General features: G+C 38.9%; 1 protein-coding gene and 1 long non-coding RNA gene across 3 annotated transcripts; both read left to right on the forward strand.

The window, feature by feature from the left end:
• Positions 1-20,019: 20,019 nt before the first annotated feature.
• Positions 20,020-20,885, forward strand: LOC108139305. 2 transcript variants are annotated; one of them, XR_001774168.2, is made up of 4 exons: positions 20,020-20,204; positions 20,269-20,480; positions 20,536-20,592; positions 20,663-20,885. It is a non-coding gene; the product is annotated as an uncharacterized LOC108139305 (long non-coding RNA). The 2 variants fall into 2 exon arrangements; XR_001774167.2 differs by having other exon boundaries at positions 20,269-20,592.
• Positions 20,886-24,860: 3,975 nt separating this feature from the next.
• LOC121467713 (probable basic-leucine zipper transcription factor G) lies at positions 24,861-60,169 on the forward strand. Its single transcript, XM_041709973.1, has 2 exons — positions 24,861-25,020; positions 58,989-60,169. The coding sequence occupies exons 1-2, from the start codon at positions 24,996-24,998 to the stop codon at positions 60,152-60,154; spliced, it is 1,191 nt and encodes a 396-aa protein (XP_041565907.1). The 5' UTR covers positions 24,861-24,995; the 3' UTR covers positions 60,155-60,169.
• Positions 60,170-67,272: the final 7,103 nt, after the last annotated feature.

Here is a 67,272-nt window from a genome sequence, read left to right on the forward strand (position 1 = left end):
CGACAGTTTTCAAACGTATTTCCTGCCAAGGGGTTTCTTCACAAAGCTCGCAGATCAGGTCAAACAAAGGAAACAGGGCTTTAGAGAGTCGTTCAAGGACTATATGGTTGACATGCAGACCATGATGAGACCACTTGGCTACTCCCCAAAGGAAACACTCGAGCAGATAAAGGAAAACTGCACGCCTGACCTGAGGATTTCCCTGAGGACGTATAAGATAGACGATCTAGAGTCTCTAATGGTGCTGGCTGACGAGTAAGAAGAACTCGAGAAAGAGCGAGAAGCATTTATTCAAGAAAACAAATTCTCGCGAAGCAAAACAACAGCACCACAAGTCACGTGTAGATGGTGCGAACAAGAAGGCGGACACCAAGCACCTATTGACGGTCCAAGACAATGGACTCCAAACACCTACAACCACCAGAGCACGTTATGGAGGCCACCCAATACCAATCAGAGACCACCCAGCGCAGCTCCAAGAGCCCACAGGTCACAGACACACATCGTGAACCCACACGAAGCTTGTTGACGGTGTGGCGGTCACGGACATTGGGCAAGAGGATGCCAAAACCAGCGGCTGCTTTTCTGCTGGACTTGCGGCAAGGTGGGGGTTAGGAGTGTAGAGTGCTGCCAGAGATCGGGAAATGGCCCGCGATCCCAGCCGCAGAGAGGCGAGCAGGGGTCGCAAGGTGTTGTCTCTTCAAACTAACTGGCGATTTAATCGACGAAGAGCAGCAGTTATCCGCTGCGGTACAGATTGGCAGAACCTCATACAAAGCCACAATCGACACCGGAGCAACAGCGAGCTTTATAAGCGAGGAGGATATACTGGCTGCTTATGGAAAGATTAAAAGGAGGGGAAGGCAAGTTAGGTTGGCAGATGGCAGGTGCAGCGGGATAAACACGCAGCTCGAGGTGGAAATCGAATTCGGCAATAAGCGATTGCCCATGAGCCTGTTGATCTTACCAGGAGTGGTAGACTCGCTGGTGCTAGGATGGAATTTCCTCACAGGAGTCGGCGCCGAAATAAGGTGTGCCGGACATACAGTGGTGATCCCATAAAGTAGAAGGCACAACGGGTGGTTTAAAGGAAAAATTGTCCGTGGCAGTGGTGCAAACCAACTCTGAGGAATGCGACGTCGAAAAATTCCTAGAGCAGGAGCTCGCGGAGTTTCGAACAATGAGTGGAACATCCAACATAGCCGAGCACCGAATCACCATGAAGGACGACAAACCAATCAAACAGAGATACTACCCGAAAAATCCAAAGGTTCAAGGGGAAATCAATGCGAAAGTCGACGAGTTGCTGGAGAAGGAGTGCATAGAACACTCGAGAAGCCCGTACAGCTCCCCGATAGTCATGGTGAAGAAAAAGACAGGTCAGTGGAGGCTTTGTGTCGACTTTAGACAGATCAATGCCAAATCCATCAAAGATGCTTATCCGATGCCAAGGATAAATTACATATTGGACCAGTTGAGGAAGGCGAGATACATAAGCAGCCTGGATTTGAAAGACGGATACTGGCAAATTCCTCTGGAAGAAAATAGCAGGCAATTCACGGCGTTCACAGTGCCAGGAAAGGGGCTTTTCCAGTGGAAAGTAATGCCATTTGGTTTACACTCCGCCTCGGCGACTTTCCAGAGAGCACTGGACCAGGTTATTGGACCGGAGATGTCACCACACGCGTTTGCATACCAAGACGACATCATCGTGATCGGACGGACACTGGAAGAACACAGTAGGAACCTGAGGGAAGTTTTCCGACGCCTTAAACAGGCTAACCTGAGGATAAATCCCGAAAAATGTAATTTCTTCAAAAGCGAACTGCTTTACCTGGGACACCGCGTTACGGACCAAGGAATCGGCACCGATCCCGAAAAAGTAGCAGCCATAGCCGAGCTGGAACCACCCACAACCATCCGGACGTTGCGCCAATACTTGGGCGTAGCATCGTGGTACAGGCGATTCTTGACCGACTTTGCGCGAATAGTAAAACCACTAAATGATCTATTGCGGAAAGGCACGAAATGGACATGGACTCCAGAGCACCAGCAGGCATTCGAGGAGGTGAAGGCAAGGCTAGTGGCCGACCCTGTGCTGGCATGCCCAGATTTCGATAAACCATTCGTACTGCAGACGGACGCAAGCGATCATGGTATAGGGGCAGTCCTGACGCAGGAAACTGAAAGCGGCGAAAAGGTCATTTCAAAGAACTATTCAACCAGCGAAAAGGAATGCCTGGCAATCGTGTGGGCAATCCGGAAGCTCAAACCATACTTGGAAGGATACCACTTCAAAGTGGTGACGGACCATATGGCGCTTAAATGGTTGAACAGCATCGAAAGTCCCTCAGGAAGAATAGCGAGGTGGGCCCTGGAGCTGCAGCAGTATGATTTTGAAATATCATACAGGAAGGGGCAGCTTAACGTGGTCGCTGATGCACTGTCAAGACAGCCTCTACCAGAAGGCTTTAGGCTAGCTAAAGAAACTCCGGAGGACACGCAGGGAACATGCAGCTGGATCAAGGATATGTATGAGAAGATTAACAAACAGCCACAGAAGTTTCCGGACTACATCATGGAGGGAGGCGCGTTGTACAGGCATATCCCGCACAGAGCAGGCAGCGAAGACGTGGCAGCATGGAAGCTCTGTGTCCCACGGGGGCTGAGGGAAACAGTCCTGAAGGAGAATCACGACTCACCAGCTGCTGGACACGTGGGAAGTCGGAAAACGATTGCAAGGCTGGCGGCTCGATATAACTGGCCAGGAATGCATAGGGACGCCCGAGCATACGTACGGAAATGCGAGACATGCCTCAAGTACAAGCCCAACCAGATGCAGGCAGCCGGGAAAATGCTGACGCAAATACCCGAAGAACCATGGGCAACGGTATGTGCAGACTTTGTCGGACCATTGCCCAGGTCGAAGCATGGCAATCAGATGCTGCTAGTGCTGATAGATAGGTTCTCAAAGTGGACAGAATTGGTGCCAATGCGAGCAGCAACGGCAGAAACACTTCAAAAGGCGTTCCGAGAAAGAGTCATCGCTAGGTTCGGAGTCCCGAAGGTTGTAATAACGGACAATGGAGTTCAGTTTGCCAGCCGCGCATTCAAAAAATTCCTCAGCGAAATGGGAATTAAGCAACAATCCGATTAAGCAGGCGAATCCGACGGAAAGAGCAAACCGGACAGTTAAAACCATGATAGCGCAGTTTGCGGGACAGAACCAGAGGAATTGGGACGAGAAGTGGCCGGAGATTATGCTAGCAGTAAATTCAAGTACGCCGGAGTCAACAGGGTACTCCCCGTGTTTCCTCACGCAGGCTCGAGAGCCTCGTCTGCCCAGCGCCCTGTACGACAGGGAAACCATCGGCACAGGAAAGCAGACGGAAACGCCTGAAGATAAGGCCAATAAGATGAAGGAGATCTTCGAAATTGTGCGCCGGAACATGGAGAAAGCTGCTCAGGACCAAGCCAGGCATTACAATCTACGAAGGAGGCAATGGAATCCAACGATAGGGGACACAGTCTGGGCGAAGGAGCACCATCTGTCAAAGGCAGCCGAGGGTTTCGCGGCAAAGCTAGCGCCGAAATATGACGGACCGTACACGGTAATAGACTTCGTCTCACCAGTCATTTGTAGAATCCGCCACAAGGATACACAAAAAGAACGAACAGTCCACGTCAGTGAGCTTAAACAACAAACAGAAGAACTCGGTACAGACAAGCAAGGACAACACAAGCAGGCAACAACATCAGGTAGTGCGGACTATAGCGTCGGGCATAAGCCAGAGTCTATATAGACCGCAGGATAACACTAGCATGCAACGACAAAAACTACAGACTATATCGTCGGGTATAAGCCAGAGTCTATATAGACCGCAGGATAACACGAGCATGCAACGACAAAACGTATGGACTATATCGTCGGGCATAAGCCAGAGTCTATATAGAACGCAGATAAAAAGGAGGCACAGTGACCCAGACAACGAGGAAAACAGATTCTGTGTCGGGCATGAAGCCAGAGTCATCCATTAATACGCCGCGAAGAATAAGGTGATGCACAGGACAGGAAACCGAAAAGACCGCAGGCCAACAACAATCCGTAGCGTCGGCAGACTCTGTACGAATCGAGGAAGACCACGACCAGATCTTTGTTTCCCGAAAGAGGGGAGACGGTACAGCTCGAGAGCTTTACCGTAGCATGCCAAGCCGGAAAAACACTCAAATAACGCGCACACACATAAACGGCCACAGTTAATTAGTTAGCATACCAAGCCGGAACAACACAAAAAAAAAAAAAAGGAAAATACACACACATGAAAGGCACTACGTACGATCCGGCAATCTGTAATGAGAAATATACTTGAAAACCGGGGTTGCAGGGAAACAAACCACTTGCCAACTAAATAAAGAACGACGCAAGAAAGCGATGAGCCGAGCAGGGTCATTGACACCGGCCCCAAGGGCAGGAAAGGTCAACTCTGCAATCCTGAGCCAAGCTTTGGGGAAAAGGAAAATAAGTAAACATACAATAGAAAGGAAATTGCGCTTACCATAGCATTGTGCGGAGTCACTATAAACAAGGGATGGGGGCGTTTCGATTCATGGTGGCCGATTGGCCCTACACGATAGTGTCGATCAGTGGGCACAAAATACTGGAAATATCGGCACAAGGAGTCATGCTGTGGAAAATCGATACATCGAGTGGCAATGCCACGTTGGGTCACGGAATCGATAACAATTGGAGACCGATCGGTTGGGCGGAGAGTGACCATACAGCGGAGAGTCACACGGGAGAATATCGATATTACCGATAACAACTGGAGACCGATCGGCACGACGTAGAGTGACCATCCGACGGAGAAGGAAAATCACGGAGATCGAGAAAATCATCGGGGGAAACGTCTGGGCGGGAATTCAAAAGTCTTCGGGGGAAACGTCTGGGCGGGAATTCAAAAGTCTACGGGGGAAACGTCTGGGCGGGAATTTAAAGTCTACGGGGGAAACGTCTGGGGCGGGAAATTCAAAATCTGCAAGGAGGATCGGCGCTGTGGAACTCAAGAAGGAGCTGTGAGCGTCGTGGGAACCGTCTGGAGGAGCAAGTCGACTAGAAGACTACAGGCGAACGAGGACAAGTACGAGAAGACACGTCGAGGGAAGGATGTCAGAATGTGGAGTATACCAAGGCAGAGAGAACAGCGAGTCTCTTTTTCATTCCCGAAGAAAGGGGAGAATGTGAGGAGTTGAATAACTCCCCACAAGTTAAGAAGCAAGCAGAGTAAGCGCATGCAAGCAGTGGGTTACCAGTTTACAGTTACGCGGCGAATTCGCCCGTAGTAACGGTAGTGCGGAGAGAGAGAGCACCAGACAAAACCAAGGAGAGTCCGAGAGGGACAGCAATACAAGAGAGCGGTGAAGGGCCGTGGGCAGAAGGAAGTAACGGCACGGCACCGGACTTTGGACTCTGATATTGGTGCCGTGCGCAGAAGGCGAAAGGTCGAACGGTAAAACCGTGGACTTTGGACCAGGAGGCAAGAAGACTCCGATAACTAGCGGTAAATGGAGGCCTATATAAACCGGCCGAGCGCAGGAAGCTGGATCAGTCGATTTCTATCAAGTCAACAAGTAACAGTCATCAAGTGAACAAGTAACCAGTGAAACATCGTGAAGGAGCAAGTAAAGCCGTGCGGAGTCATCAAGGAAACAAGATCGCTACGTCGAGACGTTCGGGACTTAAAGCTAAAGTCTCCGAATTGAGACACAGGTAGCTGAGGTCCTTACGGCATTACACGGCTAAGTCCAGCCGCTTTGTTACAACTTCTGTCGCGATTTGAGCTTGGCATCCCACCCGGCGTGTCCGACGAAGTGAACAAATAGAGTCCTTCGACGAAGAACCGTGGGCTCAGAAGCAAAGTGTCTAGAACTAGCTACCTGCCTACTAGGACTGCATTGGCGAACTCCGGCGTATGCCTGACCGTCCTGCAGGAACTGTACAAGGTCCTGCTGCGAATAGCCCGGAAGGACGCGCGTTTGTTCAGCTGGTGTCTCGAAAGGCGTATGCGTTGAGAGCACAGCGGTCTACCGCTAGAGTCCCAGAACGGCAGCTTACCGAGTCGCCAACAAGGAGCGGAGCTGGTCGAGATAGCTGGAGGCGGAACAAGGACAACGAGGACCCCAGGACGACGAAAACGAGCGCCGAGTGAGCAGCCTATACTTCCAATTCTTAAGCCTACGGCAGAGAGGGTAGGGTGGAAGCGTTCGTCTAGAACCTGGCGTTTGACCCAGGTACTGCGTTGGCGGCTTCCGGCGTACGCCTGAACCGTCAGGTAGAAACTGAGCCGACGTCCGGTGCGACCGGCCGGGACAGAGCAAGGGACAGGAGGCTGCGGCTGCGAAAGGCGTACGCCTTGAGAGCACAGTGCCTGTTCACCCTAGTCTGGCAACGGTGACGCATCCCTAGTCCCTGTAAACCCGCCGAGCCAAGGGTGGCAGAAGACATCGCAAGCGAAACCGGCGAGGAAGACACCACTTCGCAGCCGGCACGATCCAGCGAGGCGTTCAACGTGGGAAGGAGACGACGGCAGGACGTAATTCTACATGTTCATTACACCACCCCGGCCGAGGGTCAAGTCGGCGAATAAAAGATCACTGCATACTCCCAATCTTTCTGTGTGTTTTCACTGGTCAAAAGGGCGGTCACGTATATATAAATTTGGTGGGACGAACACTTATATCTTCTGAGCTAGCCGCACGACATTCGTAGCGAGCAGATAATAAAGAAAATCAGTTCGTTACAATATGGTCCCCGGCGGCTTCAATATTTAAAAAAAAAAACTGTAATTTTCAAGTTTAGGACTAATAAATAACTACTCACTTTGAGTTATCTAAACACTAATTACGAATTTTCGTCTCAATTTATTTCCCGACCGCCCTCCTACGACTTCTAGCAGCAACCAAAGCAAAACCCTGACCTACACCAAAGTCGCTCGCCATTTTCCTCCCGCTCTCCCAAAATGAGTCAGTGAACGTATCCAAGACTATTTAACCCAGTTAACGAGCGAACCGGGAATAATTTAAATAGCTAGATCCTCTGCCGCTATCAACAGTCGGTATCACCACCGAATCTTATCGATAGCGGGACCTGCTGACGTATCGGTTGTTTTGGTATTTTCCCGACGGCTTCAACTAAAAATGCAACACCACCCTTATTCCGAGAGACGCTAACACAGAGTTTTAGCCAAGCACAGGAATACTTGGGAGCATTTGGATTTGGACCAACCGGATTCAGCCGACCTCGATACCAAGATGCAGTTCCAACGGTGTCCAACGCGGGGCCCACGCTTTACGGGAAGTAGACTCATTCCGACTCTGAGCTCGTGTACTTTGTGGTTCCTCTTTCCAGATCACAAACTAATGTCCTTGGCATGGTACACTCCGATCAATCGTCTTTGAAGATCTTCGAGCTCGTACGCATTATTGCCGACTGTCTTGTCCACCCGAGCTTTCAGGAACTTCCGAGCGAACTTGGCATTAAAGGCCTTTTTAAAATCGCTGGGGGCAAAGTTGCGGCGATACACTTCCTGACCTGGCTTCGCAAAGAAAGTACGAGCCCTTTTGTCGTACCGCAGCCGATTCCGATCATATGCATTTTCGAGGTTCTTCTGCACCTTGTCATGGATCACTTGGAGTTTACCAGCCGTTCCCATCCCCGCCATTTCATGATCCCACAGCGACTTCAACTTCCTTGCCAACTTGTAGCTGGCTCCGTTCAGGAACATGTGTCGTCCGAACAAGGTGAAGAACGGAGCTTCTCCAGATGCTGAATGAACCGCGTTGCGGATGGCCACCTCAATCTCCGGAAGATACGCGTCCCATTCTCGATGGTCTTCTTCTAAGTAGCTTCGGATCGCCGCCAACATGCTTTGGTTTACCCTTTCCGCTGCGTTGCTTTGCGGAGAGTGGACTGGCGTCTTGATATGCGTAATGCCAAAGCTTTCCATCGCCTCCTCGAAAATCTTGAACGTAAACTGGCGGCCGTTGTCCGAATGCACTATTTCTGGAACCCCAAACTTGTAGAAAACCTCGTGAATGAGGAACTCCACTACATTTGAGGCCGATGCCTCTTGCATGGCTTTCAGAAAAGTGTATTTGGAGAAGTGATCCACCACAATGAAGATGTAGGCCTGTCCCTTCTTCGACCTCGGATATTTCCCCAGGAAATCGATATACAGCTTCTGAAATGGCTACTCAGTCTGGACTCTCTCACCGATACCAACTTGCATCCGGAAATTCGGAGATTTCGTCTCCTTACAGACTTCATACCTGCCTATGGACTCCCGAACTAGCAGTGCCATGCCAGGCCAGTAAAACTGCCGCCGTAGGATTTCCAGAGTTTTTCCCATTCCGCCATGAGCTGCTGTTGGATCCGAATGTGCACGCTCAATTATGCTGTGGGTCAGACTCTGGGAAATCCACAACTTCCATTCGAAGCCTTCCACCTCGTCATCCAGATTTGAAGAAGAGACTCTCTTGAAGATGAGACCATCCACTATCCTCAAGTCAGGTAGGTTGGCCAAGTTTCTTTCCACTTCTTGTAACAACTCCGTGTAACTCTGACGGGTCCAGTGTAAGCTCTTCAACACAACGTGAAAGGGTATCTGCCTCGACGTTCTGGCTTCCTTTCCTGTGTTCGATGTTGAAGTTATATCCCTGGAGTTGCAATGACCACCGAGCCAGCCGACCCGAAAGATCTTTCATGGACATAAGCCACTTCAAGCTGGCATGATCCGTGATGCACGTAGACGTCATTCCTTTCACATACGGCCGGAACTTTCGAATGGGCAGCAGGGCTGCGAGGCATTCTTTTTCGGTGACGGTGTAGTGGACTTGGTGACAATTCATTTTGGCCGAGAAGAATGCTATTGGTTGCTCCTGGCCGTCTTCATCCCGCGGGAACAACACTGCACCGACTCCGATCTGGGATGCATCGCACTGGATGAAAAAGCGCCGCTTGAATTCCGCATGTACCAGCACTGGCGCAGTAGTTAGGGCCATCTTCAAGGACTCTACTGCCAGCTGCGCTTCTGGACTCAAGGAAAACTTCTTATTTCCCGTATTCTTCAAAGATTCCGTGAGCGGGGCTGCCAACGTCGCGAAGTTCTTTATAAACCGACGGTACCAACCCGCGGTACCAAGAAAGGCTCTCACTTCCTTCATGGTCCTTGGCTCAGGCATCCGCCTAATGGCGGCTACACGCCCTGGATCCATCCGCAGACGTCCTCCTCCCACTATGAAGCTGAGGTAGGTCAAAGACTTGAAGCAAAACTTTGACTTGCTCAGACCTATGGTTAACCCTGCTTCTTTCAGGCATTCAGCGACTCGGCGAAGATACTTCATGTGCGTTCTCATGTCTGACGCTAGTATTAGCAGGTCATCCAAGTAGACAAACACATTCGAGCGGAATTAGCTGGAATTACTCGGTCCATGAGTCTCACCAGCCTCTGTGATGCGTTACAGAGTCCGAAAGGCATTACCCGGAACTGGTAAAGAGGCCGACCAGAAACCGTTAAGGCTGTGTATTCTTTGCTGCTCGTGTCCAACTCAATCTGCCAAAAAGCGAACTTCAAATCCACGCTGGAAATATAGTACGTTTGGTCGATTCTGGAGAGGATGCTGTCTATGCTGGGCAGCGGGTAAGCATCTTTGATGGTCACCTCATTAAGCTTGCGTGCGTCTAAGCAGAACCGGTGTTTACAAGACCCTTGACATCACGGTGGTGCAGTTGCTCCAGGGGCTTTTGCTTTCCTCGATGACTCCGAGCGCTAGCAACTTGTCGACCTCGTCCTCGACCACTTCCTGCTTCGCTGGAGACATCGGATAGGGTCGATCCTTGAACACGTTGGCTCCGTCCATTAGCTCAATAGTGTGCTTCTCCAGACTGGTGGTACCTAAGCCATCCCTCTCGAAAGTCAAGAACTGATGCTTGATCTCCTCCAGCTCTTGCTCCTCGGCTTTGGAAAGCGCCCAGGACTCGGGATCGGCTTTCTCCTCATCGGCATCCTCGACCTCCGCGTAGTGCTCCATCTCCCTCATGTGTAATTCTTCGGCCTTCTTCACGCCTTCGGGATCGATGTGGCCTATAATTGCTGGTGCCAGTCCAAATGCTTGTCAAAAATCCACTCCAAAATAGGCTGGCTGCTCCAGGTAAGGACATAAATAGAAGAGAATGTGCTCCGTCCGTCCTCGGTATTCCATTGGTAGCTTGACCCGTCCTATAATTGACCAATCCTCTCCAGACTGCGGATAAGTAATTCTGGACGGGCACATCCAATGCCTCAACCAGCTCTCTGCCACCTTTACCAAGCAGACAAACACTCGCTCCAGTGTCCAACAACCTCGTCAGTTGCTTGGTCAGGACTCGGACTGCGGCGAATGGTCTGGGATCACGCGATAAACTCCGCTTCACGGCGGCCACTGCTTCGCGTCGGCAGACCCGACGTTTGCGAAATCGATCCCTGGCCTTCTGCACCTTGCGAGACACCATTCGCATCCCGTCTAGCTGATGCTCTGAGAAGATCCTATTCCTGATATCTAGGTACCGACGCATCCTCTCCGCATAAGGTAAGTATCGTAAATTAGTCTTATTAGTATTCTTAGAAGTAAACATTTATTTAACTCTACCAAATTTTCTTCTCGGCGGGACTCCTGTCTGGACGTCGACCGTTTTCCGCACAATCCGGACATTTGGGAGACACGGTGTCTGGCGTTCTGTTGCTGCGCAGTCACGAAACCCGTGATCCCCGGCTCCACAATTCCAGCAGCCGGCTCGGAACGGATTCTTAAGCATCGCCCGGACTTCGTTCACCTCGTGCCATAGAGAATCCTCACCAGGATCTGGGCCAATAGCTTCGCTAACCTTGGCCTTCTCTGCCGGAGAATAGCGCATCGGCTGCGTGTACGTGGCCCGTCCACGTCGTCCAAAACTGCGTTCCACCTCGCAGCACTCTTGCCAGAGTTCATCCACCGTAAGTACATCCATCGCGTAGACAAACCTTGCGATGCTCTCCCTCAAGCCCTTTTTAATTATCCTAACCAACTGTCGCTCTGACATTGGCCTTTTCAGACGGGCCGCTAACTGCTGCATCGCGAGGACGTAATCGCCAACTCCTTCTCCGAACTGCTGCTTCCTCTGCAGAAGTTGGTGCATCCGGTCGTGCTCCGTCTGATGGCATCGGAACCTATCCATCACCGAGGCTCGAAGCTGGGACCACCTGTCCACCCTGCAGTGACGCACGTGCACCCAATACCACTCCCGAGCCCGCCCAGTAAGCAGCACGTTGAACTCCGCTGCAGGAACTCCAACCGGAAGAGAAAATCCTCCACCGAGTTTCGCTCATCCTCCCCGTCGATTCGCCATTGCTGGTTGGCGGCTGCCGGCCTAACATTTGCATACAGGCGCGGCTCCTCGCGGAACTCTGAGGCCCTCCGGTCCTCAACGCACCAGCTTCGGGCCGGGCCATTGTCCCGGCGCGATCTTCCATGGTCCGGAGGATATCCGGGACTGCTACTCTCCAACTCCTGGAAATCTAGCGGCCTCCTCGGCGGTTTGGTTGGCACCCTCGGCGGAGGTGGCCTGGAACCGTCCATGCCGGCGACCTGTGTGCGCTTCGGCACGGCACCTTGCGGGGCTTGGCCAGGGATTCCTGCGGTGATCCTTGAATCCGGACGCCTTCGCTCATCCGGCCTCCAGGGGAAGCTGAGGCCGCTGAGCAGCAGGCCTTAACACCTCGTTCATCAGCTTCATCATTTCCAGAAAGCCACTTCGGATCTCGTCCCTCAACGCCTGATTGATCCCGCTTTCTTGGGCCTTCCGATGGGTCTCCGTCGCCTGTGCCAAAGCCACATTAACGGCCGACCTTGCAGTTGAATCCACAAAACGATCGTGGAGTCTTGGGTCCTTATCGTCCAGCTGCAACAACTCATCCGCCGCGGAACCAATTCCCTTCAGGATCTGCAGCTGCCTTAGGTCCTGCTGCAGCTCGGTGTCCTGTGGTCCTTGTTGCTCTCGTTGCAGTCCCTGGCGCAAGCGGAGTCCTGGGCAACCCTTCCGATATGCGCGGCAAAGCGCCCTCCACATCCGTGGACCACATCTTTTCGTCGTCCTCGCCTGGAAAACCCTTCGACCGAAGCAGGTGATCATGCTTGCTGCCTTGTCGCTTTGACATCCTGAATTTTGGTAACCCATAACACGACTTCTAAAAAACCCTAATTACCCCGAATTCAATGGGACCACTAAAAACCCAAATTATATATAAATAATTAAATTATGCTGAATGCTAGTAAATAATAATAAATAATAAATAAATACCACTCTTGGTCCTCAAGAACTAGTGGGATGGTTCGAAGGGAGGCTTAGCTGGGGCCACCAGGCGGGTCGCAGGTTGCGGATAGCGAACGACCTTCTGGGAAGGTTAGTTGCGAATAAGCGTAAGCAAATAAGCAACCCCGGACAAACAGCGGGTATACCGATGGAGGTATACCGACAAGACGCTTGTTTGGCCGTCTTAACACCGTAGCCTTACACACCCCCTCCCTCACGACTACCCACCTCCATCCTATCTCCCCACATCTCACCTCGGTGCCGGACTAAGGTGTCATTCGACCCGTGCCGATAGTCAGCCTGGCTGGGGGCCCGAGTTAACAAATAGCCCAGTCGCAAACGGAGGGTTCAGGCAAGTGGCGACCGCCTGTCCTAAGTACGCCTTACCCGGGTACAGCGGATCTCTGCCCGGGCGGACCTCATACTTCTCCGCAGCTCGTGGGACCACATGAAAAGAAGTAAAGAAATAAAAATCCCGCAGGATATCCCTGCAACCGGTGTCGCAAGACACTTTGAGGAAAGATCCCTCGAAGGCGACAGACCCCAGGCGGCAGCGCACCCGCCTAGGACTACACCAGCAGCCCAGACATTCCCAGCCAGGGAGCGTGGGGTGCCAGCAGGAGCTACCCTGCCAGCACGCCCACCTCTCGCATCTGATAGGCCAACCTCTATCAGGCAGCTGAAGAAGCAGGACGCTCTTCCAGCCCTGGGACAGCCCGGAGGACTGGACGACCCCAACAGGCGTGGCCTGCCAGGGTCAAAGGTAAAGTGGTACCTGAGGTACCTCATGCAGGGCATGACACCAGAGGAGGCCTTGAAGAAGGCAAAGGAGCCGAGGGAGCAGCCGGCATTGGGGACAGCACCGGTTGGTAAACGGCTGAACACCAGCCGCACACCACCGACGGACACCCCCAAAAGGCCTAGGCACGGCCCGGGGGCTAGTGAGACGTCCTCACGGGTCCCTGAGCAAGAGGGGCCTAGCACATCAGCAGCAGCGGCAGAAAAGGCAAAAGTGCGGGCCAGGAAGATACCTTCCCAGCCCCATCAAAACCAGAAGCCGACAACCGCTGGAGGAAGACCCTCTAGCTCGGCACCGCCGGTCATCGGACCCCGTCCGACTTACGCGGAGGCTGCCAAGAAAGCCACCCTCAACAGGGTGGCTATACTCCCGGAGGGTTTCCCGGCGGCCAGCCTGACCGCAGAGGAACTATCCGGGCTTCAGGAGTCGGTCATGGACGAGATGCTCACGTCAGCGTGGAGCGGTCCCGTCGTGTTCAGGGGAATCCACTTCAGGGTGGGTTACCTGATTATCGACTGCCTGGATGAAGGCTCAGTTGAGTGGCTCAAGATTGCCGTACCTCAGCTGCGGACGTGGAAGGGAGTACCCCTAGAGACCCGCACGGGAGCAGACATCCCGGCAGCATACAACGCCACGTTGTTCTGCCCGAGGAGCTCCGACCGGACCAATGAAGAAATATTGGCCTTCATTGGTTTCCAAAACCGGGTCGAGACGGACGCCTGGAAGGTCATCTCCAGGAAGAACGACGGAGCTGGTGCACTCCTGGTCGTAGGGATGGACCAGACCGGAAGGGATGAGATAGTGGAGCGTGACCACAAACTCAACTTCCGGTTTGGCCACGTCACCGTGAGCGGTCTGAAAAAGACCAAGAGAGCTCCGGAAGAGACGCCCAATGACGGCACATGCAAGGCTATCGAGGATACCCTCGAACAACCGAATGCGGAGCCGAAGTCACAGAGTGGTGAACAGGATGAACAATCCATCACCAGCATGGACATTGGGGACGACCAAGGGGATGGACACCCTATGTCATCCCAAGAGCTGGCCCAGGTGCTCCTCCTGGACGAAAGCTGCGAAGAAGCCGAGGTTACCGTGATAGCCGGTGGTGGAGAGACTTGCTCTCTCTCTTCACCAGACCTCACGGAGCATCAAACCTCGGAGTGATGGCTGCAACAAGCAGCACTCGGCTAGCCCAGGTAAACATCCATCGGGCCAAAGCAGCATCTGCTGTCTTGGCGAGGATGTTCACCTCCCAACACCTCGGGCTAGCCCTTGTACAGGAGCCATGGTGGCACCATGGCATAAAAGGCCTGTACACGAAGGACACTAAGGTAATATGCGATCCAGGAGGATCACCTCCCAGATCATGCATCGTTATAAGGAAAGATATCAACTATAGTATCTTTTCAGAGTTCATGAGCAGAGACTGCGTCGCCGTAACCATCAACGGCACAGAAGCTGCACCGAAACTAGCAGTGGCCTCCGCCTACTTTGCCGGGGAGAAGGCCTGTCCACCGCCAGGAATACCCGGGCTAGTAGACCACTGCCGGACGAACAAGATCCCCCCTCATCATAGGATGTGATGCCAACGCACATCACGTGATCTGGGGTAGCACGGATGTCAACAACAGAGGTGAGCAATTACTAGAATTTATTTTAAACAATAACCTAGAGATCTGTAATGTCGGCGCCAGGCCGACATTTGTTACTAGGGTACGAGAAGAGGTGCTAGACATAACTCTAGTAACCAATTCTTTTAAACCCCACATTAAGAACTGGCATGTGTCACCAGAAGAATCAATGTCAGACCACAGGACAATTTTGTTTGAAGTAGCCTTCAAAACAAAAACATGTAGCCCTAAAAGAAACCCCAGAAAAACAAACTGGGACAAATTCAGGTCAACTCTAGAGCTCAATCTTTCCAACGAACCGTCAGGATACCCTAGACATCCCTTGGAATTAGACAGAGCGGTAGACAACCTGGGTCACAAGATAGTAAATGCCTTTGAAGACAGTTGTCCTCTAGGTAGACAAAGGCGGGAAACAGACGCACCATGGTGGAATGCTAGTCTTGAACGACTACGAGTAACCACTCGGAAGCTTTTCAACAAACCAAAAACTGATAGAAACTGGGAACTATACAGGCAAAGCCTGACCCTCTACAACAAAGAGATCAGGAAGGCCAAACGGAAAAACTATAGGAACTTCTGTGAGGCAATAAGTAACGTCAACGAGGGCGCGAGACTGCAAAAAGCAATGGCTAAAAGTGCAGCGGATAGTAATTTAGCCCTGAGGAAAGGGAATAACACCGTCACCTCCACGGATCGGGAGAAATTAGAATTGCTATTTGACACGCATTTCCCGGGGAATACTCCCACTATGGGAAACGCAAGGCGTGATCAACATAGAACCTCTAGGACAGTAGCCAGTGACTGGGCAACAGCCAAATCTATAGTTACGCCCGAGAAACTCAAATGGGCTATTGGAACCTTCCAACCATTTAAATCACCGGGATTAGACATGATCTCTCCAGCTTTCTTACAGCAGGGGCAGGAACTACTCCTAACCCGCCTAAGAAGACTATTGGTGAGCAGCCTAGCCCTTGGGTATATCCCAAGTGCATGGTGCAGCGCTAGGGTGGTCTTCATCCCCAAGATCGGGAAGAAAGACATCACCAGCCCAAAGTCCTTCAGACCTATCAGCTTAACTTCGTTTTGTCTCAAAACGCTGGAAAAACTGGTAGACTACAACATCAGAAGAACAGCTCTCAGAGACTGTCCGCTGCAAAACACACAGCATGCATATAGAGCAGGCCGTTCAACAGACACTGCACTTTATCAACTATGTCGCACCCTAGAAGGGGCAATTGACAGCAAAGAAATAGCTATCTGTGCCTTTCTAGACATAGAGGGAGCCTTCGACAACACATCACATGATGCAGTTCGAGCTGCCCTGTCCAGAAGGAACATAGACACTACTACGAGCAAATGGATTGGCAACCTACTTGAATCCAGGCAAGCAACATGTACACTGGGTTCGGAAAGAGTAACAATCGCTACCAGCAAAGGCTGCCCGCAAGGAGGAGTACTGTCCCCTCTGCTATGGAGCCTGCTAGTAGATGACCTTCTCAGCAAACTTGCTGGAAAAGGAATTCAATGTCAAGGATACGCCGATGACATCGTGATAATCGCCAGAGGCAAATTTGAAGCGACACTCTGCGACATCGTCCAACTCGGACTAAGGACAACGCTAGACTGGTGCAGGGAGGTTGGACTCAACTTAAATCCTGCTAAGACAGTCATCGTTCCTTTCACAAGGAAGTACAAACTACAGAGAATGAGACAAATCTCACTGCTAGGAACTCCTATAGAAACTAGCCGAGAGGTTAAATATCTAGGAATCACTTTAGATAGTAAACTGACTTTCGCTTCCCATGTCCAAAAGACATTGGAAAAGTGTTATAGAGCACTCTATACCTGTCGGAAAATTGCTGGGAAATCCTGGGGAACCAGGCCTCAGATAATACGATGGCTATACTTAATGATCGTGAGACCAATCCTCACTTACGGAGCACTTGCATGGGGCAAACGAGCTAAGCTCATCAGCATGCAAAACCAGCTAGGAAAACTACAAAGACTTGCCTGCGTATGCATGACAGGGGCAATGAGAACCTGTCTTACAGCTGCCTTAGAAGTTTTGATGGAGCTAACACCACTCCACTATGTGATTGATATCCAACGCAAAGCTACACTCCTGAGAATAAGCACTGAGGGCACAGGTAGTGGTTGCATTCTAAATAACAGGGATGCGACTAATTTGTTAGGTGAGGTGCCCCTAATACTCCACCCTAGGGATGAAATGACAGCCGAACTAATCTTCGAGCAGAACTTCACAGCACACCTAGGCAATAAGAAAGATTGGACCACACTGTCTGAAGTGCATCCGATGGCTAAACACACCATTGCATGGTACACAGATGGATCCCTGACACAAGGCACGGGCCTTGCATAAAATACCACGAATCCCTTGGCCAATACACCAGCATATTCCAGGCTGAGGTATGTGCCATTGGACGTTGTGCAGAGCTCAACATACAGCGTGGATACAAGGAAAAGGACATATCGATCCTTTCGGACAGCCGAGCAGCAATTACTGCTCTACATAGCAACAAAATCACCTCGAAGCTAGTCCTAGAGGTGAAGAGTAAGCTAAATATACTGGGCAGTCGAAACAGGCTGGCCCTCAGATGGATTCCGGGACATAAGGACATATCCGGAAATGAACTTGCCGATAAAATGGCAAAACTAGGAGCCGAACAGCCCCTGGTAGGCCCAGAGCCCTACTGTGGCATAGGGAGGCACACTATAAAAGAATACCTTAGGAAAGCGGAAGGCGCCATGAGACAAGAACACTGGAGAAATACCCCAGGTCTTAGGCAAGCCAAAACTCAAATAAATAACTATAACAAGAAGAGGTTCAAGGAACTTATTCAACTGGGGAAAAACTCACTTAGGATCGTTACCGGATTACTAACTGGGCACTGTAGACTGAAAAGTCACCTAGGTAAGATGGGAATAACCAGCAGTAGAACTTGCAGATTCTGCGACATAGAGGACGAAACCTCTAGACACATCATTGCAGACTGTCCGGCGTTAGCAAGCATAAGATGTAAAATCTTAGGAACCAGAACTCTTACACCTGAGCTCCTAGTAAGAATCAACCCACTAAAACTCCTCGACTTTATTCGAGGAAGTGGGTTGATATCTGAGCTGTAGGCTCTGAATGGGGGTACAATAGATCTTATAGGTCGCGGTACACTGGACACCCCGATATTAATAATAATAATAAATAAATACCACTAAATAATATGCACCTAAATAATACGAATACTTATATTACAAGGCCAATAAATAATAATAACAAATCAATAAGAAAATATATTAACGACCAACAAATACCTAAGGCTAAACAAATTCACACTAATAATTAACTCCTAACAAAAAACAAGTCCCTTAAGTCTAAATTTCTTTTTCTATTGTTTTCCAGCCACAATAAGGGGAGATGGAGCCGATCACCAGCCGGTAGACTCCGCGCCAGTCGTCTTGCGCCTACAATTCCGTCCAAATTCTCTCTAAACAAGCCGCTCTTCAACTGGACTAACTTTCAGCCGTGCTGAAAGTCGCCAGTTAAGGAATTCGACTGTTTACAGGATCTCATAGGATTTCCTTTTGGAGTTGCGCTTTTCATTGAAGTCGCGGTGGCCGAGCAGCGCGTGAGGACGTCACGGGTCACGACCACACATTTAAGTTTGAAACCGATATGATATGAAAACGCAAATACCAAGAAAACCCAAGGATCTGCACAAAACAAACAACTACACTGTAACCCCAAAACAAAACATTCATTAAAATTACGTTAACAAAAACAAGAAAGAAAGCAAACTTCGGCAAGCCGAAGTTCATATACCCTTGCAGCTATTGCAAGAATTAAACATTTTTGAAAATATTAAAATTATGATTTACTTGCGTATATGTTCAAAAACATTGAAGCTATGATAATTTGCAGCTCAATTATTAGATAGTTATTTTATATATTTTTATTATTTCTTTGGGAGCTATATGATATAGTCGTCCGATTTTGATGAAATTTAAACCGTAATTCTAAAATATTAAACCATTACTATATGTCGAATAACTAATAGAAAAATTTGAAAACAGCAAAGTTATAATTTTTTTTGTATTTTTTTAATACAAATTTAATTCTGAAATATTTAACCATTACTATATGTCCAAGAACTAATAGAAAAATTAAAAAACAGCAAAGTTATGATTTTTTTTGTATTTCTTTTCCGATTGTTCCTATGGGAGCTATATGATACAGTCGTCCGATTTTGATGAAATTTAAACCATAATTCTGAAATATTTAACCATTTCTATATGTCGAAGAAATAAAAAAAAATTAAAAAACAGCAAAGTTATTATATTTTTTTATATTTTTTTCGATTGTTCCTATGGGAGCTATATGCTATAGTCGTCGGATCCTGCTCGTTCCGACTTTTATACTACCTGCCATAGAAAGACAACTTTTGGGAAAGTCTCATGATGATAGCTTTAAAACTGAGAGACTAGTTTGCGTAGAAACGGACGGACAGACGGACGGAGAGACGGACAGACGGACATGGCTAGATCGACTCGCCTAGTGATGCGGATCAAGAATATATATACTTTATTCGGTCGGACATGTCTCCTTCACCGCGTTGCAATCTTCTGACTGAAATAATAATACCCTCTGCAAGGGTATAAAAATATGTCCCTAATACCTATATCACAGTTATATCACAGTTTTTGGTTTAACCTTTCGTGCTTATTGCACGGACGACCTGGGATGCGAATCCTTCGATTTCCTTCGAAATGGATGTCACCGCCAAATCACAGCTAAACCCTGAAAACTGTGCCTCGGGAGCAATTGTCCTATCTCTAGTGGACACGCCTTCCTTTCTCCCTACAAAATTTAAATTTTCTCCCCCAGTCCGCATCCACGGTGCAATTACATGTGGGTCATGCAAGCCACCGTTCGTGGGCTGGCTGGAGATATAAATATGCGAGACGCCGTCGACTCGGTTATCACATATTTTGTTTGTTAATTTGGGCGCCATATTGTTATGGAACTGCATTTTTCCCGGAGGGCAGCGTCGGCTAGCCACGGAGTCCCAAGGCGGAGTACCCCCTATGCCCTGCAGTCCAAACAATCGATACCGGCTCATAGGACGTCTCACGTCACTGACTTGACGATTACCATCCCTATCACAAATCAAAACAAACAAGGTATTTTTTTACATCAAAAACTAAGACAATTGGACGAAATTGGTGGCTTCGGTGTCCTCGGTGCCCCAAGAATGATATTGGAGGCACACCCCATTTCCGGCAGACCGGAGTCTATTCCTGGTGGATTAGGATCGGCTCATCTCACCGCCCAAAGTTACTCACACAACCATCTCGGTAGCTTCTTTACATTTAATTTTGGGTAAGATTAATTATAGAATACATTCAAATTTAATTCCTACTCATGATCTACTCTTTTTTATTAGCAACACTTAAGGCTGAACTCAGACCGTCGCCTAAATAAGAAGTGGTCAAACCGATAATGGAAGGTACATTTTTAAACGCTTAAAATTACAAGTGTTTGGGCAAAAACGCCACGGATGTGAATTACATGACACCAAATTGGAGGCGTTTGCCAACCGGGTCACCTAATCCTGAGGAGCTCCAAAGGAAAAGAAAGGACGTGCTAAAAGGATAAGTACGCTAAATAAATCCCTTAATTCATTAAATTTCGCAACCCAATTTTAACGTAGTTTGACGCGCGGCTGGGGTGCGGAATAAATGCCTCTACTTCCAGATTAGATTTCACAGTGAGTGCCTTGAAACAATTCTTTGACTGCCTGATTTCACAAATTAATAACTAAAACTAATTTATTTCAGAGTTCAACGTCGGTCATTGTCGAAGCTGTGCTGCTGGTGGACGACGTGGTCTTCACGACCAGGTTAGGTCCACCTGGTAAGGATTTCCTTCCCGAATCTTTTAAATTTCCGGGGCCCTTTAGATAGGGTCCCCGGCGGCTTCAATATTTAAAAAAAAAAACACTGACATTTACAAGTTTAGGACTAATAAATAACTACTCACTTTGAGTTATCTAAACACTTATTACGAATTTTCGTCTCAATTTATTTCCCGACCGTTCTCCTACGACTTCTTGCAGTAACTAAAGCAAAACCCTGACCTACACCAAAGTCGCTCGCCATTTCTCTCCCGCTCTCCCAAAATGGGTCAGTGAACGTATCCAAGGCTATTTAACCCAGTTAACGAGCGGACCGGGCCAAATTTAAATAGCTAAATCCTCTCCCGCTATCAACAGTCGGTGTCACCACCGAATCTTATCGATAGCGGGACCTGCTGACGTATCGGTTGTTTTGGTATTTTCCCGACGGCTTCAACTAAAAATGCAACAAGCAAAACAAGATCTAGTTGAAATACGCCTTGCATGTTTTGTGACTTTCTTCGTAAAGCTGGTAGCTGACGAGAAAAATCCAGAAAACTTCAAACCGTCATTTAAAAAAAGAACGAGCGATCAGTTATTTGGACCGGCTTGGCATCACCAAACTTTTATCGATATTATAAAAACTATCGCTTAATTTCTCATCTCTTGATACATTTTTATTTTTCTCGGACAAACAATCAGTTCACACTCGAACAACATAATACTTCTTTTTTATTGAAATACCGTAAAGATTTTTGAAATTTAATATTTTGGTTTTATTAGTGTTTTTTATTTTGTAGTATGTTATCTATATTCAGTAGAATTTTTGGATTCTTTTTCTGTTTGTTATGGGTTTTTTTCAGATATGGTGAGAAAATTTAGGAGGGAATTGGAGAACGAATGGACGATGGGAGAGAAAGCGCCGCAGGCAAATATCGCGCGATTTTTGTTTAAAGAATGTGCTTGTCGATGGCATTCATCAAACCGATAATACTTCAATAGCATTAACGAAAATGATAATGTTTCGATGAACGTTAAGCAAGTTTGCTCATCTCAATGCCGTATCGGAACAATTACTTCGTCCCTCGTTTAAAATTACGGGTAAAAAAAAACCTATTTTGGACGATATCTCGTTTAAAATAAGCTTTACGCAAAAATGTCACCTAACATAAAATGGTAGATCATCTACTCTTGTTTTCATGTGTTTTTAATAAATGTAAAAAAAAACATAGATAACGGTTTTTACCGTTTTTTCAAGAAATTTGTCTTATAGCCTAATTCCATTGCCACGTTAGTGGACTTTTTAAATGTGCCTGTTTACATTGGCGCATTAGCATTCAGATAATGCTACTGCTAATGCTCAGCAGGACATCCATTATGCTGTCCGAGGTATTTTCCAGCTTGGACGACAAGAAAGAGAAGCTGATTGTGTCGTTATGACGGGTTTGCAGTGGAGACCACCACAGTTTCTAAAAAGGGCAAGGATCCCCTTATATGTGGGAGAAATGCATTGTGGTACTGCGAGCAGAAATTGCAGCATGCCCTCTAGGTTTCAGTCATTTTTATACAAAATACATTATATATTCAAAAGACATCAAAAATTGTGCCAATCTTGAATATCGAAAACATCTGTTGTAGTGGTGGCACGAACCAAATATCGTTAAGCATCGGTTATTTCCGGTATATTTCCTAAAAACGTTCGGGTCGAATGGTTTTTAATCGCATTTAATAATCGCATTTATTTTAAATGCGGCATTTAGCCGTATGGGATCCCCTGTGTAAATAAATGCGCATTACGCTAAATGCGTTGTAATGCGCCAATGGAATCATCCTATTAATAAAGACCCTAAAGCACATGGATCGCGACAATTTGAAAATGACTTATCGACACATTTTTCACACTAATGCCTTCTTTCCACACAGTCCATCCGTTGGAAACGGTTGGAATTTTCAACAAATGTGAAACTCCAATTTCCACAGAGCACATCAACCTTCCAATTTCAGCTGATCTGAACTAATAAATAGTAAATAGTAAATAGTAAATAGTAAATAGTAAATAGTAAATAGTAAATAGTAAATAGTAAATAGTAAATAGTAAATAGTAAATAGTAAATAGTAAATAGTAAATAGTAAATAGTAAATAGTAAATAGTAAATAGTAAATAGTAAATAGTAAATAGTAAATAGTAAATAGTAAATAGTAAATAGTAAATAGTAAATAGTAAATAGTAAATAGTAAATAGTAAATAGTAAATAGTAAATAGTAAATAGTAAATAGTAAATAGTAAATAGTAAATAGTAAATAGTAAATAGTAAATAGTAAATAGTAAATAGTAAATAGTAAATAGTAAATAGTAAATAGTAAATAGTAAATAGTAAATAGTAAATAGTAAATAGTAAATAGTAAATAGTAAATAGTAAATAGTAAATAGTAAATAGTAAATAGTAAATAGTAAATAGTAAATAGTAAATAGTAAATAGTAAATAGTAAATAGTAAATAGTAAATAGTAAATAGTAAATAGTAAATAGTAAATAGTAAATAGTAAATAGTAAATAGTAAATAGTAAATAGTAAATAGTAAATAGTAAATAGTAAATAGTAAATAGTAAATAGTAAATAGTAAATAGTAAATAGTAAATAGTAAATAGTAAATAGTAAATAGTAAATAGTAAATAGTAAATAGTAAATAGTAAATAGTAAATAGTAAATAGTAAATAGTAAATAGTAAATAGTAAATAGTAAATAGTAAATAGTAAATAGTAAATAGTAAATAGTAAATAGTAAATAGTAAATAGTAAATAGTAAATAGTAAATAGTAAATAGTAAATAGTAAATAGTAAATAGTAAATAGTAAATAGTAAATAGTAAATAGTAAATAGTAAATAGTAAATAGTAAATAGTAAATAGTAAATAGTAAATAGTAAATAGTAAATAGTAAATAGTAAATAGTAAATAGTAAATAGTAAATAGTAAATAGTAAATAGTAAATAGTAAATAGTAAATAGTAAATAGTAAATAGTAAATAGTAAATAGTAAATAGTAAATAGTAAATAGTAAATAGTAAATAGTAAATAGTAAATAGTAAATAGTAAATAGTAAATAGTAAATAGTAAATAGTAAATAGTAAATAGTAAATAGTAAATAGTAAATAGTAAATAGTAAATAGTAAATAGTAAATAGTAAATAGTAAATAGTAAATAGTAAATAGTAAATAGTAAATAGTAAATAGTAAATAGTAAATAGTAAATAGTAAATAGTAAATAGTAAATAGTAAATAGTAAATAGTAAATAGTAAATAGTAAATAGTAAATAGTAAATAGTAAATAGTAAATAGTAAATAGTAAATAGTAAATAGTAAATAGTAAATAGTAAATAGTAAATAGTAAATAGTAAATAGTAAATAGTAAATAGTAAATAGTAAATAGTAAATAGTAAATAGTAAATAGTAAATAGTAAATAGTAAATAGTAAATAGTAAATAGTAAATAGTAAATAGTAAATAGTAAATAGTAAATAGTAAATAGTAAATAGTAAATAGTAAATAGTAAATAGTAAATAGTAAATAGTAAATAGTAAATAGTAAATAGTAAATAGTAAATAGTAAATAGTAAATAAGGTCGGGAAGACTGGGTCTACTTCTCCGGTATTTCGGATATTCCTTGACGGTGGAATTTACGTTCCTAACCGCACTTTTCTAGCCGATATTTAGCCGATGTTTTTTCGGTGCAATTCTAAAGTCTTGGCGCTAAAGAATTTGAATTGAAATGGTTTCCGTGAAAAAGATGGTGGCTTTTTAAAAAAAGTGAAACTTTGGTTTCCACAGAGCACATCCACCTTCCGATTTTAGCTGATCTGAACAGCTGTCGCTCGTCAAAACGTCAACAAAGTCAAGAGGTCAACCATCTTTAGTAGGTGGATGTGCTCTGTGGAAAACGGAGTTTCACTTTGTTGAAAGTGACCGTTTTCAAAGGATTGACTATGTGGAAGAGAGCATAACTGGGAAGTTTTTGGAAAGGAAAAGACTTATGGACCATACCTTCAACGAATGGTGGAAGGAACTCTGTGGAAATCGGATATTTAATATGAAAATGCTATCATAAAGATCATCTATCGATATTTTAGTAGTAAAATGTTGCTCATAACTCTTCCATCGCTATTGTTTTTTGCTTTCGTCGACATCGATGCTATAAAATTAATATAATTTGTCCATTGCAGAATTCAATCCTTCGAAGAGTGAACAATAAGTTTGGACTCTTATATACGAAAAGCTGCAACAATATGGACGTAGATGATTATTTATACAGTAAGATCCTTCTGTTTATTAAATACATAAAAATATATTTTAAAATAACTTATTTGTGGCTGTCGGATATCTTCTGTAGACTTTTTTGCTACAAAGAAAACACCAAAATAAAGTAAATAAGTTGACATTATAACTGTAAGTAATGTGTAAAACGTTTGAGTAAGCTGCCTTCAGTTGCAAGAATAATATGACTAACAGCTAGTTTTTGAGCTTTGTACATACCTACATAGGTACAATGGGTACAATAAATATATTAAACCCTGTCCCCAACCGAAGACTATAACAATAAGATGTGTAATGAAAAAGAGCAAGAAAATGTCTAAGATTGTTAGGTCATGAGCTAGAACGGCCCGAGTTCGATTTCTGCTTGAATGCTTTATTTAGTCTATTTATTTTTTGGAGTAGGCATAAAATATTATAGTTGCTCTTGTTTTTTTTCAAACTGACTGTATGGTAATTTTATAATATATTAGTAATTTTTTACTAAGAAAATTGGTTGGCATACACGTTTTATTATATTTTTTACATTTTACTATGCTAGCTGATCAAATACATATATATAAAACTAACAAAATATTTTATAGAATCAAAAAATTGCAAAGGCAAAAAAATGAAAAGAAAAAAACTTATAAAAATATTAATTGTTAGCCGGCTCGAGGTCAGGACGTTGAAAAAAAAACACAAAATTATTTCAATTTTGGTAATTCGTCAATATATTTCGGTGGCTCTTCGGCAACCGTCTTCAGGACAACTATAAAATAATTACAACGATTTTAATATTTTTAACAAACAGAAATACAAAACAATTTACATTTGACCTACATTTAATTTACACGTCTGCGTCCGGTGACGTGGAGTTGTTAATTAATTTTTCTTTCCCTAGTAAGTGTCTATATAAATGAGCGCAATTTTCAGTGTCCGTTTTGTAGTTTGTCCGTATGTCTGTAGGTGTTTTTTTGATATGTAGCATTTCTATGGTGAATTGTTTGGCAAAGTGTTGTTCTTGTGATAAGATACTCGCCTCTTCGAAGTTCAGAGAGTTAGAAAAACTAATAAGACCTCCAAGATTACTGAAAAAATACGAAGATGACCTGTTCGCAATCATTCAAGAGGATGACATTAAAACTACACTGACCATGCTCAACTCTTTCACCAAAAATATAAAATTTACAATGGAACTAGAAGAAAACGACCAATTACCTTATTTGGACTCAGTGATAATTAGACGTGGAAATCGATTAAAATTAAAATGGTACAAGAAACCAATTACGTCCGGACGAATCATCAATTTCAACTCCAAACACCCAAAACAAATGATAATAAATACAGCTAGGAGCTGTATACATAGAATGCTCAAAATTTCAGACACGGATTACCACGAAGAGACGACCCAGGAGATAAAATCAATGTTGACAGACAATGATTTCCCAAAACACATAATAAAAACATTATTATCGGAACACAAAACAAGAAAACAAAACAGCGTTAAAAACAATAAAAACAAAAAATATATGTAAATTACATACGTCCCGGCATTATCCGAACAAGTAGCGAAATCGGAATGCTACGACAAAGAAAACATAAGTATCGCACATAAACCGGATCACACATTAAAATCTATATACAACAAAACAAAATCAAAGATAAATGAAATTGACAAAAAAGACGTAATATATAAAATACCGTGCAACGGCAACAACAACGAAACATGCAACATGATATATATAGGAACAACAAAATCTAAACTTAAAACTAGACTAGCACAACATAAATCGGACTTCAAAGCTAGACATCATACGAACACGCAAAAAACAGCACTCATGTCCCACTGTGCCAAGAGTAATCACTCACCGAACTTCGAAGAGGCGAGTATTTTATCACAAGATCAACACTATGCCAAACGATTCACCATAGAAATGCTACATATCATAAAAACACCTACAGACATACGGATGAACTACAAAACGGACACTGACAATTGCGCTCATTTATATAGACACTTACTAGGGAAAGAAAAATTAATTAACAACTCCACGTCACCGGACGCAGACGTGTAAATTAAATGTAGGTCAAATGTAAATTGTTTTGTATTTCTGTTTGTTAAAAATATTAAAATCGTTGTAATTATTTTATAGTTGTCCTGAAGACGGTTGCCGAAGAGCAACCGAAATGTATTGACGAATTACCAAAATTGAAATAATTTTGTTTTTTTTTTTTCAACGTCCTGACCTCGAACCGGCTAACAATTAATATACTTTGGAAAGGTCGCCAAAACCAACTATATAAACTTATAAAAAGTTAATACAAACAAAATAGTTTTGAAAAACTTTTGTGGAGCTAGAACCCGCGCCGTCCTGCCTTATAGACGTGTACTTTCACCACTTCACTACGATTCCACTACGAAGCAGCCGACAAGACATGATATTAAGACTGATTTGCAGGAGTCTTTTTAAAAAAGACTTACACTTACACTATAAAAATAGTGGGTCCACATCGAAAATCCACTCTCAAAATTTTGGTTACCTTTCGGTTGTATGACCCTTACGCATCTTAGTCTATTAAAGAGTCTTTGCTTCAACCTAATCAGAGGTTCTTTTTTGGCCATTTTTATACCCTTGCAGAAGGTATTATAATTTCAGTCAGAAGTTTGCAACGCAGTGAAGGAGACATCTCCGACCCTATAAAGTATATATATTCTTGATCAGCATCACTAGCCATCGATCTAGCCATGTCCGTCTGCCCGTCTGTCCATCCGTCTGTACGTCCGTCTCTACGCAAACTAGTCTCTCATTTTTAAAGCTATCTGCATGAAACTTTCCCAAAAGTTGTCTTTCTATTGCAGGTAGTATATAAGTCGGAACGAGCCGGATCGGACGACTATAGCATATAGCTCCCATAGGAACAATCGTATAGCTGCCATAGGAACTATCGAATAATTAGGCTGCAAATCATTATAGCTGCAATGTTTTTAAACATACACGCAAGTAAAATCATAATTTTAACGTTTTCAAGAGTATTTAGTTTTTGAAATAGCTGCAAGGGTATATGAACTTCGGCTTGCCGAAGTTTGCTTGCTTTCTTGTTTAACATTATTTATTACAGACTTTTAAGATTGAAAAAAATAGCTTTTTATGTTGTAAGAAATTCCATTAAATATTCTTATTATTTCATTTAATCGAAATTTAAACAAACAGGAAACTAAATTCCAAAAGATATTAAAATTGCTTCAATTTAATATTTTTTATATTCATTAAATATTGGAGAAAAGGAGTAAAATCAACATTGGCGGCATATTCCAAAGACTGGACAATTGGCACGCAGGGCACTTTTTTTAATGCGGAGATTTATTAAAAGTGGAAAAAAAATTGTATAATTTCAATAACATGGGGCTACACAATAAAAAATGTGCATAAAGTTAGCAGAACAACTTTTGAAATTTGAACTTTTTTCTTATCGACAATTTGCCGTTATTTATCCTTAAAACACGAGCTGCAAATTTTTTTCTTTCACGAATAATTTACGGATAAATAACGGCAATTGCCAGTTAAAAAATGTTTGGAAAAGTTCAAATTTAGAAGGATGTTCTGCTAAATTGTTATCAAGTTAGCAGAACAACTATGTTTTAAAAAAAAACCTTAAAATAGGAGCCGCAAATTTTTTTCTTTCACGAATAATTTACGGATAAACGGCAAATTGCCAGTTAAAAATTTTTTGGAAAAGTTCAAGTTTAGTAAGTTTTAAGTAAATTTAAAAAAAAAATCCTTAAAACAGGAGCTGCAAATTTTTTTCTTTCACGAATAATTTACGGACAAAAAACGGCAAATTGCCAGTTAAAAATTTTTTGGAAAAGTTCAAGTTTAGTAAGATGTTCTGCTAACTTGATATCAAGTTGATATCAAGTTAGCAGAACAACTATGTTTTAAAAAGAAAATCCTTAAAACAGGAGCGGCAAATTTGTTTCTTTCACGAATAATTTTCGGATAAATAACGGCAAATTCCCGGTTAAAAATTTTTGGAAAAGTTCAAGTTTAGTAAGATGTTCTGCTACTATTTTCTTATTTACCATTCCTAACTAATCGTAGAACGTTGCTTAATACTGTCTTATTTTATAATCTTATACGTTGTAAGATTGATAGCCCCGATTTGGCAATTCGTCTTAACATAAATGTGCAAGTGGAAATAATAGTCCCCCAATACTAAATCATTTTAGGTCAAATTATAACTCACGAATCGTGCCGTGCGACACACTGCTACGCCCCTCGCCCAACCGGGCGTGGACCGTGGGTCTCGTTGCGAAAAAAAATTAAAAAAATAACGATCTACCAAAAAATTTAGTATTTTGAACTTTTATATGATCTTCATAATGTTTAATATTTAATTGATGCTTTAAAATAAATTTTTTTACCCATTACTCGTAGATAAAAAGGGTATATTTTTTATAGTTGAAAAGTATGTATCAGGTATAAGAAACGTTTTCCACCCTATAAAGTATATATATTCTTGATTAGGAGCATTAGCTGAATCGGTCTAGACATGTCCGTCTGTCTGTCCGTCCGTACGTCGATATCTCGAAAATTATGCAAGCTATGGATTTGGGATTTGAAATGCAGATACTAGTATTTTTTACGCAGCGCTATTAAAACAGAGCCACGCCACGTCACTCTGAAACATGTTAGACCTTAGCTGTTGTAATCGTGTGTTGTTTGTATCTATCGGTACCAATATCTTGGATTATAATGAATTGTTTAAAAATCAACCAAAGATCACTAAACATAATATTTAAAACAAGTGTCCTAAAAGACCGCTCCACTTAAAAGCATTCGTCGGTAGGGTATGCAGGCACCAACCGCTCGCAAAACATCGACAAGAGCTGATTTAGTTTGAAGTTTTCTCAACCACTAAAGAGCAGTCGGTGTTTCAAGTGACACGACTGCGATATGCCCTGTTCCCATCTCAGTGGACTGATGTCTATAAATTCGAATACATACATATATGTAAAACATTTTACTGCTACCACTGATTTGAATTTGTAAACAAAAATAAAATGTATGCTGAAATATTAAAAAAAATATATTATAACATATAATATTAATATATATATCATAACCCAATAGTAAATACGCCCATATTCTTAGGGTACCAAGTGGCAAAAGACAAAATATTCTGGATGCGCCGAAATGAAATAAACGCACACATGCTCCCGTGTACGAGAATGCATGATCACGCATACATACAAGGACGAATTCAAGCGCAGGGCAGCCTTCTTCAAAAAGCGCCTCTCTGCGACTGAACGACTGAACTCGTGCAATGAGTGCGCGAGCATAAAAATGAGAATAAGAATGAGAGAGCAAAAAACCCGAACGCACACGAAGTGCATGGACCTGCTGCTGTGAGCACGGTGGACCTTTCGGGGTCCGTTTTTTTGTGTCGAAATGCGTCGTATGAAATGACCAGTCTAGCAAAGTAGCAAGTTCGTTGGAGGAACATATTACATAAATAAAATTTTAACTCAGTATAGGACAGTATTTTGTTACTTTGACAGTATTTACTGACTCAAGGGGGGTATTCTGCTCTAGAAGCCAGAATTTGAACCATTTTTTTCAAGTTAGGTAAAAGAGAAATGAAAAACATTTTTAGTATACATTTTTTATATGGTTTTTATTCACATTTTAAGAATAAAAAAAATTAAAAAAAAAAAACCTATATTGGCCGAGGTACAGGCCTATGGAGTAGGGTATTCAAAAAATCGCTGTGTCCTGGTTGACATGATTTCACCCCTTGTAGAGACCAGAAAAAAAAACAAATAAATTCTTAATTGGTAAAGATGCCGCCATCGGGCTGACCACCTTAAAAAAAATATAAAAATAACAACATGGCGTCGACTTGAAAACAAAACATGTTTTTTAATAATTTTTTTCGATTTTTCGAATATTTAATAAATACTTACAATCAACTTTTGTTTAAGGCCATGGCAGACTCGATAGAGTAGTATAAAACAAGTTATATACCAACGCGTTTAAAGTTTAGGAAACATTTGTAATGGCTCGGACGCCGCATCACAAAACCGGCTGCATAAAATAGTTCGAATTAAAAAAAATTTTTTTTTTTTTAAATATTTTAAAAAGTAAAAATTCAAATAATGCAAAAAGATCGATATTTTCAAATTTCTAGACCAGAACACTCCCTTAAGTCAGTATTTACTAAAATAGTATAGTTTTTACTACTGTGGGCCAAAAGAAAGGTTGATTTGTTTGTAAAATGAAACTGTTTTTATTTATTCTTAATCAATTTCATTCCCTTCAAAAAAATCACTCAGTTTTTGGAATAATCATGCATTTGAGCTTGTCAGAATAGTCCAAATAGTCTTTCAAAATGGTTTTCACAGATCCTTCTGATATTCTTATCATATTAGTAAGGTCTCAAACAGTGAACGATCAATTTTTGTGCACTAATTCCTTCACTTCATTGACGTGTTGGTCATTTGTTGACGTCGATGGTCGTCCGGAGCACTGCAAGTCATTAACACGTTCTCTCTTTCAAGTCTTTGTTACACTTATGAACACTTTTCTGCGACATGGTAGAATCACCAAAATCCTTCCGCAACATCCTCAACGTTTCCGCAGCCGACATTTCATTCCGCTAAGAAAATTTTATGGCATTTCTCTGCTTAAACAATTTAGACGTTGTTAAAAACAAAAAATGCACTCTTGGTCGTTTGGTAAACAGAATGACATTGGCATGAAATTTGTCCCTGTGTTTAACAGTCATGCCAACTCAAGAATAAAGATCTAGCTCCAAATGTTGGCCCGCGAAGCTTAAATTGAAAATTCACCTTACTTTTTGCTCACAGTAGTATATAAATTAGTTATATTCACATCCGTAGCCGGTTGGCTGTCGAATTAATTAGTTGTCTTCCTTCTATCCGGGTGGCTGGCGTGGTGAGGGGGGTGACAACTGGAATTACGGTGAGAGAGTAACTGCCCTCCTGTGCCTCTGCCCTTAAGCTCAGCAGGCGTATTTCAAAGTAATAAAAAGGCGATAGCCTGAGTAGTGTTCTTGAGCATAGCTCTGTTCATAGGAATTCAAAACAAGACTGAAGTTAAGGAATAAACTTATAGCTAAGAAAGCTCACAGCGACAACGCAAATATGCAGTGTCTGCCGTCTGTGCATGAGCATCCGGCCCAATGCTAGGCCAGCAGAGCGTTGTTGTCAAGTTGATTATGGTCAACGACTCTGGTCTGGCTGACCACATTTAACGTATATATGTGAATTGATATTTGGGAATGGTTACAAGGTGAGTAATGTTTAATAAGTTTTGAAAAACTTTTGTGCTGACGACGAAAAATTCTAATTTGCGACCATTCGGCATTCTGTAGCTGCTCGGCCACCGATCGGCCGATCTGCCCCTGCTAGCAGTTGTGAGAGCGACGAAGAAAATTACACAAGTGCCAGCGTTAAATTTTTAAAATCGAGCTGTTTATTTTAGGAATATTGAAGGTTATGAAGTCCCCCACTGCCACTGTCGGTGTTCTGCCGGTAATCGCTGCAGTAGAGAGATAGATCGAAAAAATTGTGGTGGGGTGGGGGTCTGCACTCTGGCATTTTGTTTTCAATAATTGTTTTGAATCGCACACTGACACAAGGATGGATTTTTGACAGCTATCTAACTATACTTGTTAGTTAAAATTTTTCAGAAATATCGAATATATTTAGTATAAATTGTATGTATAAACGTATGTAAAAGGGATTGCGAATAACGGGATATGCGGAGGAGCACCGTACGGAGTTGGTTTCGAGATGTATGTGAAGTGGCGGAGGCGTTTGTTATTGAAATGAACAATTAATTAACAATTGTTTTAGCTGGCAGGTCTTTAATTTTATTGGAGTAGTTTTTTCAGAAGTGGACAGTTTTGGAATACGTATGGAATTATATACATTCGCACGCAGCGGGATCACAGTAAACAATTTTGGAGGAAAAATTGAGTTCGTTATTTTTTATTGTGGCTGGGCTATATTTCCGAATGAACGAAAATATGGGACTTGGATTTTGACAAAATCATACAGAAAGCCGAACGAAAAGAACTTCCAAAAATCTGACTGTATTTCTGACTAATATATTGGATACAACTTATCTGAAGCGATTTAATCCACCAAAACTGCTGCAGTAAATCTGGCTCGGTTGGATCAAATATTGGGGTGAGGGTGGCGGCTTCATTAGGTCTATATAGAATGATGAAACCGATTCCCGCGTAGGAATGCGAAAATAAAAGTCTCGAGAACTTTGAGGTTTTTGCGCTACGTGCGGGTCTTTATTAGAACTAACGTAAGCTTAACTTATCTAGAGCGCTCCAAAGCGGAGCGGAGACTAAGAAGGAGAGTTTGAGCGGGAGAGTGTAGGGACAGCGGATGGAGACTTGTAAATCTACCATGCCAGACTATACAAACGCCTACATGGCGTGAACACTCAATAAATTCAATTTTTATTATAGCTCAAGCACTCAGCCAATAATATTGTAAAGCCACCTATGTAGATTAGAGATCAAAATTGTTCAGATCTAATTAATATACTCAAGCAAATAATTGGGCAAAACAACTTTTATATTACTATTTTAAAAAGAGGTAATATATCTGAAACCAAGCTCCAGATAACCAATGAAGCCAACTACCGCTCTGTAACAAACTTCCTGGACAGTGAGCGTGTTAATTATTACACCTACCAACTCACAAAGTAGCAAAGGACTTAAAGTTATAAAAAAGGGTAGCGAGTCAACCGTATATAGCTGAAGGACTTCAAGAAAATGGTTTTGACGTCAAAAACGTAATGAACATAACCAACAGGAAAAAATTCCTCAGTCACTCTTCAGGATTGAACTTAAACCAGACGCGACTACTCTGAAGAAAAACGCAGTGCACCCCATATACAAACTGCAATGCCTACTCCATCGAAGAATAACGGTAGAGGAGCAGCATAAACGAAACGGCCTAGTACAGTGTACAAACTGCCAGGAGTTTGGAAGTTACTTTTGCGTCTGCACTTCAATACCCTGGATTATTGCCTACAAGAACCGTTCAGCCCGAGGCATTACAGCCCCACCCGCATATACCAAAACCAAAATATACTCTGATTCCAGAGCAAAACGCTCAAAGACCAACTCAACCTTATAACTAACAAAACCAGACTCCACAAATACAAAACAGTATCGAAGCTACTTAAGCTACACTCACTAACATCATGCTTTCAATGCAAGGTACCCTCCAGGAACTAGTGCGAAACCAGAACAACATTATGGAACTTCTAATCAAACAAAATTCAACTTAAATGGATCCCTTAAGAATATGCTTTTGGAACGCTAACGGTGCTTCGCAGCACAGACTTGAACTTCTACAGTTCTTAAACACCCAGGACATCGATATCATGCTCCTCTCAGAAACGCACCTAACCAATGAAAACCATTTCTATCTCACTGGCTACATCTTCCATGCGAGCAACCACCCAGTCGACAAAGCTCACGGAGGCACCGGAATCCTTATCAAACAGCGCATTAGGCATCAGCCTCTGGAGGCGTTTGCTTACAACCACATACAGGCCACATTAACCCCAAAGGACGTCATTTATGCAACTCTATTATCAAACCCGGTAATAAGCTAGATTTTGTTTCACCAGGTACTCCCACATACGGGCCAGCAGATCCGAACAAAAATCCAGACATCGATTTTGCTGTAACTAGGAGAGTGCCGTCCAGGCTGATACATGTTGAAACCCTGGCGGAACTGTCATCTGACCACTCGTCTGTTTTACTTTGTCTATTTCTGAGAACCAATACAACAAAATGGCTAAAGTATAAAAAATATATAAGCTCACACTTTGAAATCGAACCTAAAATATCCTGTGAAGCTGATATTGAAGACTCACTTAAACATATAACGGATGTAATGTCCTCTGCTGCCAAACACTCTACACCCGAACTTTCAGCCTCATCCCCCCCAAAAACTACACGAACAACCACACAGATCCAGACGCTCATTCGCCGAGACTGGGAGGCACACCGCTCCCCATCCACTAAACAATGGTTTAAAGAAGCTTGTCGGAAGTTGTCTACAGCTTTACCAACCGAAAAGAATCAGACTCAACGTGCCTATAAAGCGCAACTTTCGCCCACCAGCAACAAATTTCTACTATGGAGAGCGCACCCAAACATTCAACGACCAATAGAACCTGATTTTCCAATTCGATCACCAACAGGTGGGTGGGCCCGTAGTCGCCTCTTACTTAACAAATGTCTTCCAACCTCATCCGCCGACAAACCAATTCACTTTACCATATTACAATGATACCAAATTCAATGATACCAAATTCAGGCAATCAAAGCCTATCAAAGCTATTTGAAAAACTGCTTTTGTGCCACCTCAGAAACGACAGAGCGATCCCCCTGCATCAGTTCGGCTTCAGGGAAAAGCACGGAACTTCCAAACAGGTAAATCGCATTACAGCTGAAATACGCACAGCGTTTGAACGCAGGGAACGCAGAATTTATTTTGCCTTCTTTGTTTCGAACTTCGCTGGACGAAGCCCTTTAAATTTGTTTTGGTTTCAAACAGGGAAAGAAGGGAAGGGAATTTCGATAATGAAGGGTACTGTATGTAATCTGCGTTTTAAAAATAATTAATTAAAGTCAAAAAAGTTTGCAAAGCCCCATTTGTCTCGGGTTTTAAAAAAAAAACAAAGAAAAGAACAAAAGATGACGACGATATCATTTAGCTTTCAAAGAAGCAATCGGAAAAAATACAAAAATGTAATTTCATTAAATGTACCATTTTAAAACAATTCATCATATAACCTCCATAGAAACAATCTGAAAATTAAAGGAAATAAATATATCAACCCTGTTCTAGTTTTCACTACCGAAAGATTTACACGGATTCGAATTTCCCAGAATTTTTCTAGTTTCGACGTCCGAAAAATCCCCACGGAATCGAATTTTCCTCTGTTAGATCTCTGTTAACTTCCGAAAAAACTCACGGAAACTTTCCGCCAAGCAATTGTCTGGCGGATTTATTCCCGCAAGGACAGATTTTAATTGTTTTATAATACTTTGCGATAAGTTAAAGCGCAGATGATATTTTTACCTTGTTCTATGATATTTTAATATCATTATTGCTTTACAAGTTTGGTTAATAATAACCAGTTTTGGGAAAGGTAAAAGTGTTTTAGATCTAGGTAAGGTACAATGTATTTGAGAAAACAATGAAATAGGTAAGGTAAAAGGTACACAATTTGAGAAGTATTTAGGTAGTGAAAAATGTTCAATAAAAGTCAAAAACATTTTGTAGTAATTTTTTTAATTTTCACGAAGTTGTAAATTAATTATAATATTGTGTATACCCTCTGGCAATTAAGTTTGATTGTAGAAACAATAAAAAGAAATCTTGCATATCTTGAAGTTGCAGTAAAATGATGCTATTTTTATTAACGTATTGGCGAAAATAATGCAAAATTACATTATGTGGAATCAAACTAATTTGAAAACAAAACAAAAAAAAAACAAATTATGTTTCAGTATATTAATACCTAACATAGCAAATTTTTAAGACAAATAAAAAATGTACCTAGGTAAGGTAAAAGGTATTCTCACATTCTTTTAAAGGAAAGGTATAAGGTATCATAAATTTTTACCTAAGTACGTACCTAGGCACAAGTAGCTAGGTACACCCCAACTCTGATAATAACATATTTGTTTGTTTTTTTAAATTATTTTGTGATTGCGCCTTGAAATCGTTTCGGTTCTAGCCTACATCAGTGCTAAAAATCCGCCGCCCCAGTTCTAGTTTCCGAACGAATTTGGTAGGTATAATGCAAGGGTCATGATACTTGGGACTTATTTTACTTTTGCATTCGTTTAAATATGGAAGGAAACGTATTTCTTTGAAGTTAAATTTTAAAGTGTTTTTGTTTATAGTGCAGCTTAATTACATGTAATAATTGTGCGAAGTATGTTGTGTTTAGACATTTTTAATTGCCTTTGGCAACTCTGATCCTCAACACTTCTTTGAAAATATCACAATACTGGTACGGTACCTAAACAGCTGATCCGCGCAAAACATTTAAAATAAAAAAGTAAGTAAAACAAACGTAAATGCAAAAATAGCCTTTTCGATTCAAATATAACCGGATTTTTTATTTAAAAATGCGTGCCACATAAGATCGCAAGTTGGGAAAGTATTCCCTAGATTGAGTTATCTGCTCTGATTTTTGTTCGCAGGAAATGTTCTCGGAGCATTGGTTTTCCAATGATCCCACCACTTTGTGTAGTATTTTGGTATATGTGATTCTTCCTATATTCACATCGTGATCCGTTGCCACCGCCAGTTGGTAGGGGTTGCTAGAAAACGAAAGAACTGTTGCAAGCTGGGTTACATGAGCAATCCAAAGATGTCCTGGGTCGGGTCTTACTTTCTCGATTAGAAAAAATAACTTTTTGTAAGATTGAACAAATCTGCAAAGTTTTCAGTTATTAAAGTAATTTTAAATCGATTGATCTGGCGATCTGGCAATTAAAAATGTTTGCATTGCTTCTTAAATGTTGTTTATTGCGTCTAATGTCTAACAATTGTATTCTCCTCTACTCTTTACTCGACAAAATTTGCAATATTTTACAAGACGAAACAACAATAAAGATAATTTTTTTTTTGCATAATTATTGCAATTTGTAAAATAAAAAAAATGCCTCTGAAGAAATAGTCGACGTAACTACGAGTCTAAATATCAATCTTCTAATTTCATATCAACCCGCTCGCCAAAACTTGACTTAAACGGGACCCTTGCCGATTTTACAAGTATTATGAACAGGACAATCCAAGGTTCTGGACAAATTTATTTTCAAGTCAAAAGCAAAATTTACGATTCAAAACATGTGTCATTAGATAATAAAAAAAAATATTTCAAATCTATGAAGTATAACTTTTGTAATTAATTCCCTAAGTAACCACTTAGTTTCTCGGCTCGAGAGTAGAAGACCCCCTTAAATAGTTTTACTCGATTTTTACCGATTTTGACCATCGAGGTCTCATTTTACTAAAAAAAATAATGCTAACAAATTCGAAAAACGACGTTAATCAGCATCACTAGAATCGATCTAGCTATGTCCGTCTGTCCGTCCGTTTCCACAGCTGTTCAGATCAGCTGAAATCGGAAGGTGGATGTGCTCTGTGGAAATCGGAGTTTCACATTTTTTGTTGTTTAATTGCGAAAATAACTTGTTTTAAATTTTAGCGAAAATTGCGACGACGAAAGGGAGTGTTTTCGATGTTCCAACATCACACTTTGCTACACATATATGCCCCAAACACAAATCTCGCGTTGCCACCTCCTTCTCAGCCCACGCTCATGCAGGAGTCTCCATCCACTTCGCATGTTTTGCATGCGAATGCATCGGATCGAGTCATTCTTGCAACTGCTGTTGTGAGCGTCCAAACAAAAAGCGGCGAGTTTGTATTAGCTCGAGCGTTGCTCGACTCTGGTTCACAATTAAACTTTGTAACCGATGAGCTCGCTCAGAGGCTCAAAATTACAAGAGAGGACGTGTGCATGAGCTTGCGAGGCATTGGTGGAACTAATGCCCAAGCCACAAAAAAAATACACACGATTGTGCGAGTAGGGAACAGCCAATTGTCGTCCGATTTTTGGGTTATGAAAAATATTTCTGGTTATCATCCGGATCAAGCGGTGAACACCAGCGGGTGGAGGGTGCCTGAAAATATTCAGTTGGCAGATCCATTCTTCTTCAAGCCCCAAAAAATATATATGCTTATCGGCGCTGAAACATTCTTTGAACTTTTATCTATTGGCCAGATAAAGCAGGGGCCTGAATTCCCCATCCTACAAAAGACAGTTCTCGGCTGGATAGTGTCAGGCAGATGTGCCTCTGAAAATAATAAAAACGCTGAAAAAATGGTACATCTCAGCTGCCAGGAGGAAGCGTTGGAGTCAATTGACACAACCCTGCAGAAATTTTGGTCTGTGGAGGACTTGCCGCCCAAGGCTAAAGTCCATACTCCTGAGCAAGAACTCTGTCAACAACACATTGAGAAAAATACTCAAAGATTGTCGTCCGGTACATTTTCAGTTCGTTTGCCGTTCAAACCTGACCCAAATACTCTTGGTTCATCATACGAAGTTGCGAAACGTAGGTTTTTGTCGCTGAAGAATATGTATCTTGAATTCATGGAGGAATCTGTTTCTGTTATCCACAAATGAAAAAATAACAGAAACAGAATAATACTCCGCACTATTTCATTACGCACCAATGCATTCTACGATGCATCGTGCCGGACTTCCACGCAGTGTGCGTTGAATGACATCTGGATGGTAGGCCCAACTATCCAAGAGGAGCTGTACTCGACTCTGCTTCGGTTTATAATGCATACGTTTGCCCTTGCGGCTGACGTCGAAAAGATGTATCGCCAAGTGATGGTGGACGAAGCTGACCGAAACTTCCAGCTCAAAGTATGGAGACGAGATCCTTCTGAGTCCCTGAAAATCTTTAAGTTGAACACCGTTACATATGGAACTTCGCCAGCACCCTTTTGGCGATTCGGTGTTTAATGCGGCTAGGAGAGATGGCGCAAGCAACTCATCCAAAAGCCGCAAAGGTTATTCAGAATGAATTTTGTTTTGTTAACTGGCGCCGGATGCGTTGAGGACCTGCAAAGTTTTCGAGACGAAGTTTCTCAGGTCTTGCAAGAGGCAGTCTTTGAATTGGCAAAGTTGTTTTCCCAGAGTGCCCAGAGTTATCCGCATCTGATAGCACTGTAATGCCACTTATGGCAGACTCAGACGTATCTAAGACCCAATTTCGGTTGGATGACTCTTTCCTGGATCTTCGCGCGACAAAGCGAAATATTTTGTCGGTGGCTGCTCGACTTTTCGACCCACTTGGCCTCTTGTGTCCTTTGATCACAAAGGCAAAGATGTTGTTACAGAAACAGTGGCTTCGAAAATTAGATTGGGACGAGTCGCTACCGATGAAGTTGCTTACATCGTGGGAGACGTTTAAAGCGACGCTTCTGCAGCTGCCGAAAATTAAGGTATCGCGATTCGTCAACACAGATCCACAAGTCCCGATTTAAATACATGGTTTCGCTGACGCTTCCATGCGAGCGTATGGAGCGTGCATCTACGTTCGTACTCAAAATGCTAAAGGTTTGAAAGTGTCTTTATTGACCGCCAAATCGAAAGTGGCTTCCCTCAAGAGGAAAACTTTGCCTCGCCTTGAGCTGTGTGCAGCTCACCTTTTAGCAGATCTCTATAATCGTGTCAGGCCATTGCTAAATTGTCCAATTGAGAATGTATTCCTGTGGGCAGACTCCGAGATCACTTTACACTAAATCAAAACCCATCCCTCGTCGTTGTCGGTTTTTATTTTGAACCGTGTTGCAGAGATTCATTAATCAGAGAAAGCAATTTGGAGACACGTTCCCACGAAAGTCAACCCAGCAGACATAGTGTCCCGGGGATGTGACGTAGAGGAGCATACAACGTCCATTTGGTTCGTTGGGCCTTCGTTCTTGTTCGACTCAAAAAATAATTGGCCTGTAAATAGACATTTCGAACTGCCGGCTGATGAAGCTACGCAAATCGGCATTTGCTCTCGTAGTCAGCCCAGAGCCAAATTATATGCTTCAGAAAATAGAGTCCTTTTCGTCGCACCTGAAGCTTCTGAGAGTGCTCGTGTGGGGTTTCTGTTTTATTCAAAGGTGCAGAAAGGTGTCGAAGCCCTTTGAAAAAAGAATTTCGCCAAGAGAACTGGATTTCGCTTTTGAGAAAATTGTTGAAGCTATCCAATTTCATGAATTCAGGGACGACAAATATTCAAAAGCTAAACCCTTTTATTCAGGAAAAAAATTAGATTGGTGCTCCTCGACATTGCTACAAGTTGGCAGTCGGTTATTGAATGCTTCTATCCCGTACAAAGCCAAATGCCCGTTGTTACTCTCTAAAAGGTCACAGTTCGTCAGATCCTATGTGTCACACTTGCACGTTACGAATTGTCACGCTGGCCCACGAACGAGCTCTCGTAAGTCGTCTGCGCGAGAAAATATGGCTAGTTAATACTCAAAAAGACTGCCGACGAATAGTTCGGTCGTGCATGCGCTTCTTTCGCTGCAAGCCGCAACTGATGACAAAATTATGGGCAACTTGCCTGCAGATAGACTTCGAGCTCTCCGCCCGTTCAATATCAGTGGCGTCGATTTTTGTGGTCCCTTCAGCACAACGTACCATGGTAAGCCACCGTACAAGTCGTACGTGGCCTTGTTTGTCTGAGGCGACCCACTTAGAATTAGTGTCTGACCTAACCACTGATGCGTATTTGTTGGCATTTCAAAGGTTCGTGAGTCGTCGCGTGAAGGATGCGAGTTTGCGTTCATGCCCAAATCACCGCACTTCGGCGGACTATGAGAGGCAGGTGTGAAGTCAGCAAACCACCTGTTCCTCTTGGCCGCGGGGGAGCTCGGAACTCTCATCACCAGCGTGGAGGCCGTGCTCAACTCCAGGTCCCACGGAGCTCTACGCAGCGACCCGAACGACGGCAAGGCCGGACCCCTGGTCATCTGCTCATCGGCGGCCCTCTTCTGACCCCACCATCAGCGGCGCTCCCGGACCAGATCAGACTGACCTGCTTGCGACGATGGCGAGGTGTCTCGTCTCTCAGGCACAGGTTTTGGCAGCGATTGTCCCGGGAGATAGTGATCATTTGAACTCCATCGAAAACACTCCCTTTCGTCGTCGCAATTTTCGTTCAATTTTACGCAATTTATCTTCGCAATTAAAACCGCCGTCCCAGCTGCAGTCACACAAGTTTCGCGTTTCGTTTATTAATACAAAATAGTATTAAATTTTCACTACTCTCAATTGTTTGGTTGAAAGAGAAGTGAACTGTATTAATCCAACTTCAAACAGTCTCGATTACAAATGCAAATTTTTTAATAATTATAGTTATATATTTTTAACTCGAAGCTAAATAATTGATTTTGATACCAAGCTAAATAATTTATTTTTTCACCTTACGTTTTATAATAATATAAACGGTCTGGTTCGACTAATTCGGAAAAGTCCACCAATTCCGTGAATATAAAATCATAAAATTTATTTAAACTATTCATAAAAGGTTTTGGTGTGCATAAAATTCTGGGAAGAAAAAGGTTTTTGTGCAGTTATCCGGAGATTAATTTATTAAAAAAATTATTTAAAAAAGTTCTTCAGGGTACAGATCCTTTAAAGGCCCACGTTTTGCGGCAATTCATATGTTGCGAACACGACTTTTCATCGATGTACGAGAGTTACGTCTTTCCAACTTAATTGTCGACTAAGTTCAGGACTTGTGTGGAGAAAAGGAGGTACTATGTGAAGATAAGTAAGAAAAATAGCTCAATAGACTGTGGAAGAAGTAGATAATGGTTTCCCTTTTATACCCGACGTCCTGAAAATCTGAACAAAACTGTTATAATTTTCCCTAATGTGGAAACCGTTCCTTGAAAATGGTAACATTTTTTTCGCCTTAACCAATTGGAAAACTATTCAAAAATATAGTCCCGAAGTTTCATGGGTTTACTCCAAATATTTTCAAAGAAAAAGGACCCAGAACCACCGCACTTCATGCCGCGGCTTCGTATGTACCAAAACTTTAAGGATCGTTTTCAAAATTGCGAGCGAATTATTTAACCGATTTACTCAATTGCGTGAGTTGTCTAACTATTTTGATATCGAAAAACACAGGTAAAAATTACACTTTTTTCAAAATCCACTTCTACATCCCCAATTTTTCTAAATTCTCAAAACCCCTCTACTATGCGCATGATAAAACTTTCCTGATTAATAAAAAATTTACATTTTTCGTTTGGGATAAGAAGCCTAGCCAGAAAGTTGACTGCCGCAAAAAATGTCAATCAACCAGATCGTTGATATGTTTTTTCTGAAATAAAATAATTTGTATTTTGTAGTTAAATAATATATATTAACAAGCAAGGAAGCATACTTCGGCAAGCCGAAGTTCATATATCCTTGCAGCTATGGTAAAAATAATTATTCTTGAAAACATTTAAATTATGATTTACCTGCGTATATGTTTAAAAACACTATGGCAGCTGTATAATATCGTTTTCCGATTTTAATAAAATTAAAAGCGTAATTATGAACTTTCAAATTATTAATAAGTCAAAAAGAATTAAAAATAAAAATACAAAACAAAAAAGTAAAATTTTTTAAAAATATTTTTATTGTTTCCATGGGAGTTTTATGTTGTAGGCGTCCGATTTTGATGAAATTTATAGCGTAATTGTGAAATATTTAACCATTACTATATGTCGAAGACATTTTTTCACTTATTTTTCCGATTGTTCCTATGGGAGTTATATACTATAGTCGTCCGATCCGGCTCGTTCCGACTTATGTACTAATAGAAAGACAACTTTTGGGAAAGTTTCATGCAGATAGCTTTAAAACTGAGAGACTAGTTTGCGTAGAAACGGACGGACATGGCTAGATAGACTCTATTAATGAGGCTGATCAAAAATATAAATACTTTATAGGGTCGGAAAAATCTCCTTCACTGCGTTGCAAACTTCTGACTATTATTATAATGCCCTCTGCCAAAGATTTGTTAGTTATTCATCAAAAATGTAATCTCAAAAAACAAGGAGAGTCGATCTGGCCATGTCCGTCTGTACGTCCGTCCGTTTCTACACAAACTAGTCTCTCAGTTTTAAAGCTATCTGCATGACACTTCCAAAAGTTGTCTTCCTGTTGCAGGAAGTACATAAGTCGGAGCCAGCCGGATTGGACGGCTACATCATATAGCTCCCATAGGAACAACCGGGAAAAATAATGAAAAAAAATTATAACTTTGACTTTTTATAGTTTTTTTTAAAGTTCTTCGATATTTAGGGATGGTTTGTTATTTTTTAATTACGGTTAAAATTTGATCAAAATCGGACGACCATATCATATAGCTCCCATAAAAACAATCGGAATATAAAAAAAAAATTGTAACTTCACTAATTTTTAATATTTTGTTTAATGCTCGTAGACATTGTAATGGTATAAAAGTTTGATTCAAACATTTAATTATAATAAAATCGCAAAACATTGTCATATAGCTGCCACACGAATGTTTAAATAATTAAGATGAAAATCATTATAGCTTTAATGTTATTAAACATGTACGAACATGTTAAAAATGTCTTAGATTTAGATGTTTTAAAAATATTAAATTTACGCAATAGCTTCGTCTTGCCGATTGTATGAGAGTTGTTCAACGTTTAAAAATTTAACCCTAAATATATCCAGTATGTTCTTGAAATTAAACAAAAATACATAAATTTTATACCCGTCAAAAATGGAACAGCATTTTACAAAAAATAATAAAACCACATAGTCTGCGAATCTGGAGGAAGTTTTTGCATATCCTTGTTTCAGTATACATTGAGGGTGTCAGCATTCATCTAAGCAAGTTTTTACGGAAAAATGTTAAGAAGTTTTGTTTTTTCATGAATATATATTTAGGACGCAGTGTATTGCTCCTAAATAAAAAACAAAATTTTTCTTTCCGAAATGATGCAGAGATATATTTTGTTATACAGAAATTCCTCCTGGAAGATTTGGCGTAATTTTTTCAACAATTATCCACTTTATTTTAAGTTAACAGTCTGATTATATTTGACCTTTTCTACGGCAGCCATATGAGTTCGTGGTTGGATGTTGGTAAAAGTCGTTGAGTAAATAATTACTTGTATTTAAATGTACTCGCTAAAATTTTGAACACCACGCTTCAATAAATAAGTCAGTTTTTGTACTATGTTGCTAATAACAAATAGTATTAAATTAATTTTTATTGAGAGTGCTTTAAGGCTTACGTTTATTTCAAATTTGTACGGTATTGAAAATATTTATATTTCATTGTCTTTATATTTTTTGATCAGGTCAGGATTTAACGCTAACTAAGCTCTAAATCGTTTTCAATTTCCGCGATTTCTTTCTAAGTTATTTTTAATTTTTAAACATATAATATAACACAAGAACAAATTATGAAATGCTATTACTTTAAAATAAAAAAGGAAAACCATTTATACATTTTCTTGTAAAAAAAATGTTAAATACGCTTTAACTAAGGCATAAAAGCACAAATGTACTCGGTAACTATTGTGGCACTAAAACAAAAAAAAAGTTTTTTTTGATTTCGGACGCGACGTTTAAAAATGACAAAAGTAAAGCTGAAAATGGGCATTAAATATATTATTATTTAAGTTATTTACATTTTTATCTGAAAGCCTTTGGCTAAAACTTAGTTACGTGATATTTTGTTTGATCCAAAAGCATCCACAGAAGTCACTTAAACGAAAATTTAACAAAATGTTCCTCAGACAAATAGTTGGTGTTACTTATGTTTCAATGTAGTATATTTTAGTGCAACAGTAAGAAATGCCCTCTTATGTAATCGATTATCTAAATTTAATAATAATAATATTGTATTTACCAAAAAAAAAGAATCGTCAAATTGATTTTAGCTCTCCTGCAAAAACTAATAACTCAAAAAAGTTATTATAGGCCTTCAAAAAAAACCTCCCTTAAAAAGTGAAAAAAAACTAACAATCCTTCAAAATACCGACAGCCCGACAGCTATACATAACCAATTTGGGAAATAAATTAAATTTTCACTACTCTCAATTGTTTGGTTGAAAGAGAAGTGAACTGTATTAATCCAACTTCAAACAGTCTCGATTACAAATGCAAATTTTTTAATAAATATAGTTATATATTTTTAACTCGAAGCTAAATAATTGATTTTGATACCAAGCTAAATAATTTATTTTTTCACCTTACGTTTTATAATAATATAAACGGTCTGGTTCGACTAATTCGGAAAAGTCCACCAATTCCGTGAATATAAAATCATAAAATTTATTTAAACTATTCATAAAAGGTTTTGGTGTGCATAAAATTCTGGGAAGAAAAAGGTTTTTGTGCAGTTATCCGGAGATTAATTTATTAAAAAAATTATTTAAAAAAGTTCTTCAGGGTACAGATCCTTTAAAGGCCCACGTTTTGCGGCAATTCATATGTTGCGAACACGACTTTTCATCGATGTACGAGAGTTACGTCTTTCCAACTTAATTGTCGACTAAGTTCAGGACTTGTGTGGAGAAAAGGAGGTACTATGTGAAGATAAGTAAGAAAAATAGCTCAATAGACTGTGGAAGAAGTAGATAATGGTTTCCCTTTTATACCCGACGTCCTGAAAATCTGAACAAAACTGTTATAATTTTCCCTAATGTGGAAACCGTTCCTTGAAAATGGTAACATTTTTTTTCGCCTTAACCAATTGGAAAACTATTCAAAAATATAGTCCCGAAGTTTCATGGGTTTACTCCAAATATTTTCAAAGAAAAAGGACCCAGAACCACCGCACTTCATGCCGCGGCTTCGTATGTACCAAAACTTTAAGGATCGTTTTCAAAATTGCGAGCGAATTATTTAACCGATTTACTCAATTGCGTGAGTTGTCTAACTATTTTGATATCGAAAAACACAGGTAAAAATTACACTTTTTTCAAAATCCACTTCTACATCCCCAATTTTTCTAAATTCTCAAAACCCCTCTACTATGCGCATGATAAAACTTTCCTGATTAATAAAAAATTTACATTTTTCGTTTGGGATAAGAAGCCTAGCCAGAAAGTTGACTGCCGCAAAAAATGTCAATCAACCAGATCGTTGATATGTTTTTTCTGAAATAAAATAATTTGTATTTTGTAGTTAAATAATATATATTAACAAGCAAGGAAGCATACTTCGGCAAGCCGAAGTTCATATATCCTTGCAGCTATGGTAAAAATAATTATTCTTGAAAACATTTAAATTATGATTTACCTGCGTATATGTTTAAAAACACTATGGCAGCTGTATAATATCGTTTTCCGATTTTAATAAAATTAAAAGCGTAATTATGAACTTTCAAATTATTAATAAGTCAAAAAGAATTAAAAATAAAAATACAAAACAAAAAAGTAAAATTTTTTAAAAATATTTTTATTGTTTCCATGGGAGTTTTATGTTGTAGGCGTCCGATTTTGATGAAATTTATAGCGTAATTGTGAAATATTTAACCATTACTATATGTCGAAGACATTTTTTCACTTATTTTTCCGATTGTTCCTATGGGAGTTATATACTATAGTCGTCCGATCCGGCTCGTTCCGACTTATGTACTAATAGAAAGACAACTTTTGGGAAAGTTTCATGCAGATAGCTTTAAAACTGAGAGACTAGTTTGCGTAGAAACGGACGGACATGGCTAGATAGACTCTATTAATGAGGCTGATCAAAAATATAAATACTTTATAGGGTCGGAAAAATCTCCTTCACTGCGTTGCAAACTTCTGACTGTTATTATAATGCCCTCTGCCAAAGATTTGTTAGTTATTCATCAAAAATGTAATCTCAAAAAACAAGGAGAGTCGATCTGGCCATGTCCGTCTGTACGTCCGTCCGTTTCTACACAAACTAGTCTCTCAGTTTTAAAGCTATCTGCATGACACTTCCAAAAGTTGTCTTCCTGTTGCAGGAAGTACATAAGTCGGAGCCAGCCGGATTGGACGGCTACATCATATAGCTCCCATAGGAACAACCGGGAAAAATAATGAAAAAAAATTATAACTTTGACTTTTTATAGTTTTTTTTAAAGTTCTTCGATATTTAGGGATGGTTTGTTATTTTTTAATTACGGTTAAAATTTGATCAAAATCGGACGACCATATCATATAGCTCCCATAAAAACAATCGGAATATAAAAAAAAATTGTAACTTCACTAATTTTTAATATTTTGTTTAATGCTCGTAGACATTGTAATGGTATAAAAGTTTGATTCAAACATTTAATTATAATAAAATCGCAAAACATTGTCATATAGCTGCCACACGAATGTTTAAATAATTAAGATGAAAATCATTATAGCTTTAATGTTATTAAACATGTACGAACATGTTAAAAATGTCTTAGATTTAGATGTTTTAAAAATATTAAATTTACGCAATAGCTTCGTCTTGCCGATTGTATGAGAGTTGTTCAACGTTTAAAAATTTAACCCTAAATATATCCAGTATGTTCTTGAAATTAAACAAAAATACATAAATTTTATACCCGTCAAAAATGGAACAGCATTTTACAAAAAATAATAAAACCACATAGTCTGCGAATCTGGAGGAAGTTTTTGCATATCCTTGTTTCAGTATACATTGAGGGTGTCAGCATTCATCTAAGCAAGTTTTTACGGAAAAATGTTAAGAAGTTTTGTTTTTTCATGAATATATATTTAGGACGCAGTGTATTGCTCCTAAATAAAAAACAAAATTTTTCTTTCCGAAATGATGCAGAGATATATTTTGTTATACAGAAATTCCTCCTGGAAGATTTGGCGTAATTTTTTCAACAATTATCCACTTTATTTTAAGTTAACAGTCTGATTATATTTGACCTTTTCTACGGCAGCCATATGAGTTCGTGGTTGGATGTTGGTAAAAGTCGTTGAGTAAATAATTACTTGTATTTAAATGTACTCGCTAAAATTTTGAACACCACGCTTCAATAAATAAGTCAGTTTTTGTACTATGTTGCTAATAACAAATAGTATTAAATTAATTTTTATTGAGAGTGCTTTAAGGCTTACGTTTATTTCAAATTTGTACGGTATTGAAAATATTTATATTTCATTGTCTTTATATTTTTTGATCAGGTCAGGATTTAACGCTAACTAAGCTCTAAATCGTTTTCAATTTCCGCGATTTCTTTCTAAGTTATTTTTAATTTTTAAACATATAATATAACACAAGAACAAATTATGAAATGCTATTACTTTAAAATAAAAAAGGAAAACCATTTATACATTTTCTTGTAAAAAAAATGTTAAATACGCTTTAACTAAGGCATAAAAGCACAAATGTACTCGGTAACTATTGTGGCACTAAAACAAAAAAAAAGTTTTTTTTGATTTCGGACGCGACGTTTAAAAATGACAAAAGTAAAGCTGAAAATGGGCATTAAATATATTATTATTTAAGTTATTTACATTTTTATCTGAAAGCCTTTGGCTAAAACTTAGTTACGTGATATTTTGTTTGATCCAAAAGCATCCACAGAAGTCACTTAAACGAAAATTTAACAAAATGTTCCTCAGACAAATAGTTGGTGTTACTTATGTTTCAATGTAGTATATTTTAGTGCAACAGTAAGAAATGCCCTCTTATGTAATCGATTATCTAAATTTAATAATAATAATATTGTATTTACCAAAAAAAAAGAATCGTCAAATTGATTTTAGCTCTCCTGCAAAAACTAATAACTCAAAAAAGTTATTATAGGCCTTCAAAAAAAACCTCCCTTAAAAAGTGAAAAAAAACTAACAATCCTTCAAAATACCGACAGCCCGACAGCTATACATAACCAATTTGGGAAATAAATTAAATTTTCACTACTCTCAATTGTTTGGTTGAAAGAGAAGTGAACTGTATTAATCCAACTTCAAACAGTCTCGATTACAAATGCAAATTTTTTAATAAATATAGTTATATATTTTTAACTCGAAGCTAAATAATTGATTTTGATACCAAGCTAAATAATTTATTTTTTCACCTTACGTTTTATAATAATATAAACGGTCTGGTTCGACTAATTCGGAAAAGTCCACCAATTCCGTGAATATAAAATCATAAAATTTATTTAAACTATTCATAAAAGGTTTTGGTGTGCATAAAATTCTGGGAAGAAAAAGGTTTTTGTGCAGTTATCCGGAGATTAATTTATTAAAAAAATTATTTAAAAAAGTTCTTCAGGGTACAGATCCTTTAAAGGCCCACGTTTTGCGGCAATTCATATGTTGCGAACACGACTTTTCATCGATGTACGAGAGTTACGTCTTTCCAACTTAATTGTCGACTAAGTTCAGGACTTGTGTGGAGAAAAGGAGGTACTATGTGAAGATAAGTAAGAAAAATAGCTCAATAGACTGTGGAAGAAGTAGATAATGGTTTCCCTTTTATACCCGACGTCCTGAAAATCTGAACAAAACTGTTATAATTTTCCCTAATGTGGAAACCGTTCCTTGAAAATGGTAACATTTTTTTTCGCCTTAACCAATTGGAAAACTATTCAAAAATATAGTCCCGAAATTTCATGGGTTTACTCCAAATATTTTCAAAGAAAAAGGACCCAGAACCACCGCACTTCATGCCGCGGCTTCGTATGTACCAAAACTTTAAAGATCGTGTTCAAAATTGCGAGCGAATTATTTAACCGATTTACTCAATTGCGTGAGTTGTCTAACTATTTTGATATCGAAAAACACAGGTAAAAATTACACTTTTTCAAAATCCACTTCTACATCCCCAATTTTTCTAAATTCTCAAAACCCCTCTACTATGCGCATGATAAAACTTTCCTGATTAATAAAAAATTTACATTTTTCGTTTGGGATAAGAAGCCTAGCCAGAAAGTTGACTGCCGCAAAAAATGTCAATCAACCAGATCGTTGATATGTTTTTTCTGAAATAAAATAATTTGTATTTTGTAGTTAAATAATATATATTAACAAGCAAGGAAGCATACTTCGGCAAGCCGAAGTTCATATATCCTTGCAGCTATGGTAAAAATAATTATTCTTGAAAACATTTAAATTATGATTTACCTGCGTATATGTTTAAAAACACTATGGCAGCTGTATAATATCGTTTTCCGATTTTAATAAAATTAAAGGCGTAATTATGAACTTTCAAATTATTAATAAGTCAAAAAGAATTAAAAATAAAAATACAAAACAAAAAAGTAACATTTTTTAAAAATATTTTTATTGTTTCCATGGGAGTTTTATGTTGTAGGCGTCCGATTTTGATGAAATTTATAGCGTAATTGTGAAATATTTAACCATTACTATATGTCGAAGACATTTTTTCACTTATTTTTCCGATTGTTCCTATGGGAGTTATATACTATAGTCGTCCGATGACACTTCCAAAAGTTGTCTTCCTGTTGCAGGAAGTACATAAGTCGGAGCCAGCCGGATTGGACGGCTACATCATATAGCTCCCATAGGAACAACCGGGAAAAATAATGAAAAACAAGAAAGAAAGCAAACTTCGGCAAGCCGAAGTTCATATACCCTTGCAGCTATTGCATGAATTAAATACTTTAGAAAATATTTAAATTATAATTTACTTGAGTATATGCTGAAAAACATTGAAACTATGATGATTTGCAGCTCAATTATAAGATAGTTATTTTATATATTTTTATTATTTCTATGGGAGCTATATGATATAGACGTCCGATTTTGATAAAATTTAAACCATAATTCTGAAATAATTAAACATTGCTATATGTCGAAGAACTAAACAAAAAATTATAAAACAGAAAAGTTATAATTTTTTTTCATTTATTTTTCCGATTGTTCCTATGGGAGCTATATGCTATAGTCGTCCGATTTTGATGAAAATTAAAACATAATTCTGAAATACTTAACCATTACTATATCTCGAAGAGCTAAACAAAAAATTAAAAAACAGCAAAATTATAATTTTTTTTCATTTATTTTTCCGATTGTTCCTATGGGAGCTATATGCTATAGTCTTCCGATTTTAATGAAATTTAAACCGTAAATCGGAAATATTTAACCATTACTAAATGTCGAAGAACTAAACAAAAAATTAAAAAACAGCAAAGTTATAATTTTTTTTCATTTATTTTTCCGATTGTTCCTATGGGAGCTATATGCTATAGTCGTCCGATCCGGCTCGTTCCGACTTATATACTACCTGCAATAGAAAGACAACTTTTGGGAAAGTTTCATGCAGATAGCTTTAAAACTGAGAGACTAGTTTGCATATAAACGGACGGACAGACGGACAGACGGACATGGCTAGATCGACTCGCCTAGTGATGCTGATCAAGAATATATATACTTTATAGGGTCGGAGATGTCTCCTTCACTGCGTTGCAAACTTCTGACTGAAATTATAATACCCTCTGCAAGGGTATAAAAATTATAACTTTGACTTTTTATAGTTTTTTTAAAGTTCTTCGATATTTAGGGATGGTTTGTTATTTTTTAATTACGGTTAAAATTTGATCAAAATCGGACGACCATATCATATAGCTCCCATAAAAACAATCGGAATATAAAAAAAAATTGTAACTTCACTAATTTTTAATATTTTGTTTAATGCTCGTAGACATTGTAATGGTATAAAAGTTTGATTCAAACATTTAATTATAATAAAATCGCAAAACATTGTCATATAGCTGCCACACGAATGTTTAAATAATTAAGATGAAAATCATTATAGCTTTAATGTTATTAAACATGTACGAACATGTTAAAAATGTCTTAGATTTAGATGTTTTAAAAATATTAAATTTACGCTATAGCTTCGTCTTGCCGATTGTATGAGAGTTGTTCAACGTTTAAAAATTTAACCCTAAATATATCCAGTATGTTCTTGAAATTAAACAAAAATACATAAATTTTATACCCGTCAAAAATGGAACAGCATTTTACAAAAAATAATAAAACCACATAGTCTGCGAATCTGGAGGAAGTTTTTGCACATCCTTGTTTCAGTATACATTGAGGGTGTCAGCATTCATCTAAGCAAGTTTTTACGGAAAAATGTTAAGAAGTTTTGTTTTTTCATGAATATATATTTAGGACGCAGTGTATTGCTCCTAAATAAAAAACAAAATTTTTCTTTCCGAAATGATGCAGAGATATATTTTGTTATACAGAAATTCCTCCTGGAAGATTTGGCGTAATTTTTTCAACAATTATTCACTTTATTTTAAGTTAACAGTCTGATTATATTTGACCTTTTCTACGGCAGCCATATGAGTTCGTGGTTGGATGTTGGTAAAAGTCGTTGAGTAAATAATTACTTGTATTTAAATGTACTCGCTAAAATTTTGAACACCACGCTTCAATAAATAGGTCAGTTTTTGTACTATGTTGCTAATAACAAATAGTATTAAATTAATTTTTATTGAGAGTGCTTTAAGGCTTACGTTTATTTCAAATTTGTACGGTATTGAAAATATTTATATTTCATTGTCTTTATATTTTTTGATCAGGTCAGGATTTAACGCTAACTAAGCTCTAAATCGTTTTCAATTTCCGCGATTTCTTTCTAAGTTATTTTTAATTTTTAAACATATAATATAACACAAGAACAAATTATGAAATGCTATTACTTTAAAATAAAAAAGGAAAACCATTTATACATTTTCTTGTAAAAAAAATGTTAAATACGCTTTAACTAAGGCATAAAAGCACAAATGTACTCGGTAACTATTGTGGCACTAAAACAAAAAAAAAAGTTTTTTTTGATTTCGGACGCGACGTTTAAAAATGACAAAAGTAAAGCTGAAAATGGGCATTAAATATATTATTATTTAAGTTATTTACATTTTTATCTGAAAGCCTTTGGCTAAAACTTAGTTACGTGATATTTTGTTTGATCCAAAAGCATCCACAGAAGCCACTTAAACGAAAATTTAACAAAATGTTCCTCAGACAAATAGTTGGTGTTACTTATGTTTCAATGTAGTATATTTTAGTGCAACAGTAAGAAATGCCCTCTTATGTAATCGATTATCTAAATTTAATAATAATAATATTGTATTTACCAAAAAAAAAGAATCGTCAAATTGAATTTAGCTCACCTGCAAAAACTAATAACTCAAAAAAGTTATTATAGGCCTTCAAAAAAAACCTCCCTTAAAAAGTGAAAAAAAACTAACAATCCTTCAAAATACCGACAGCCCGACAGCTATACATAACCAATTTGGGAAATAAATTAAATTTTCACTACTCTCAATTGTTTGGTTGAAAGAGAAGTGAACTGTATTAATCCAACTTCAAACAGTCTCGATTACAAATGCAAATTTTTTAATAAATATAGTTATATATTTTTAACTCGAAGCTAAATAATTGATTTTGATACCAAGCTAAATAATTTATTTTTTCACCTTACGTTTTATAATAATATAAACGGTCTGGTTCGACTAATTCGGAAAAGTCCACCAATTCCGTGAATATAAAATCATAAAATTTATTTAAACTATTCATAAAAGGTTTTGGTGTGCATAAAATTCTGGGAAGAAAAAGGTTTTTGTGCAGTTATCCGGAGATTAATTTATTAAAAAAATTATTTAAAAAAGTTCTTCAGGGTACAGATCCTTTAAAGGCCCACGTTTTGCGGCAATTCATATGTTGCGAACACGACTTTTCATCGATGTACGAGAGTTACGTCTTTCCAACTTAATTGTCGACTAAGTTCAGGACTTGTGTGGAGAAAAGGAGGTACTATGTGAAGATAAGTAAGAAAAATAGCTCAATAGACTGTGGAAGAAGTAGATAATGGTTTCCCTTTTATACCCGACGTCCTGAAAATCTGAACAAAACTGTTATAATTTTCCCTAATGTGGAAACCGTTCCTTGAAAATGGTAACATTTTTTTCGCCTTAACCAATTGGAAAACTATTCAAAAATATAGTCCCGAAGTTTCATGGGTTTACTCCAAATATTTTCAAAGAAAAAGGACCCAGAACCACCGCACTTCATGCCGCGGCTTCGTATGTACCAAAACTTTAAAGATCGTTTTCAAAATTGCGAGCGAATTATTTAACCGATTTACTCAATTGCGTGAGTTGTCTAACTATTTTGATATCGAAAAACACAGGTAAAAATTACACTTTTTTCAAAATCCACTTCTACATCCCCAATTTTTCTAAATTCTCAAAACCCCTCTACTATGCGCATGATAAAACTTTCCTGATTAATAAAAAATTTACATTTTTCGTTTGGGATAAGAAGCCTAGCCAGAAAGTTGACTGCCGCAAAAAATGTCAATCAACCAGATCGTTGATATGTTTTTTCTGAAATAAAATAATTTGTATTTTGTAGTTAAATAATATATATTAACAAGCAAGGAAGCATACTTCGGCAAGCCGAAGTTCATATATCCTTGCAGCTATGGTAAAAATAATTATTCTTGAAAACATTTAAATTATGATTTACCTGCGTATATGTTTAAAAACACTATGGCAGCTGTATAATATCGTTTTCCGATTTTAATAAAATTAAAGGCGTAATTATGAACTTTCAAATTATTAATAAGTCAAAAAGAATTAAAAATAAAAATACAAAACAAAAAAGTAACATTTTTTAAAAATATTTTTATTGTTTCCATGGGAGCTTTATGTTGTAGGCGTCCGATTTTGATGAAATTTATAGCGTAATTGTGAAATATTTAACCATTACTATATGTCGAAGACATTTTTTCACTTATTTTTCCGATTGTTCCTATGGGAGTTATATACTATAGTCGTCCGATGACACTTCCAAAAGTTGTCTTCCTGTTGCAGGAAGTACATAAGTCGGAGCCAGCCGGATTGGACGGCTACATCATATAGCTCCCATAGGAACAACCGGGAAAAATAATGAAAAACAAGAAAGAAAGCAAACTTCGGCAAGCCGAAGTTCATATACCCTTGCAGCTATTGCATGAATTAAATACTTTAGAAAATATTTAAATTATAATTTACTTGAGTATATGCTGAAAAACATTGAAACTATGATGATTTGCAGCTCAATTATAAGATAGTTATTTTATATATTTTTATTATTTCTATGGGAGCTATATGATATAGACGTCCGATTTTGATAAAATTTAAACCATAATTCTGAAATAATTAAACATTGCTATATGTCGAAGAACTAAACAAAAAATTATAAAACAGAAAAGTTATAATTTTTTTTCATTTATTTTTCCGATTGTTCCTATGGGAGCTATATGCTATAGTCGTCCGATTTTGATGAAAATTAAAACATAATTCTGAAATACTTAACCATTACTATATCTCGAAGAGCTAAACAAAAAATTAAAAAACAGCAAAATTATAATTTTTTTTCATTTATTTTTCCGATTGTTCCTATGGGAGCTATATGCTATAGTCTTCCGATTTTAATGAAATTTAAACCGTAAATCGGAAATATTTAACCATTACTAAATGTCGAAGAACTAAACAAAAAATTAAAAAACAGCAAAGTTATAATTTTTTTCATTTATTTTTCCGATTGTTCCTATGGGAGCTATATGCTATAGTCGTCCGATCCGGCTCGTTCCGACTTATATACTACCTGCAATAGAAAGACAACTTTTGGGAAAGTTTCATGCAGATAGCTTTAAAACTGAGAGACTAGTTTGCATATAAACGGACGGACAGACGGACAGACGGACATGGCTAGATCGACTCGCCTAGTGATGCTGATCAAGAATATATATACTTTATAGGGTCGGAGATGTCTCCTTCACTGCGTTGCAAACTTCTGACTGAAATTATAATACCCTCTGCAAGGGTATAAAAATTATAACTTTGACTTTTTATAGTTTTTTTAAAGTTCTTCGATATTTAGGGATGGTTTGTTATTTTTTAATTACGGTTAAAATTTGATCAAAATCGGACGACCATATCATATAGCTCCCATAAAAACAATCGGAATATAAAAAAAAATTGTAACTTCACTAATTTTTAATATTTTGTTTAATGCTCGTAGACATTGTAATGGTATAAAAGTTTGATTCAAACATTTAATTATAATAAAATCGCAAAACATTGTCATATAGCTGCCACACGAATGTTTAAATAATTAAGATGAAAATCATTATAGCTTTAATGTTATTAAACATGTACGAACATGTTAAAAATGTCTTAGATTTAGATGTTTTAAAAATATTAAATTTACGCTATAGCTTCGTCTTGCCGATTGTATGAGAGTTGTTCAACGTTTAAAAATTTAACCCTAAATATATCCAGTATGTTCTTGAAATTAAACAAAAATACATAAATTTTATACCCGTCAAAAATGGAACAGCATTTTACAAAAAATAATAAAACCACATAGTCTGCGAATCTGGAGGAAGTTTTTGCACATCCTTGTTTCAGTATACATTGAGGGTGTCAGCATTCATCTAAGCAAGTTTTTACGGAAAAATGTTAAGAAGTTTTGTTTTTTCATGAATATATATTTAGGACGCAGTGTATTGCTCCTAAATAAAAAACAAAATTTTTCTTTCCGAAATGATGCAGAGATATATTTTGTTATACAGAAATTCCTTCTGGAAGATTTGGCGTAATTTTTTCAACAATTATTCACTTTATTTTAAGTTAACAGTCTGATTATATTTGACCTTTTCTACGGCAGCCATATGAGTTCGTGGTTGGATGTTGGTAAAAGTCGTTGAGTAAATAATTACTTGTATTTAAATGTACTCGTTAAAATTTTGAACACCACGCTTCAATAAATAAGTCAGTTTTTGTACTATGTTGCTAATAACAAATAGTATTAAATTAATTTTTATTGAGAGTGCTTTAAGGCTTACGTTTATTTCAAATTTGTACGGTATTGAAAATATTTATATTTCATTGTCTTTATATTTTTTGATCAGGTCAGGATTTAACGCTAACTAAGCTCTAAATCGTTTTCAATTTCCGCGATTTCTTTCTAAGTTATTTTTAATTTTTAAACATATAATATAACACAAGAACAAATTATGAAATGCTATTACTTTAAAATAAAAAAGGAAAACCATTTATACATTTTCTTGTAAAAAAAATGTTAAATACGCTTTAACTAAGGCATAAAAGCACAAATGTACTCGGTAACTATTGTGGCACTAAAACAAAAAAAAAGTTTTTTTTGATTTCGGACGCGACGTTTAAAAAAGACAAAAGTAAAGCTGAAAATGGGCATTAAATATATTATTATTTAAGTTATTTACATTTTTATCTGAAAGCCTTTGGCTAAAACTTAGTTACGTGATATTTTGTTTGATCCAAAAGCATCCACAGAAGCCACTTAAACGAAAATTTAACAAAATGTTCCTCAGACAAATAGTTGGTGTTACTTATGTTTCAATGTAGTATATTTTAGTGCAACAGTAAGAAATGCCCTCTTATGTAATCGATTATCTAAATTTAATAATAATAATATTGTATTTACCAAAAAAAAGAATCGTCAAATTGAATTTAGCTCTCCTGCAAAAACTAATAACTCAAAAAAGTTATTATAGGCCTTCAAAAAAAACCTCCCTTAAAAAGTGAAAAAAAACTAACAATCCTTCAAAATACCGACAGCCCGACAGCTATACATAACCAATTTGGGAAATAAATTAATAGAGAAAATTATTAAATACAAATTTATCACATTTTTTTAAACTTTTATGGTTTTTAAAGTATTCCGTACTCAGAAATTAGAAATGTATACCTACTTTCAACAGTAACCTGCTTCGTAGTTTAATACACCGTCTGTAAATGCTGCGTAACACAAAGCAGGTAACACACTCTTCCGAATAAACTCAGACACTTTTTGAAACCCCAGGCCATGTTTCTTTATTTGCAGTTAGTATAGACGATCAATTCTATATGCAAACAAGAAACGCAATAGTCGAGCTTCCCGATTATTAGATATCCGTTACACAGCTAACAAACTAAATACTCCTCTACAAAATCGGGGTCTAGATGGCGCCTTCTGTCAAACTGTCGAAAGTGCAGCACCCCCAGTCCCTGGTAACAATTCATTCGTTCTGTCTCCCTAGATCAGCGATCATCTGTGGCCTATTTAACGTATGATATTGTTCTGCCGGCAGAGCCAGATTACTTAATAAGTCATTAACTTTTTAAAAAATAAAAGTTTTGTGTTTACCGAGAGAGGTTTAACACGCTCTAAATGACATGACAGATTTTCGCGAATTGCAGACGTTAGAGTTGTTTCATAGTTGTGGATCTGTAGGAAAGTTTTCCTTCTTGTTTATAATTTTTTTTATTAATATATAATTTAAAATTATTCATAATAATTAAATTCTATTTTTCAGGCGAATTATCGTTGTTAAGGGTGACACCTCAAAATGAATACGATAATACTGTTTTGGATGACTTTATGAACGCATCAGTCGATATATCGCTAGACCTTAATGATTTGATACCTGACTTTCAAAAAGAACCAATATTCTCAGGACCGCATTACTCGTCAAACTTAATAAGAGACGTATCAGATTGTAGCTTAAATATACTACCTTCAATTTCTTCGTTTCCTTGCTCAAAACAAAATTATTCTATGTGTTTTGCTGAATATCCGGAAAATGTAAACGAAACTAATAAATACTTGAGTTCCGACGACAAGAAACTTCAATTAGAAAGTGGAAACAGTGGACGTCAAATGCATGATCGCTATACACCATCTCCTACAGGAAGTTGTAGCAGTTCAAGTGGCAGTTCAACAAGTGGAATACAGAGCGATGTATCGTATGTCTCGCTTAAAAGGAAACTCGAGGGAATCTCTGTTAAAGCAGATAAATTTGGATCAATTTTTAAAACTATTGAATATGCGAGAAATAATAAAGACTTAAATGGTATTCATTCAAACTTACCTGATATTGAAGAGTCATTTCATAAACCATCGCAAGAGCTGGATGTTAGTACATATAATATTTCAAGGAATTATCCATCTTCCAATTTCAAGCCAATAAATAATAATACATCTTCGGAGCCCCAACAATTTGAAATATCGCCAGCTGTATTGCCAGCAATTGAGCAACCTAAACCGAAAACTATATTTTTACCTCCAAATGACTATAAAGCCCTTATGCAAAAGATACAACATAACGAAACTAAGGCTTCCAAAATTAATGGTAGTTTAGGAACTAAAACTCCTAATATTGCTACGAAGAAAAGTAATGTTAATGAAATGCAATTATTGGAGGAAACCCATGCCCACATAGAGGAAAAAGAAAGCACACATTCACATTTTGGTCCTAAATTTGAATTATACAATACTCTTACAATCAATGAAAAGATATACAAAAAACAACAACGTATGATAAGAAACCGGGAATCTGCTACTTTATCTCGTAAAAAAAGAAAGGACTATGTTGTTTCGTTGGAAACTCGGATAAACAAACTTGAAGAAGAATATAAGATTCTAAAAATAGTAAGTATCAACATTTATTTGTTAGAAAAAAAAAATAGTAAGTTGTTATGATATATTCCTTTTAAAGGTGCTATACAAAGGTAGACAAAAATATATTAAAAAGAATTTTTCAATTTAGGGATACAAATTTAATACATTAATAATATAGTTAAATTTAAAAAAATTTTAAGAGCTCAATGTTGCGGATATAAGGTACATTAAAAAGGACCATGACTTAAAGAATCTATGCTGACGGGGCACAAATAATCCTTAGGAACTGTTAAAAAATACGCAAACAACTCTCGTTTATGCAAGAGTAACAGCTGTTTTTTTTAAGCAAAAAACAGTTTTAGTTAAGTTAAGGTACAACAAAATTTCTAAATCCCTTAAAAAAAAAGACTAGTAACAGTTATTTAAAAACCGGCGCACTTCACTATAAAGTTCTAATGTTTTTCTTAGTTTCGTACTCTTTTAAAAATATACCCTCGGGCCAGAATCTGGTGATTAACTATCTTGCAGGATGGTGCTTTTCTAGCTTAAAAGAGATAAAATAGCTCAATCTCGAAAATATGAACTTTAATTTTGTTCCTAATATAAGCAGTAATATCCAATGATAAAAGATGAGGGGCGAGCCGCGAAAAAATATATGTTTCAATCCGTTATTACGCGAAAATATGTAATCGCTTTTGATACCTCGGATGTGGGACAGTTAATAACAGTAACATCGGTAAACTCAAACCACAAAGTAGAATCTGCTTTTTTTTTTGTGTGCGCAATGTTTACAGTCTGTTCCGATATGATCAGACAACCCTTCTTGGATTAAACCATTTCTTTTCTTTCTGCACGTAACTTATATAAAAACTAACATGCAAAAAACAAAACTAACAAGAAATATACCACATTTCGGTCAGTTTATATATCCTAGAAACTTTTGCAAAAATTAAATATATCTATTTTTATGCGTGTCTGCTTAAATACAGTGAAGCTATAAGGATTTTCGCTGAATTATGCGATCACTCCTATGGCAGTTATCGGTGTCCTACTTAATAAATATTTAAATACACTACGACATGATCGCTCTTTGTAACTTGTACTGTGAAACTTGAGAATGTGTATGTGCCGGCAGTGGTTTTGTACTGTTCGTTTTGTACTCCTGAGATCAATGTCGGTGTACTATATTTTATAGGGTATTCTAATTTCAGTCAAAACTTTGTGTTTGAGTCAATCTAAGAAATTCCTGGCAAATGTGATGACCGTTTTTTGTTTTTATATTTGAATTGTTGAACTGAACTTATAACACCAAAATTGTATGACTTAATCTGTATCGATATGCAATGTACACATCGATATGCATAAGCATGTGCATGCTCACACTTCAAGAACGAGGAAAAGAAAGAAGAGAAAAAAATTTGAAACCAAATGACCTAGAACCAGCAGCCAATTGGGCTATTTATCTCGAGATATAGCGATTCGGTCTGGAGCAGGCATTGGCGGAATCATTTGCCGCCCAAATAGGGACATTCTTGGGAAATGTTCGAACTCTATTGTTGAGTTGGAAATACACTTACACACACGGACACATGTGGAGTTCGAAACCGGTAACAGAGACAAGCTGCACCGCTACTTTTGACTTTGTATGTGAGTAACTTTCTGTGGTGAATTCTGGTGTTCTTTTGCACTGATTGCGTATCTGAAGCGAGATTAATAATCTGCGAAAAACGAAATAAAATTCAAACACGTGTAATCAAGTATTTCATTGCATTGAAACAGGTTAGGTCAGTTATACGGCTATATGCATACACTTTCAGCTATGTGTATGTTTGACGGTTAGCACGTGCTGTAAACTGTTTGCAGTTCACAGCTAGGGAGTAAAGCCTTAGGTATTCACTTCAGCACGCTGATTGCCCACGGACAAGTGCATACAAAAAAGAATCACGTAATTAGAATCGCAGTAGTCCAATGGCTCTTAAACGCAGTAATGAAGATAAGCTTCACTCTTCCTGCAGTAACTTTTTACACTCGCTCAGTCGCTCAATGGAGCTTATGTAGTGGAAAACAGATTAACAATGACCAGTTTTTGCAAAGTTTATATACCCTAGGTGCGCCAAAGACACAAGTTAATTAGAAGAACGACAAGGTTTCAAAGACGAATAAATAAAAAATTCTAGGTCATTTGGCAGAAATAGACCGTAAATCTGTTGTAGATTCAACTAACTATTTTAGTAAAAAAAAGGGAGTTACTCGCTAAATGGTATAGGAAATTTTAAAGCAATAATTTTAGAAAAGATAATAGCTAAGGCTAACCAATTTTCTGGCTACTGATGACTTTAGAGTGCTCTTACGGATAACTCACCTCTCTCCGGCCACAACAGCAGCAGCAAAAGGAATGAGAGTGTCAACTCAAATCAAATTGGCAGACCCAAGCTTTGACTCCTCAGATGAAATTGAGATGTTTCTAGAAGTAATCTTGTTCTTTAAGATTATTGTTGCGTGTTATGTTAAGACGCGGATAAAAAGTCTTTTGATCCTAATCAGCCTCATCAGCCTAATCAGCAAGAAAAGCTGAGTGACAAATCTTGAAAAACTTAACAAAATTGCTTATTTTAGCAATAGCATTTCTGCACCGGTAGAATTTAAGCAAATTTCCATCTAGATATAAAATAACTATGAGATAGCGAAAAAGAGAAGAGAATATTAAGAGGTTAAGGAAGACTAGAATATCAGTTTTTGAAAAAGAATAAGACTTTCCATCAATATCAGGCTTTGTGGAATAGTCAAAGTCATAATTACCCTCATCAGTTATATTAAAAGACCAAATGTTAAAATAGTGTTTAAAATTAGATGGTTACACCAGCTACAAACAGGTTCAAAGTTGCCAAAGAAAAATGAAGCAAATATGTTGGCAATATTAGCCCAAGAGTAAGCAACAACACATTAAGATTGGACTTAAAGCTATTTTCCACATCGGAAATGTATTAATTTTATAGGAATTTATTTATAAACCCAAATTTTGCTTGTGCTGCCTGTGTCAACCGTTGTCCACTGAATTACCCCACCTAATGAACCTTTTGTTAAACTTATTCCTTGTTGTATTTCTGTAAGCCTTAAGTGTACTATGGAAACCTATAGATAAGGACCCCGTACCTTGGTTGAAACAATTCTCTCAAGAACATTTTTTAGCACCACAAGAAAGTAATCGTAATTAATCTCAAAGCAAGCATTCGATTACAAGGAAAATCAATCCAACCAAACTGACATGATTACAATTATATTGTAACGACCTGATTTCTTAAGTATCTCGCTCGCTACGTAAAGGTGCGGCTAGCTCAGAGAGGTTGTGGGTTCGTTCCACAAAATTTATATTGGGTGATTGACTTTGACCAAAGGGTTGTGTTGGGACCGTACAAGTTTTATTGGCCTCCTTAAAAATAACCTCGCGGCTCTTCTGCTACTGCTACTGCTGCTCCTCGTCGTTGTCCTCTGCGGCGTCGCTCCTCGTCGTCAACGGCTTGCTGGTGTCTGACTCGTGACGGCTCCACCGAGACACTGGATGTTATGCGAACCTCACTGTTGGGACCAGCAAGGTGTTACGCCTAGCAGGTAGAACTAGGTTTTGCCTCTTCGCGCAGCCACCTTAATCGCAGGCTCCCTAAGATTGGTCTGGATTGTGTCGGCAAGGTAGAACTTGGTTCTGCCTCTTCGCCCAGCCACCTTTATCGCAGACTCTACGCAAGGACTCCCTGACCTTAATTTAACCACGTTCTAGCATCCGTTGGATTTCAGCGTTGTAGTCTCAGCATTATAGACTTATAGTCGTTTGGCGTCTCGACTTTGCGATCTTGATCCTGGCAATCGGCACTTGATTTACTTTCTACTGGTCCCGCGTACACGCACTCGCTTTGATTCTCGCACTATTACTTCAGGCTGAGCTGCGCTTACGCCGCCCTCTTATAGTCTATGATGGTCCAGTTATTCCTCTCCTGCAGCTCGCGTGATCGGGTCCAAGGTCCACTGCCGCACCGTTAGTTCACGGTGCGTCCTCTTTGTGCTCGTCCGAAGTCCGTCAATTCACCGTTCGACCTTGTTGCCCTTGCCATGTGAGGGTCCAATGTCCAGCCCGGTACCGTTAGTTCACAATGTCTTATCTTTGCCGGGGTCCATGGAGATTTTGACTCGTCACAATATATTAAACTACATTAACGTCTATCCTTACGATAGACATGGAACAAATTTGAATCAACGAACTTATTGGAGCTAAAATTAGGGTTGAGCCAAGTTTTCAAATAATATTGAAACATCAAATTCGCTTATGGAAGTATTCAAGATGACGGATTGCGTTTGGGTTTTGTTGCGCAACTCCGAAGAGAGCGCTGTTTGGGAGTGGACCCATTTCAAGTTCGGGGACCCATTTCAATTAATGAGACGTTATTGTTGTTGCGAAGAGAGCGATGCTCCAGTAAATACGCTAAGCTATCCATGTGTATGGGTGATGCGCCGAAAAGCACGTCACGGGCGTAAGCTTCGCGTGCGAGGACACACGCAAAGCAGTCGTCAAATGTGACCCGATGAAGAGAGAGAGCGCAACTTCCAAGAGAGCGCTGTGTGAGAGCGGACCCATTTCAAGTTTTAGACTGGATAACGAAAAAGGGCAGAATCATCTGATGTTGCTGTTGCGGGAACACCTGCGGATGCGTATGTTGATGACAAGGATTGTTGCACAGGGCGAGCGGCTTAAATACCAGCATCTGTAGATGTTGTTGGTAATAAAGTTGAGAACTGCGGTAAAAAATAATTCACGAAAGTGAACCGCTAATGACGTCCGTGCCGTTGATAATGGGGCGTTTTTAAAGGTAATGGCTCCCCAGCTACTATGTCTACAACAGTAGGATCCAAGTGCTGCCTTTCCCTGTGAATTAATCGGCTGACCTTAACTAATTGTGGCCAGGTCTCACCACTGAAGACAGTCTGATAAAATTGCTCCGGGACTCCAACCATAATATTAATGAATATCAACATAATTTTTTGTTAGGAAATATTAACAAATATTTTCTGCTTATCAGCATCAAACTTGCACAGCTTTGGCTTTGTGCTTACAGCAAATTTGCCTATATGCAAAAATTTTTTGCTCGGTAATACCACTAACCATACAACATATAGACTGGTCATTTCATACAACGAGTTTGGACACAAAAAAATTCAAAGCGGGAGGCCCCCGGGCTCTCAGCAGCAGGCCTCGGCACTTCGTGTGCATTCGGGTTTTATTCTCTCTCATTCTCGCGCACTCGCTCGCGCACTCAATGTACGAGTTCAGTCGCTTTTTGACGAAGGCTGTCATGCGCTTGAATTGGTCTTTGTATATATGCGTGATGTGCATGTGTGCGTTTTTTTCATTTCGGCGCACCAAGAATATTGTTTGTTTTTTGCCACTTTTCAAACTTGGTACCCTAATAATATCATCAAATCACTGCAGGAAAAATACAGCAACAAACATCGAAGGAGTATCCAGAAATTACTCCACATTTGCCTAGTGGCTAGAAATAATCTTGTTCTTTAAGCTTATTGTTGCGGGTTATGTTAAGACGCGGATAAAAAGTCTTTTGAGTTGGATAGTGTATGATAAATGCACATGTTTCGTTCATCCCGTTTATTGAATAGTATTAAAACTTGGAGCATCGTGAAAAGATGCCTTTTCATCAATTAGAATCAGTGAAATACGACTAAGCTAAGAGTCGTATTTGACGCGTTGTGCAAACCTAGCAAACCTATCACTGAACGAGACCATGGCTGCAAAGGTTACAATTCAGCTTGATTTTTTTGTAACATCGACGCGTTACGCTTACGATAGATATAGCTTTAATGTTTAGGCCGATAATGGTTAATGCTGAAGACTGCAGTTTTTAATGCATTAGTGGCGAAAAGGACAGCACGGCCCCCATTAAGGTATTATGACTCAAAACAGTTATTTATGGGGACAAATTCAACGCCCTTTCTGGCCATCCCTTGCCTTTACTATTTGTCTGAGCACTAAAGGCAACAATATCCTCTCGCTTGTGAAGCAATGGATGACATGCTCGGTGGAGCAGCCAAGGGAACCCCCTTAACTTAAAGAGTAAAAAAGTAGATGTAAAGATCTGGCAAAGTAATTGTAAAGTTCTGGCAGATTCTAATTTCACAAGTGGCGCACTAATTACAGTAACTTCGCTGAGAACGCTGACTGCCACAACCCCTAAAGGATAAGACGGCAGATGCCGCAAAGGCACTAGGAATATATTGGTTGTCGCCTTCTGATAAGTTTAATTTCATATACTCTATGGATCACGCCGCAGCTAGTATAGTTTTATATGAGCTAGCCTAATTGAGCCTAATTGTAATTCTAGGAAAGCTGTTTATGCAGGAGCTATGGCAACTTAAAAAAGTTTTGGGATGAAGAGATGCAGTCCAGTCTGGCGCTTCAGTGGCAGAAAAACAGAAATGAGTTAAGTCTTGTACATGAATGTCATAGCCACGCGTAGTAGTAATGTTAGAATTTGAAACAAATGGACTGCCTTTGACGCCGTAGTTTACGCTCGCACTATAGGCAGGTAGGGAAAGGTTATGGTTTAATTGTCTCAGGTAAATCTATTTTTTATTTATTTATTTATTCCGCCATTGGATTAAATCCTTATCTGGATACAAAGTTATAAACATAACACTAAAACTAAATATTAAATATAACATATTTTCTAAGCGCTGGCCCAAGGATATTCTCGGATCCCAAAGAAAATAGAATGATCGCTGGCAGGGAGTTAAGCATCCGCAAAGCCCGTAAACTGGCTTATTCCGCTTACAATTGATCCTAGCAGCACTTTCGTTAAATGAAACCAAGGTACGGAGATTTCTGGCTGGGACATTAAATTAATTGATTTCAATAGGAATGGACTATCAGTTAAATTATTAAAATACCATTTATGAACAGCAGGCTCGCATTGGCTGGAGTAATATAGACTTAGTTCAGAAAAATGTTACTGTTGCATTGCAAACTTTAAGAATTTTTCCTAAAACCGCTCTCTTTAATTTATATGAATAGTGCGTTAAGAAAATTAATGTGGGTAATAAACATAAATGTATTATCAAGAAGGACCCCAAGTTCCATAGAGTGAATAGTTGTCAATAATGTATGATGAAAGAACTGTAAAGAGAGAAATAGACGC

The sequence above is a fragment of the Drosophila elegans genome, unplaced genomic scaffold (assembly GCF_018152505.1).
Source record: "Drosophila elegans isolate 14027-0461.03 unplaced genomic scaffold, ASM1815250v1 contig_524, whole genome shotgun sequence".
Classification (NCBI taxonomy): domain Eukaryota; kingdom Metazoa; phylum Arthropoda; class Insecta; order Diptera; family Drosophilidae; genus Drosophila; species Drosophila elegans.

Bases quoted from the DNA above. Each gene is read 5' to 3' on its own strand.
- LOC121467713 (XM_041709973.1), top strand. From the start codon at position 24,996: ATGGACGTAGATGATTATTTATACA. The intron at 25,021-58,988 runs GTAAGATCCTTC...TCTATTTTTCAG, and splicing joins CGTAGATGATTATTTATACA to GCGAATTATCGTTGTTAAGG.